The 70,540-nt window shown below is 42.4% G+C and overlaps 5 protein-coding genes across 9 annotated transcripts in view; 3 read left to right on the top strand and 2 right to left on the bottom strand.

Moving 5' to 3' along the window:
• The window catches only part of LOC311052070 (GTP-binding protein REM 2-like), a gene marked incomplete at both ends in the record, with an annotated part of 12,163 nt that extends 908 nt beyond the window's left edge, over positions 1–11,255 (top strand). The window contains 4 exons of the mRNA XM_084066873.1: positions 190–490; positions 1,237–1,310; positions 7,889–8,066; positions 10,957–11,255. Coding sequence (XP_083922999.1) covers positions 190–490; positions 1,237–1,310; positions 7,889–8,066; positions 10,957–11,255 — 852 coding nt within the window. The remainder of the gene's footprint in view (positions 1–189; positions 491–1,236; positions 1,311–7,888; positions 8,067–10,956) is intronic.
• Positions 11,256–16,053: 4,798 nt separating this feature from the next.
• On the bottom strand, positions 16,054–29,947 carry paics (phosphoribosylaminoimidazole carboxylase, phosphoribosylaminoimidazole succinocarboxamide synthetase). 2 transcript variants are annotated; one of them, XM_084067774.1, is made up of 15 exons: positions 29,477–29,947; positions 28,294–28,782; positions 28,144–28,203; positions 27,424–28,041; positions 26,727–26,801; positions 25,745–25,914; positions 23,981–24,023; positions 23,417–23,614; positions 21,708–21,886; positions 20,739–20,918; positions 19,718–19,831; positions 18,918–19,001; positions 17,994–18,174; positions 16,994–17,152; positions 16,054–16,524 (listed from the first exon to the last, which is right to left on the bottom strand). In XM_084067774.1, exons 1-15 carry the CDS (start codon positions 29,913–29,915, stop codon positions 16,358–16,360), a joined length of 3,156 nt encoding a protein of 1,051 aa, XP_083923900.1. In that variant the 5' UTR covers positions 29,916–29,947; the 3' UTR covers positions 16,054–16,357. The 2 variants fall into 2 exon arrangements, with proteins under 2 accessions (XP_083923900.1, XP_083923901.1); XM_084067775.1 differs by lacking the exons at positions 25,745–25,914; positions 26,727–26,801; positions 27,424–28,041; ... (1 more) ...; positions 28,294–28,782; positions 29,477–29,947 and adding an exon at positions 24,119–24,255.
• On the top strand, positions 24,331–42,176 carry ppat (phosphoribosyl pyrophosphate amidotransferase). The gene is made up of 11 exons (XM_084067776.1): positions 24,331–24,832; positions 31,798–31,864; positions 33,513–33,719; positions 34,607–34,719; positions 35,051–35,196; positions 35,938–36,010; positions 36,812–36,963; positions 37,306–37,433; positions 39,412–39,633; positions 40,004–40,124; positions 40,618–42,176. The coding sequence occupies exons 1-11, from the start codon at positions 24,705–24,707 to the stop codon at positions 40,791–40,793; spliced, it is 1,533 nt and encodes a 510-aa protein (XP_083923902.1). The 5' UTR covers positions 24,331–24,704; the 3' UTR covers positions 40,794–42,176.
• Positions 42,177–42,985: 809 nt separating this feature from the next.
• On the bottom strand, positions 42,986–48,761 carry LOC311052553 (uncharacterized protein). Of its 2 annotated transcripts, none has more exons than XM_084067554.1 (7): positions 48,584–48,761; positions 47,582–47,642; positions 47,290–47,345; positions 46,618–46,651; positions 46,503–46,525; positions 46,152–46,227; positions 42,986–45,700 (listed from the first exon to the last, which is right to left on the bottom strand). In XM_084067554.1, the coding sequence occupies exons 1-7, from the start codon at positions 48,665–48,667 to the stop codon at positions 44,025–44,027; spliced, it is 2,010 nt and encodes a 669-aa protein (XP_083923680.1). In that variant the 5' UTR covers positions 48,668–48,761; the 3' UTR covers positions 42,986–44,024. The 2 variants fall into 2 exon arrangements, with proteins under 2 accessions (XP_083923680.1, XP_083923681.1); XM_084067555.1 differs by having other exon boundaries at positions 46,152–46,224.
• A 645-nt stretch (positions 48,762–49,406) lies between these two features.
• On the top strand, positions 49,407–64,429 carry aasdh (aminoadipate-semialdehyde dehydrogenase). Of its 3 annotated transcripts, none has more exons than XM_084067958.1 (15): positions 49,407–50,242; positions 50,438–50,558; positions 50,707–50,984; positions 52,107–52,338; positions 52,949–53,187; positions 55,193–55,299; positions 56,189–56,361; positions 56,555–56,885; positions 57,235–57,353; positions 58,042–58,588; positions 59,445–59,717; positions 60,661–60,824; positions 61,704–61,829; positions 63,233–63,367; positions 64,021–64,429. In XM_084067958.1, exons 1-15 carry the CDS (start codon positions 50,007–50,009, stop codon positions 64,417–64,419), a joined length of 3,480 nt encoding a protein of 1,159 aa, XP_083924084.1. In that variant the 5' UTR covers positions 49,407–50,006; the 3' UTR covers positions 64,420–64,429. The 3 variants fall into 3 exon arrangements, with proteins under 3 accessions (XP_083924084.1, XP_083924085.1, XP_083924083.1); XM_084067959.1 differs by having other exon boundaries at positions 50,698–50,984; positions 52,146–52,338; XM_084067957.1 differs by having other exon boundaries at positions 50,698–50,984.
• Positions 64,430–70,540: the final 6,111 nt, after the last annotated feature.

Raw genomic sequence — 70,540 nt, 5'->3', positions numbered from 1 at the left:
TTGTAGCATTGTTGTTGACACCATACTGTTTATATATGGTTGTATGGTTGCACATAGCATATTTGTTATATATATATATATATATATATATATATATATATATATATATATATATATATATATATATATATATATATATATATATATATATATTCCCTCTTCTCCTCTCCTACTGTATCTCCCCTGCAGTGTGACAGTATGACACTGTCCAGCGCCCCAGCTGTCCGCAGGGGAAGCACCCCTCTGCCCATAAAGCACCAGCTGAGGCGGGAAGAAGCGGTCCATGATGATTGTGATTGGACGTTAGGTGTGCCTGGACCCTCTGCTCCCCCAGTCAGCTTCAGCCCCATGTTGGATGACACCTCGGTCGAGGGCAGGCCTGACGGGCCTTTACGGATTGCCCTGCTAGGGCAAAACGGGGTGGGGAAGACATCCCTGGCTATCGCCTTAGCTGGGGACATGGACAGGACGGCTTCTGTTGATTCTGAAGGTACAGAGCTGTCTGCATACCTGCGTACGTTTGTGTGCGTGCCCCGTACATGTTTGTGTAAATAGCAAGAAGCTATACATTGATATAGGATGCGCAATAATACTTGTGTCATTTGTGTGTGTAAGAAGCTTACAATATAGCTTATAAAAAGCTATTTTGGTTCTCAAACTGGTATCTGGGGATCCCAGAGGGTCCTTGAAGGGGTTCCAGGAGGTCCCCACTCCCCAGCAAAATGTGTTAATATAGCATCACTATCAGTTTAACCACTTTAACCCTATTTTATACTTAATGGCTATTGAAAAATATTCAAAAATACAAACTCACAACAATGCAGCACAACAGCTTGTAGATCTGCTATTTTCAAAACATCTTGGAAAAAATGTAAAATAAATATTATATTTTTGAGATATTTTAACAACACACTGTATGGGGGACCCTGCGGCACAGAATCTTTTTCAGATGTGGCTTAGCAGCCAAATGCATAGCGGGTCCTTGACATGAAAATATTTGAGAACCACTGATGTGGGGTGAGTAATAGTATACTGGTGTCTTTACTGTCTTGTTATACAAGCAGTGAAAATGTCCCCATGGCACTGCTGCTGCTTGCTGATGTCATTGCGCTGCCTGCCTGTAAAAATCTCTGTAGTGCACATGGCAGCAGGCGAATGAATCCCAACTGTCCTCTCCCCCCCGTCTCGCAGCCCTCTGAGACATAACTGCTGCTTTTCCCTTGTCCCTGTCCCCAGGAGAGGGCTTTGTGAGCACAGTCACCGTGGACGAGGAGGACAGCACCATCATTATCTATGACAACTGGAGACAGGTGAGCCTTAAACAACGCCTCAGAGACCAATACCCTCCCTGCTCTTCTTACTGGGCCACTGACACTCCCCTGCCTCCCTTCAGGGTGCTCTATCTCTCCATCCCGATCCCATACGTCGTCGGTTGCTTAGCGATCGAGCCTCTGTTGTCGTTTACATGGCGTTGCTGTCGGGCAGAAACCTTGTATGCGTCCATATTTCAACTTTTTACGTTTTCTTGTAAATTAATGCTACTTGGTCATACTACCAGTGTCACACAAACGTAGCAAAAATAGCCGATCTACAAGCTCACAGTGTCACGATGCAATGCGTTTTGAGCTTGCAGATTTGCTATTTGCAAGTGAAAGTGGTTAAGTGTGTCTGTGGGTATTATAAATATATTGAACCAATGAAAAGCATTAACAAGAGCTTGTGACAAAATAATAACTACATTGGAACCAGTGGAACACAGGTTCATTGTGACAGCAAACCATAGGGAATATATACCGCGAGCGTTTGTTTTCTCCTGCCTTCAGTCGTGATGTTTTTGGGGGCTATTATCCCTGTGTCCACACAGACGAGCTGCCTAGGGGAACCATGCACAGCTGTGTTTCTGCCTGACTGGCTGTTCAGAGCCCCTGTTTTTATGAACCACAAGTGATCGCTACGGGATAAAGGTAACAGGGAAAATGGTTCAACATAGTTAAAAAGGTCAGGGAATGAGATGAAGGGATTCGATAAATTGTGATTCTAAATTACCTCCCCTGTCCCCTCCTTATTCTGTTCATCCCCCATTTCTGCTAGATTTGACTATACCTGCCTTAAAAAGCTTTTATCATACTTGCCATTCTTACCTGTATTTTATTTTTGTATCTAGATTTTTAATACATTATATTCAGTGTTATAATTATTACTTGTATTATTATTATTATTATTATTATTATTATTATTATTACACTTATCTTGTTGTTATATTGAATTGCTGTTGTTAGCACAGTCTTTGATTCGCTGCTTGAACCTGTATGAGTGAGTGACAAATAAACCCATCTTGATTCTTGGGGGAAGGGACCAAAGCAATACAAAGTCAAGAGGAGTAAACACAAAGTACATCAGAAAGAGATCAAACATCGGAGAAGTAGGAAAAAACATGGCCCAAAAAGATAATAATAATAATTACAGCAACTACCCCACCAAATGAATACAACAACATGGCACATTCATTCATACAACACATTCCCCATAATAAGCTCAGGGGCTCCGGTGTCCCAGTTTTGGCTCAGGCACTGGCCCAAACACAAGGTCCACTGGGGTCCATAGCTCCCTCCAGAATATTAGAGCCACTGGAGTGCAATGTGTAAACTCCTTTGGTTTCTTATGACAAAAATACCTGGGGCAAGTGAAGGTTCCAGGGTCTCTTTCATAGCGGTAAGAGAAGATGGCAAGCTGGTCAGCCAACATGCATTTAAAACTCTCCACGAGCCCACTCCCAACTCCCAGCTGCCTACAGACCTTCTTGAATATCTGGGCCTCGGGCCTTGTACCCCTGGCCACATGAAGCTCCTCAGGTGCACAGAACCTACAGAACACCTTGGCGGGTTCTTTTTTTCTGCCACGGTAGCAGCACTCTGGTTCCTAACCGCATATGCCTAAGGCCACTTGGTGAAATAGTCCATCGCAACTATGACATCTTGGTTTCCATGGTTGGTAACAGTAAAGGGGTCCAGCAAACATTCCAGGGGGGCCCCTTCTGGTACTGTTGCAAGTTTGCAACAGGGCATGTGAGCTCCAGGTGGGGCCTTTCTGAACATTACAACGCACAGGTCCATCGGATCTTTGGCAGTTTGGACAATAGACGGGTTTCCGAGCGACGTCATCACAGAGCAGAATGCGCAATCTGCGCATGCCTGGGGGTGGAAGGCGCGTTCGAAAATACAGCCCTGAGCGGCAGTGAGCGCACTGGCCAATACAAACTAATAGGCGAGTGTGCTCCGGTGCGTAATTTCCAAACGCACCCATAGGCTTCCCCCCGCAGCTGCGCGGTCATATTCCTCTCAATGTTTACTAACAGGAAACCTGTCTATAGAACAGTCAGATCCGAGTTTTGGAGTGTGAAGGCTGTGTAGCTGAATGGGTTCAGAAACTGTGTCACTCACAACCGTGTAGTCTTCTGTCTCCCTGTTGCGTTGTCTTGTTGTGTTCCTTGTTTCTTAATTATACTTAGTGTTTTACTTTAAACACTAAGTATTTAAAGTGCACTGTGCACATGGGGTGATCACTGCCTCCCTCCTGTGAATCGTTTTATTTTTATTTTTGTTTAATTTCTTTTTATTTTGTTCCCTTTGAAAGAAGGGAACATACTTTCAAATGTTCCCTTCATTTGAAAGTAATGTATCTTCCTTGTTCCATAGTTTTAGGAAGAATTTTGTTTTACACTTGTGTACCTTTTTTGTAGTGATGCCCTAGTGTTTCCTGTTATGTCTCACCTCCCTGTGATTAGTAGTTATCTCCGCCTGTGTCCTGTTAGTGACTTAGCCAATCAATGTGTTGATTGTCAGTTGTGTTCACCTGTGTATGAATAGCCCTGTGTGTATATAGACCCTCAGTTCCATAGAATGACATCCTGCTAGTTCTGAGATGTTGTTACAGTGTTCTGTTGACTCGTCCTAGGGTATTCCTCTAGTACATATTCACTGCGTGACTTCCTGTTGTTCCTAGTTCGTCATTAAATTCTTGTGCAGTTGACCTGCTCTGCCTGGGTCTCTCTGCTTCGGGTCCACCATCTCCTGCCTCGCACCGTGACACTGTGAAAATGCATGCTGTGCCCTTCCACAGTATTATTGCCCTGGAGAACTGCTATCATAGGTGCGTGCTGCCCTGCTTCGTTCCCCTAGGCACTAACAACCCAGTCACTGTACAGTAGCTGAGTGGTTCTGAACCTGTGGGTCGGGACCCCCAGGACGGTCCCCATGTGATTCTGGGGGGTCCCCAGATGACAGAGTAAAGTGACAATTTAGGGACTTTAAGACCCTTTCAATACCTCAAAAAGAAACTATCTGTACTTTAAAAACTGGTCAAACATTGGCCAAATTGTCAAATTATAGAAGAAAGACTCAGGCAAAACGTTTTGAAAATGGCTTGCATTGTAAGCTTGTAGATCGGCTATTTTCAAACTAAATGTAATGCCTTAACTCCTACAGTTCCAAGTGCTTGTCAGGGTTGGGGGGTCCCCCAGTTCAAATATGATGATTTTAGGGGGTTCATGGCCTGAAAAGGTTGAGAACCACTGCAGTAGTTGTATTCTGAGTGGTTGAGGGAGCGGCTATAATATGCGACCACTCTCTCTGTTCTCTGGGGGATGAGCCAGTGCACCAACGTGGCACAGAAATGCCGCCTTTCATCACAGGAGGATGCACTTTCCTGGGTGGAGTTGGAGGCTTAATTACTCTAAAACCCTAGCATGCGCTTCGCTGAGTAATGTGATGTCATGACATATTTATTGACCGTTACATGTAAACAAGATTTTATTTTATTTTAATACATTTGATTATAATGTGATTAAGACAACGGATTCATAAGTAAGCTATTTCCTTGTCTGTACAAAAATAGGTGCCTCTCTTATAGCCTACTTGTAATTCATGTAAATGAATTGAATGAAAACTGTAGGATTCATAGGAGCCAGAGGCTTTTGACACTAGTGGACCTCAATTTTGTTTAAAATGAATGTCAACTGGGGTTTTAGCGTGAGATAAACTCATCATATACACATGAATATGTGTAATTTCCTCCCTGCTGTTGGTTTTGTGTGCATGTAAATCTTTCTGCAAATGTGTCCACCAGGAGGTGCTGTGGCTTAACTATCCAACTATGGTTGTCCTGTTTACCTGTGTCCAGTTTTTCCAGTAAACTAGTAGTGATTGTCAAACCTTTTCAAATCAAGGACCCCAAATTAATATGTATTTAGCAGTGAACCCCCATCTGTAAATATGTTGTGCCGGAGACCCTGATACACAATTTGTGTATAAAAAATATCTAATATTTCGAAAACATCGACGATTTTCGTGTTTCAAGATTTTTTGAAAATAGACGAGGTGTGTGTGTATATAGGGTTAAAGTGGTTAAACTGATTTTGATGCTATATTAAGACATTTTCTTGGGACCTCCTGGAACCCCCTCGAGGACCCCTGGGGGTTGCCGGACCTCACTTTGAGAACCACCGCAGTAGATTATCCACAGCATTTCCTCCTGTTTGACTTCCTTTGGCTCTGTATAGCTTCAGCAAATACCTAGTGTGATTGATAAACACTGTCAGGAGAGTTTACTTGGAATCAATACGGTTAAGATGTGCATCTATACAGGGAGAGAGAGAGTGAGCAAGCATGACATGCAGGCACTTCAGAAACACACTTATTATTTTACAGTCCCACTCATTTGTCAAAAGAATGTCATGATTGATAAGATGACGGACATCCTTCCATTCGTAATGCTCCTGCGGTGGGTTTAGTTTGGATGAACTTGCGCATTATGATTCCTGTCAAATTAAAAGCCTGCAGTGTTTCATACACAGCCCATCCCTCATAGGCTTTGGCTTCTTATGAATAAAAAACACTTGTCCTTACTTGCTCAATAAAGAAGAAACTTAATTATAAAGACCCTCTTCAGGCATCTGAAGGTTTCTTATTTATTGAGCAAGTGAAGAGACAGTGTACAGGTGTTTATTCATTTTCGATTTCTTGTTTCTTGAACGTCTTAACCGTGTATCGAGTGTGTCTGTACATGCTGTTCGGTGAAGATGACTTTGACTCTCTTGATGTGTCACCAGGCAGTAATGGAAATGAATGCTACTGTAGGTGGGGCTTTGTAGTAATGTGTCACTAAGCCACAGGGAATCAACAGTCTAGCTATTACGCCAGACTGGTCTGCCACTTTTAATCAGCAGGCCCACCCGGACCATGACAAAGTGAATATGACCTGAAATTGAATTTGACTTTCTCTGTCTATGCCAGCGATTCCCAATCTGTGGGCAGTGAAGATAGTGCAAGGGCCCCCCAAATAATTGGCAAAACACTAACATTTTATGATAATGTAACATTAATATAAAAAAATAAGTAAAAAAGTCATGGTATTTTTTCAGTGAAACATTGAATAATTGGTTTTCTTTTATACCGATAAATAGGAATTTACTTACATACTACATTCCATTGATCCAAGCCAGAACACAATTGATTGATTGACCATACAGTAAAGATGCTCTGTAAATCAACCCATCTGTCTGACCACTTAGCACGACGGTCGAAAGGCTTTTTGGCTGCCATGTTAAGTGGTCAGATGGGTGGGCTGCGAACGCTTTAAAGATTTTCAAGTGGGTCCTGATCCAGAAAAGGTTAGGGGGGGGGGCACTAACCTTTTTTTTCTGCACTCCGAGGAGCTCACTTTTCTAGTTCACTGTGGTTCTTTGCAGCACTGTAGTTTGCTTCTGTGAGCCACACAAGCCATTCACACCTACAATAAATGGTACATTGCTAAGTGCCTCAGGCGGTGTGGTCATGTGTACCCTGGAAAATCGACCTTGACCTACAGCAACATCAAGACCAGAATGTCCTGGCAAAGGCAAATAGAATACTGTTAAAGGACACATTGGTTGAGCTTTCATTCTCTTCCCACTTCGATCACAAGTGCGTTTAGTTTACTGTAGAACTATCTCTGAAAGCGTAAAAATGTACATGTAATGATACTTATTTTGATACTTTCTGTGTTAAATGAAAACTCAGGGTTTGCTGTGTATGAATAGAACAGAGGTTTAGTGACTGTTCAGTGGTGGACAGGAGCGAAGTACATTTGCTTGAGTACTGTACTTTATCTATTACATTTCAAATACAAATATTCTAGTATACTCTTGACTTTGTAACTACACTAAGAACTACATTTCTTAGAAGGGAAAACGTACATTACAAATTAACTACTTAAAGGAGGAGTTCACCCAAAAAATGACTTATTTTCTATCAATTGCACACCCTATGAAGCCTTGAATCCATGGATTCTTTTTTGTTTTTGTCGCATTCTTAAGCTAATAATTTGATTCCCGTCTCCTACCGGCTAATGTATCCGGTAGGAGACACAAAGTCCATTATTTGTGTCTCCTACCGGAAATACACACGGTCATCGAATTATTGTCTTAGGTATGCCACAAAAACAAAAATAAATCCATGAAATCGAGGCTTCATGGGGTGTGTAATTGATAGAAAATAAGTCATTTTTTGGGTGAACTCCTCCTTTAAGCCCTATTTCAACTGTAGTGAAAATGGCAGATCTACAAGCTCATGATGCGACGCGTTACATATATATTTTATTGTTTTTGAACATTTCTGGAAAATCTTTGATTTTAACACTGCAATGATACTTGATACTTTCCAATTTGTGCTTTTGAATACTTAAATATTTGTAAATTTGACAGAGCAACCTTCCCTTGTAGTTGAGTAATATTTGACCGGGAGCCGTCTATACTTTGACTGAAGTGCTGGTGTTGAGTACTTTGTCCATCACTGACTGTGTTGTTGGTGTGTGTGTGTGTGTATATGTGTGTGTGTGTGTGTGTGTGTCCCAGGACCTGTCGGCTCTGCAGTGTGAGGTGTGTGTCTTGGTGTTTTCGGTCACAGACAGGCGCAGTTTCCACCGCACTGCTCAGCTCCGCCTTCTGCTGAGGGAGACTCAGCCGCACACTCCAATCATCCTCGTGGGTAACAAGAGTGACCTGGTGCGCACACGTGAGGTCTCCTCTCAAGGTAACCACACGGCCGACCCCTCCATCACACACCTCAGACATAAGGTCGTGTTGTGTGGCCTTTACTCTCGTTGTAGAGTACTTAGATTCTTTACTTAAAACCCATGAGACCTGAGACCTGAGGCTGATTCTACAAATGCCTTCTAACTCAGTAGTTCTCACACTTTCAAGATTTTTCAAAAGTGTTCAAAAATAGCAGATGTACAAGCTCGCTGTGAGCTAGTATATCTGCTGGTTTTAATGGGTTAAGGAAAAGTAGCAATACTAGCCTGACACTCAGGCTGAATTTTCATTTCGTTTCACTCGAGGCAAACGATTCAGGGGGTGGAGCCAGGCTATAGCAATACCACAATGTAGAAATACTCTGTTACAAATGAAACTCCTACGTAACCCCAGATTTTTTTTTGACAGATTACTGTAAATCCGGTACATTGAATCCGTTGCTTTGAAACACCATCTGGCTGCGATGATCTGTGTAATTTAATGAAGGTTGGACATTATTGCATCACTTTATGATTAAAATCAGGCTCTTTCTCATCACACAGCAGACACTGAGGTTGACGGCAGGCATAATCTGTAGGCAAATGTATTGGTAATAATGGCAGTTATCTGTATTCTTTATCTGTTATCGGCCCAGAAATGTCATATTATGCCAGTCCCAGTTGCCTGTCTTTCCTTATACAAAACTTATATTGTCACGCCTTCTTTCTAACACACTTCTTGCCCTCTCTCCTACCATTGTTCCGTTTTCTCTCTGTCATGGTACAGTGAGTGTTGACACTTTGTGCAGGAGGCCTGGCTGTAGGGTGACATGTGGAATTATGTAAATAGAACAGTGCTACACCACAGTGTAGGAGGAGGAGGAGGAGTGCAGCTACTATTATAGCAATGTGTGGAGTCACATTCACTACACAGTCAAATTTAAGCTGTTAATTTAACCCAAACGGTTTCATTTGTACACTCTTCGGAGTTAAATTAACACCTTAGATTTTACTGTGTATGAGATTAGCATCCATATTAATCCATTATTTCTCAGTGCACACACAGCATCTCTGATCTATTCAACATCTATCCATTCAGCTGGTTATATAGGGTAAACACCCACACAGAAAGGCTCCTCATATACTGCACAATTCTGAGCGACAATTCACAACTCACGTTGAACTAAATTACACGTTTTCAAGGTCACGCACAAACCCCCAAAATTACTTTCATTAGGCCATGGATCCCCAACTCAAACCATTCTGTCCTGGTGGGCACCCATGCTGTATATAAAATATGTTTATGATTGATGTGTCATTTAAATTTAAATATCATAATGGTATTTGAGATATCATAAAATAGGTAGTGGTGTGTGTGTGTGTGTGTGTGTGTGTGTGTGTGTGTGTGTGTGTGTGTATAAAATAAAAAGGAATACGCTAACCATATAATCTAAGCCTAACTAAAAGCTTTTGAAAAGAGAGAAAAGTAGCACATGCATTCCAGTGTAAAATGTGTCCATTTGGGTGCAATCTGGGAACCCATTTGGTAAAAAAGAAAAGAAAAACCCTTCTTATTTTCGCAGGATCTGTTTTGAGAGATTCATTTGGGTTTGATGCTCTCAGGAGGAAACTTGTCATCCCATCACTCCTGCAACAACCTTCACCCCTTCACTGGCCCCTAGAAAACATTTTATTAGCATTCTCTGTCCCTTACTTATCTCCCCCAGTTTGGACGTGTTCAGAATCCCTGCACAAAATTCTGTCTTTGTGATCCAGCGATGAGCGTAGCACTTTGGGGCATAGTTCTGTGCTTGCGGCCATGAATGATGCAGCATTCTACTAGTGTACTGAGCGACATAGCGCTGTAGCAACAACACATCCCTTTAATTAGGTAATTTAACCTCTCATTAACAAACAAGGTTCCAATTACAGCTAATTAGAAAGAAAATAGCCTGTTAGTGTATTGTTTTTTTCGGGCCCTGCTGTTTAATTCCCCTAGAGATCAGTTTAGATTTGTCTCTCGTGGTGCCAGTAGCGGGCCACACAGCCCGGAGCCGTCCTGTAATGACGCATGAACTGTGAAGAGACAGTGTGCTTGTAATGTAACCGCGTTGGTCCCAGAGGTCAGACTGAGGCGAGCGTCACTTGCTGCCTGCATCCCAGCAAACATGTGAGACAGTGAGCCACTAAAAGCGATTCATCATCTTGGCGATACAGATCGCTCCGACACCTCCATCCATCCATATAAACGCCCCCGCAAGTTGTTGTTAACCACATGAACCCTAGCATCCCTATTCAAGGGCAATCATAGACAGCCAAAATAGATCTACAAGCGCACAACGTGACACGTTGTATAATATCTGCAATTTTTTGGCAAAGACATTTGGTGTAGACTAGAGGGAAAAAAGGAGTAGACCAAATATAGAGCCGCAGGTGACCCCGGTCAATTAAGGAGCACTTCACCCATTTTTAAACTACAGTATCTTCATATAATATAGAGCATATTTGCTCTCTGTGTCTCAGAAGAGGGCTGTGGACAGTTAAGAAACATGCCTACCAGTGACATCATCGGTAGGCAGGTTAGGTAAATTCAAACAAGATTCCAAACTGTTATTTATTTATTTATGCAAGAACAATGGCTTCTATTTCAGCATGCTAACTTTCCAGGAAGAGAAAGGCTGTCGTTTCTATTAGCTCCCCATCAAAGATGTCATTGGTAGGCAGGTTTCTGAACTGCCCACAGCCAGAGTGAGTAGACAGAAATGGTGCCATCTTGTAATGTGCCACCTTGTAATAGTGAGGACCAATTACATGAAGATAAGATTGAAAAGTTTGCTCCTTTTTTAAGTATAGGGTTTAAGTCGTCCTGCTTCACCCTGTCCTTCCCTAACCCCTCCCCCCACCCTGCAGAAGCCACGTCCAGCGCAGCGCTGTTCGCCTGCCTTTACCTGGAGATCTCCGCCTCTCTGGACCACCGCACCCCGGAGCTGCTGGAGTGTGCTGTGAGGCTGGGCAGGGGCGAGGCCCCATGGCCCCCCGGGGCCAACGCGGAGGACATGGCCGGTGGCGGGGGCCAGCGAGAGAGCATCACCTCTCGCGCCAAGCGTTTCCTGTCCAGCCTGGTGCCGCGCTACCCCCGTGAGAGAGACGCGGGGGGCAGGTTTTTCAGGCAGAAGTCCCGCTCCTGTCACGACCTGGGGGCTCTGTGACCTGTGGCGGATACCATGCACGGCAATCTGTGCGGACAGATCGTCGAATCCGAGAGGCCCCCGAGGGGGGTGGTGTGTGAGGGAGAGACGAGGAGCGATAGAGTGCTGGTTCTTGATGTGGGGTCCGGGGACCGCCAGGGGTCCAAATGGACCCTTGCGTGTCTGTAACTCTGAGAGCGTACAAATGGAACGAAATGGACCCATGAAGGTCCATTATTGACTCCCCGGTGGTCCCCGGGCCCGATGTTGAGAAACACAGCGATAGTGCAATATCTTGATTAGGAGACGGAGATGTGGGCACATTATGGAGATGAGGGGGCGAGATGTAAATGTGGCCCAGTGCGTCGAGAGATGACTATCGTGAGTGATGATTATGACTCATCGTCGCTGTCGGGTGGAAACCTTGTCCAAAATCGTGTTCAAGAAATGGAAAAATAAGAATCTGCGTTCCAATGTAGTTAATATTTAGTCACAAGCTCTTGTTAATACTTTTCATTGATACTTATAAAACACACACACTTAACCATGGTGATTTATTTTATTTGTTTTAAGTTGCAAAAATAGCAGATCTACAAGCTTTACAATGCAAATATGGAGATGCAAGATTTCTGCCCGACAGCAACGTCATGCACGTTGCAGAGGAAGGGGGGGTGTAGTGATGATATTTATCATGGGTTGATACAGATAAATGTGCTAGATCAGTGGTTCTCAAACATATTCAAATCAAGGACCCCCAAATTGATATGTATTTGGCGGCGGTCCCCCATCTGAAAATATTTTATGCCAGGAACCCCCATAAGAGATTTGTGTTTATGTTATAAAAATAAATCACAAATCTTACAAAATATCTACAAGGTTGCAACGTGACGTGGTGCAACCTTCTGCTATTTTTTTTACCAACAGGGTTAAATTGTTTGAACTGATTTCAAAGCTATATTAACACATGTTGCTTGGGACCCCGTGGAACTCCCTCAAGGACCCCTGGGGGTCCCCGAACCCCACATTGAGAACCGCTGTGCTAGAGAACCAAGGCTCTAGAGAACGTTCCTACAGGCGCTGTTTTAGATTTAGAACACTTGTAAATATACACTGTTGTAGTAGTGACGCACAAATGACACCTCCGCCATTTTGAGAGCAAAAATTAAAGAAAACACTTGGAGATGTCTAGTCATGTTTTGTGTCTCACCTCGCTCACCACTTTCACCCTGGTGACATCAGAGGCAAGTTCAGTTTGTAGATCGGCCATTTCCATTGTTCATCGTACAACAAATTATATAGGGCATAAGGTAGAATAAGTGATATTGTTTGGTTAAAGAAAACTTTTTTTTTTTTGTTCAAAGGTTAAAGCTCTAAATTATGATCATTTCGATATACATGTACTGTAGTGTTTGTTCAGTATCAGGGGTCTCCCTGTCTCTCCAGCTCATTTTGTATGCTCATTTCGTTGTCATCACCCATTTATTTTGTTTAATCTGTATCCTGAGTTCTCTATCTTGAATGGATAGAATTGGTATCCCGACCTGAAAATACATTTTCTGTTTAATAAAGAGCTGGAGAGACATGGAGATTCCTTTTAGTAGACACACACATTGATTACTATCAGAATATAGAGCTATTAACACTTATTTTAACCAAAGAAAATCACTTACCCTAACTTTAAGTGGGTTAACCACGTGACGCACATCTACAAGCTCACAACACGATCACAACGCAAACTGGTAGATGGGCTTTTTTCGACAGAGATTTGGTGTAGAGGGAAAATAGGAGGGGACCAAGTACAGACTCCAGGGGGACTTTGGTTAACTAAGAATATAGGGCTTAAGTGGTTAATTGAGTTTTCATAATGATTTCTTAGTTTGAGGATCTGATTTTGCTTGGAATTGTGTTAACCTCTCAGATCGACCAGTCCCTCAGAGGGTTGCTGGTTCCATCCTATGTCCACTGAGTTCTGGGTTGGCAGAACTCAGGGTTAGTACCACATCCTGAGCAGGACTCAAAGTAGGTTCCTGAGAACCTTATCTAAAAGAGAGCTGTAACGTAATGGAAACAAAACCAGAACCCCTGAAATAAATGCATTACATGGTTTGGCTTAGTTTTTGTTGTAGTCGAGGAGAGCCGATAGCGCAGTGGTTCTCAACCTTTTTCAAGTAAAAAAAAACAAATTGATGTGTATTTGGCTGCGGACCGCCCATCTGAAAAGGTTTTGTGCCAAGGACCCCCTGAAGAGTTTTTTTTTAAATTAGTCAACATTTCTCAAACATTAAAAAAAATAGCAGATGTACAAGCTTGTAGAGCTTTGAGAACCACTGTGATAGAGAACATGAGCAAACATAGAAAGGGGACAACGTGCCAATTATTGTATGTAGAGTGAGTGATTGTTGCCAGGTTACAGTCGTCTAGGAGACCGTATAGATCACTGACATGCGTTCAGTGATGGAAAGTAACTAAGTACATTTACTCAAGTACTGTACTTAAGTACGATTTTGAGGTACTTTGACTTTACTTGAGTATTTGCACTCATTCACTTACACAATTCAGATCTCAGAGGAAAATAATTTACTTTTTACTCCACTACATTTATCTAACAGCTTTAGTTTGTAGTTACGTTGCAGATTTAGATAATTACAAAACATACATTAACCAATTAAAGACCATTTTATACTTCGGATATTTGAAAATATACAAGCTCAATCGTGTTGATCTGCTATTGAAAAGGTTTGAATGTTTTTGAAAATAATTAGTAGCCTACTTTTACTTTGGGTTCTGGAAGTATATTTTAACTACTTTTGTGCTTTAGCTGAAGTAAAATTTTGAAAACGTATTTAGTGCTACTGCTAGTTTTACTCGAGTGAAAAATGAGTACTTCTTTCACCACTGCATACATTGTGTCCAGTTATGTGACTATGTCTCACATTTTCATTTTCATTTGGTTCCATAGATTCTGTGATAGCCCACAAGGGCATGGTCAATTATGAAACACATTATTTCAATTCACAATGTGGAGGATTTTCTAAGGCTTAGGCTTACACAGCTGCACACTCCACTCATCTTTGTAAATGGCCTCTCCGTTCGGCCCACCCACTCCCTCCCACACACACGGTGGAAACACAGTTCATACTATAGTTATCTATTGCTGTCACTTCATATCAAAGCATACAAAGGGATCCCAAGCACAAAAAACACATGAAAATTAAAATGGTGTCATCATGAGATGCTAGCATCTGTGACTCATTCATTCCCTTGGCTGCCAAATACTTATGTGGGCTGCTTTCAGTTTTGAACTCACAAAAACTGTGAGTCAGGCTCTCTCTAGTGGATGGATAAAGAATGGGTTCATGGTTTCATTGCCATGCAGTGCACTTCGCAATGTTTTGAAAAGTGCAGTTAATCAGGTTTTCCAGTCTCTTGGATGAGTCAACACCCTCCCATGGTTCCTTTACAGGCTCTTAAAGGACGACTTCACCCTCATAATATGGTACTATTTTTGTCAACCCCTTCTGTGTCTCAGAGGAGGGCTGTGGACAGTTCAGAAACCCGCCTACCAATGACATCAACGATTGGGAATCCAAGCTAATAGAACTGCAGGCGTTCTATTGCTGGAAAGTATGCTATGATGGAAGCCATTGTTCTCGCGTTAAATACAATTATAATTTTGTTTGAAAAAAATAACCTGCCTAGTGCCTAATGGTGTGAGGTGGTAGGCGGGTTTCTGAACCGTCCACAGCCCTCAGATTGATTAGAACAAAAAAGTACCATATCATGAGCATTAGTGAGAACCAATTATATGAAGATAGGTTGAAAATGGGTGAAGTTGTCCTTTAAGGTACGAAACCTCATGTGGCCAGCAGAGGGCAGTGAACTACATAACTTAAATACCAGAGTGCATTTCTGACTGGATGGCTGAGGACTTCTCTAGAATCTCAAAGATGGCCAGTGATAAAAAACAGTTAATAAGGTTTTCTAGCCTCTTGGAGTAAAAACCCTGGGAGTTGTGGAACAGAGCCAAAACACTTGTATCAGAAAAATTAGAATGAATCACTATCATTAGGAATTTATGATTTGTATGTAAAGGTAATCTGGGATTGGACATTGTGCCAAACAGTTTAGGTGGTTAGTTCTGACACAGCAAATTCACTAAGAAAATAAATCATGACATTGATATCATATAGACTTAAACTACAACTTTACCAATGGACGTGACATAGGTCTATAGTATGAAACAGGACACCAGTATGTATTATGACATCAAACCAATATACTGTCAAATCAGTGCTTCATAAGTCCATTGATCGTCTCCTCAAGGGCTATAATTACAGCAACAACAGTCCATTCCATATAGCTACTCTTGGTCTATCTATAAATGCGTGGAATCTGTGTTTACGACAAGGTGCGAGTTTGACCGTGTTCAAAGTAATGTCTTTTAAATGTATTTGCCAGTGAATCACCGTTTACTTATTTATATCCATAATACATTTTTTCCCTTAACCCATTTAGACCTGAGGCCGATTCTATAAACACCTTCTAAATCCTGACTTAAGTTGTGTTAAACTAATCCTGAACTTATCCACACGTTGCACACAAACAGATTAAATAGTTAGTGTATTGATTTTAAAGCATTGTATCGTATCGCTGTAAATGAACGAATATCATCCATGTATCATATTGTCAACCATGTATCGTGATGCGGATCATATCGCTGTTAAAATGTATGATTACACCCCTAATAACTAGATGAATTGAATTCTCAAGATACCCCTTTTTAAGTCCCACATATTACCACATTAAAGAACTACACAAGTTCAATAAACTTTCTCTTTAATGGAATGATTTTTAGAAGCATGTTGGACTTTTGATCCACAAGTTAGTGAGCTATTCATGGTACACAAAAAGACGAGGCAGACAGAAACGGGAACACGCCTAAAGGGCTCATTAAGCTTTGTTTTATGCTTAGTTGTGCGTTGGTGTCGCGCACTGAAAATAGCCAAGTTAAACGCTCGAAAATATTAAATGGATTGGATATTTTTGGTGCATGACACCGGCACACAAATAAGCGTAAATCAGGCTTTAGTTGTAAACATTCAGGACTAAAACGGGAGTGTGGTTCAGAGGCTGCAAGCTTGCAGCTTCTTGTCGGCTATCTTGAGAGAGACCCAGGTGTTGAGCATAGAGGCCCTCAGCTTGCACCACACCAGGTGGTCGCTGAGCCCGAAGATCTGGGCCGCAAACTGGGCAGCAGCGTCGGGGGAGAGGACGGTTGAGCAGCCAAGACCTTCACGGGAGAAATTGGGGATTACAATTTATTCTTAGCCAGGTTCAATTATAACAAACCGTATTATGCATGGCCAAAACCGTTACTTTTCAGGAAATGGAAGAAAAGGAACCTGTGTTCCAATGGATCCAATTAAGTCATTTAGGCACAAGCTTTGGTTAATACTTTACATTTGAATATTTATAAAAAACGGACTTGACACTTTCACTTTAAAAATTGTTTAAAAAATAGCAGTGATACAAGTTCACAACACGTCACGATCCGACGCTTTGTGGGCTTGTAGATTGACTATCATCTCTAGTTTTGCATGACACACTTTTGTACGATTGGATTAATTTACACGCACAGAAAAAGTAAAAAAGATAAGAAATGAAACATGGAGATAGAAGGTTTCTGCCCAACAGCAACGATATGCTTGTGAAAATGACAAACGTGCCAAGCGTTCTGTACACAAGTACAGTGTGCTTACCGCTTGGCATGCGGAGAGATGACCAGACGTCTTGTGCCCCCCAGTCTGGAGTGAGCGGTGGGCAGTTGATGACAGGATACGCCGTGTTCCCCGACATCACAGGACCGAGCCCGTTGCTCCTGCCCGCCACAGCCACAAACACGGTTGGGACGCCATCGCCTGAAAGACAGTGTGGAGGTGAATATACCAGTGGTTCTCAACCTTTTCCTGGATCAGGGCCCACATGAAGACCTCGGGAGGCGTTCGCTGCCCACCCATCTGACCACTTAACACGGCAGCCTTTTCGGCTGCTGCACGGGGACACGGGTCCCTTTAACAATGTGACATCTTATTTACCTGTTGAGGTCAGGGGTTGAGTACTGGCTTATTGACAATGGTGTTAGTTGATAACCTGACAGATGCAAAATGTAGAAATCAATCAACAAAAGAGCTAGCCTCTTATTGAAAAGACAAAGAAGCCAGCACTCAATGTCCTTTCACAATTTAATTTTCGCAATTTTCCTCACCGGGATCAACAACAATCAGCATTCATCAGCGTACGCTTGTGAAAGGACATTTTTGAACACTGGCTGTGCACTTAAAGCCTCTTTGTGTTGTAGGGCTGCAAACTGTCGGCTATTTTCTCAGCAATTATTCTATTGATTCAGTTTTTGATTATCAAGGAGCACGTTTTTTCTTTTTAAAATATATTTTTTCTTCATAATGTATGGAAAGCAGTGCTTGTCAAGCCACTCTGCACATAGTGGTCTGGTCTATTTCACCACCCTCCTTTTGCTGTGTGGTGTGGTTTAAACCAGAGTCTAATGGTTGTAGAAACTGGCTCTGAACACACCAGCAATCATAGTGTTTAATGCATTTTAAAAACATGGACTCATTAGAAAATTCTAGGCGAATATTAATATACATATTAATCCCTGGGGAAATGACCAATTCATTTTTCATAATCAATTTAATCGATTAGTTGTGAGTTAGTGTTGCACCCGACTGTGTGATTGCTCACCCTCGTACTGAGCCTTGATGCGGAGCGTCTCATCTGGCCCTTTGTGAGCAGAGGTCACTCTCATGATGCAGGGGATTCCGTATGAGGTGCAGGCCTTCTTGATCTTCTCACAGTGGGCCATGTCTGAGGTGGAACCCATCAGAACCACCACCCGCCCACTGGCCTGGGGCTCCAGCAGCAGCTGAGGACACCAGCACCAAAACAGTCCTCATTACAACCACTAACTTTTAGTGTTTTTGTTTGTTCTTTTGTTTGTTTTTCCTTCATAATGTATGGAAAGCAGTGCTTGTCCAGCCACTCTGCATAGTGGTCTGGTCTATTTCACCACACTCCTGTTGCTGTGTGGTGTGGTTTAAACCAGAGTCTAATGGTTGTAGAAACTAGCTCTGAACACACCAGCAATCATAGTGTTTAACGCAATTGAAAAACATGGACTTATTTGAAAAGTCTAGGTGTACATTAGTCCCTGGAGAAAAGATCAATGAATGAAATTCAAAAAGTCCGGTCCATGACTTAAAATTTCAAAGACTAATTAAACAAATGAACGTTGCCATCGACAGGAAAATGTTTATATATGGCCAGCAAAAGCTGTGAAGAGACAACGACATGTATTGACACTGGTATGGTCCTTAAGCACCATCAACCTGGCGTCCCCATTTTGGCCATGTCATTATAGGGAAAAACAGGTCAATAAGGTTGACTGTGGGTTACTGCGGACACTTGGGATATGTGTCATGTCTGAAATAGCACTAAAATCTGGCCAAGTAAATGTTCCACTATGTCATTACGACATGTTGATTCTGGGCAAACACTGGGGCCTGTTCTGACAAGAAAACAAAGCTGATAATTTCATGTCTGAGGTTAAAGGAAAAACTGCTCAGCAATATTAGAGAGAGGGGGTTTAGCCGGGTTCAGTCATTGTACCTTGACCCTTTCAGAGACCCACTCAAAGTTCCTCTTCACCATCTGCATTGCCTCGGGTGTCACTTCTTTAAGGTCCCTGTACACCTGAGGAAGCAGAGAATTCATTCATCTGACAGTCTCCCGGAGAAGCAGCTCAAACAATGACAATACATTTCGTTGCTGAAGGGCAGAAACATTGCATCTCCATATTTCAACTTTTGTCATTAAGAACCACTACCACTTACTTTGTATGTTGAATGTCACGCAAAAGTAGGCTAACTAAAATAACCAGATCTACAAGCTTGTAGAGCAGCTATTTTTGCATTTTTTTTTGCTATAAGTGGTTAATTTTGTTAAAAGTGTTTTTTTAAATAAATATTGAACCAATGAAAAGTAATAACAAGAGCTTGTGACAACAATATATTTTTTCTTCATAATGTATGGAAAGCAGTGCTTGTCCAGCCACTCTGCATAGTGGTCTGGTCTATTTCACCACCCTCCTGTTGCTGTGTGGTGTGGTTTAAACCAGAGTCTAATGGTTGTAGAAACTGGCTCTGAACACACCAGCAATTGTAGTGTTTAAGGCATTAAAACTGGGAAAGAATCTGTGTAATTTTTTTTAATATATATATATATATATATATATATATATATATATATATATATATATATATATATATATATATATATATATATATACACATTTTTTTTTTATCAGGTGTTTCAGAAACCTCTCAGGATCTTTTGGACATACAAGGTTTTCACCTGACAGCGACCATTTGCTAACTTGAGAAGAAGCGAGGACACTCATAATTCCTCACCTGCTTATCTTTCTGCTGGCTTCGGTCTCCCGCTGGCCACAACCTCCATGAATCATTGTCGATCACATCAGCCAGGACAATCTCCTTAGTGGTCACATTCACTCCAAACTCAATCTGTGACAAAAAGCAGCACATCAGTCTTTAGCAGTGGTGGAAAAAATACTATTTTTTTTTTCTTAAGTAAAAGTATCAATACTGCAATGTAGAAATACTCTGTTAGAAGTAAACGTCCAAAATTTACTTTAATAAAAGTACAAAAGTATTGGTATCAAAATGTATCGCATCGCAACGTATTGTGAGCTTGTAGATCAGCCATTTTCAAATGGCCGAAATTTATATAGGGCTTAAGTGGGTAATGTATGTTTTGTAATAATAAATCTTTAAAGTAACTAGTAGTAACTAAAGTTCTCAAATAAATGTAGGGAGTAAAAGTAAAAAGTACTGAAAATTGGAAATACTCCAGTAAAGTAAAAAATCACACCCTGTGTGAAGGTAGCGGCACCTTGATACATTTTGTCATCGATATGTGTTTATAATGTGTTTATAGCCATGTGTCACGTGAAGCTTGACCAATCACTTTGTTGACGGGTCTGACCAATCAGAACGTTGACGGGTCTGACCAATCAGAACGTTGACGGGTCTGACCAATCAGAACGTTGACGGTGAACACGGACAAAGTCAGGTATAGAGCAGGATCCGCTCTATACCTAAAGGTTGACGGGTCTGACCAATCAGAACGTTGACGGGTCTGACCAATCAGAACGTTGACGGTGAACACGGACAAAGTCAGGTATAGAGCAGGATCCGCTCTATACCTAAAGGTATAGAGCGGCTAGCGCCGCTAAAAATACCTCAAAATTGTACTGTAGTACAGTACTTAAGTAAATGTACTTAGTTACTTAACACCACTGGTCTTTAGTTTGGCATTTAGTTTCACACCAGCTCGTCGTGAAGAAGCTAACAGAATCTTTAGGCACCATGAACGCACATAGCCAGCAGAGGGCAGTGAATAACCACATACCTTCATATCAACCAGAGTGCAGTTCTGGGTGGCCCAGGCCTTCTCTAGAATCTCAAAGATGGCCACGGTGCTGCGATTCATTATGTCCACCTCACACTGGCCAATGGTGAGCCCGGCCAGGCAGAACTTTGTCTCCAGCAGCTGCTCCTCTGACCATTGTGGATCGTTGTTGGCATCATCCTACAGCAACACATTACATGGGGAAAGAAGTTTGGGGTTGAGTTCACAGGGACAGTTACTTTGAAGTCAAGTTGCTAAGTTGTAGTGTCAATCAACAGACAAAAGTTAACATTTAGAAAATAACTGGGTCACTAGTCACGATTTTACAGTGTATCAAACTGGAGGTCCTAGAAATCAAATTAAAAAGTCGAGTCACTGAATTAAACTATACTGTAACACCAATCTACAATGTAAAATGCTCAGTGCTCATTTAACTCGTGTATAGATATTATGGAACAAAATGGACCCGTAAGGTCTATAACTCTCAGAGTTACTTTTGTTTGTTTTTCCTTTTTCATAATGTATGGACAGCAGTGCTTGTCCAGCCACTCTGACTGCATATAGTGGTCTGGTCTATTTCACCATCCTGTTGCTGTGGTTTAAACCAGAGTCTAATGGTTGTAAAAACTGGCTCTGAACACACCAGCAATCATAGTGTTTAATGTATTTTGAAAACATGGACTTATTTGAAAGGTCTAGGCGAATATTAGCCCCTGGAAAAAAGATCAATGTATGAATGAAATTCAAAACGTCCAGTCCATGACTTGGACTGGATGAAAATTCCAAAGACTTATTTAACAAATTAACATTGCCATTAACAGGTAATGTTAATGGCAATGCAACTCGCAAGAGTTACAGACCCGTAAGGGTCCATTTGCCCGCTGGTGGTCCCCGGACCCCCAACGTTGAGAACCAGTGGGCCACAGTGACTTGTATCAACCCAGAGGGAATAATGCACAACTTGCACACCTTGAAGAACATCTCCATCTTGAGAGGAGAGAAGCGGTAGCCCTCTTTCACTCCTGGGTTCCTCTTGAGGAAGGATCCGGTGGCGACTCTGCGACACACCCATTCAATGGGAATCATCTCACAGCGTGCCGCGATGAACGCTGTGTCTGAGTGCTGCTTCACAAAGGCAGTCTTAATGCCTGGGGAACATTACAAAGTAAAAATGAAGAAACATTTAACTGTAATTATTAAACATATTTTTTTTATTTTACACACAATTGCACTCAAGGACCACAATGCTGGGAGGCACTCTGGTGAACTCTGTGGAGTCCTTTAAGTTCCTGGGCATTACCATCTCCCAGGACCTGAAGTGGGAACTGAACATCATGACCCTCCTGAAAAAGGCACAGCAGAGACTGTTCTTCCTGCGGCAACTGAGGAAGTACAGACTGTCAAGGGCTATGATGACCCGTTTTTACTCGGCCATCATTGAGTCCATCCTCACCCACTCCATCATCACCTGGTTCCCCGCTGCAGCTGCAAAAGATCTCGTCAAGCTGCAGCGGGTGATTCGGTCCGCAGAGAGGGTGATCGGCCGTCCCCTGCCCTCCCTCAAGTCCCTGCACGACTCCAGGGCACTGAGGAGGGCAAGAAAGATCATGGCTGACCCCTCCCACCCTGGCCACGGCCTCCTCACCCTGCTCCCCTCTGGAAGAAGGATGCGGTTGCTGAAGGCCACCACAGCACGCCACAGACTCAGCTTCTTCCCCTCAGCTGCCAGGCTGCTCAATGAGTCTGGCTTCCCTCCTCCCCCGCCCCCAAGGGCCACTGAAACCTGACATTGGCAATGACATTGCACTACTGAACACTATGGCACTTTATATTATCTATTTCTTGCACAATGTTGTTGGTGTTGTTGGTATTTATGTTATATATGTGAAAAAAGATTGAAACACAATCATGCATTGTCAAAGCAAATTCCTATGTGTATTACACAATGGCAAATAAAGGAATCTGAATCTGAATCTGAATGGAAATACACTCTTCTTGGTCTTCATTATGTTTTACAAATTATGTACATGTATTTTTGTGAATAAAGACTAAGAGACACAATATTGTTTACTTAAAAGTAGCAACACCCCCCCCCCCCCAGGTTAAGGTCTTTTGATGCCACAAGTTTTCACACACACACACACACACACACACACACACACACACACACACACACACACACACACACGACTCCACCATAACTCAGGTTAAGGTATTTTGATGCCACAAGTTTACTTTACAAATTAGTCTTTTACAGCCGGACAGGACAATACATTTAAACTCATTTTGCAGTCATAATATGCTGTGACTCATGTCCCATGACCGATTCAAGAGCAAATTGGAGTCTCAAGTCTTTAATCAAACACTAACATTTCAATTACTGACATTTACTCTCAGTAATGTGCTATGAAAGCCGTGCCAGCTCTCAGATGAAGTGTGAGTGTTGTACTGGTCACGTTCTGGGTAATGATGTGCAGCCAGGTCTCAAGTCACAAGAAAGCAATAATTGCTACAGTCCAGGGACACATGAGCCACACACTCATGAAGGACACATGGGTTACACTTAGGCTTAGCCAATTAACTTTGAGATACTCTTTTTTTTTATTAAGTGCAAGGCCACACAGATAACGTGAATAGTTATGAATTAATTCCAGTCCAGGCATCCCTCTCAGTCTCACCTGACTCCTGCAGCAACTGGAAAATGCAGCTGGTGGTTTTGTTGGCGATGGCGGCCTTGCCTTCCATCTGGTCCTTCCTCACGGCATTGCCGGCGGTGATCTGGTCCTTGGACTGGACCAGAACCGAGCCGGGCTGGTCCACGAGTTCGAAGATCTCTTTCGTCTTCCCCTCGTTCAGTTTCTCGCCAATTCTCAGTTCTAAAGAAAAAACACAGGCCATACATCCCCCATTGCACCATTAAATGACTGGTTGTCAACTTGGATCAGATCATATGCTGTGATTTATAGCCTACAGTGGTTAAGCATTGTGTCGCGTCCCAAAAATAGCAGATCTACAAGTTCATAATACCTCGCATCGCAAACGCCTTGTGAACTTGTAGATCTTCTATTTTCATACGCCTCGATTTATAGCCTACATTGGTTAAGCATTGTGTGTGTCGCGTCCCGAAAATAGCGAATCTACAAGCTATTCGAATGTAGCCTACTTTCGGACAGAAACTTGTAGGAGAAAACACCCACGCTTGAATGGATGGATGCTAGAGAGCAAGTGAACTTGTAGCCTACCTTGTGTCGAGGCCATTGTTGTAGTTTTGGAAAACCTGTATTGCTGGAAGAAAACAACACAAACAAATCTTAAAAGATCTAATTCCAACACGTAACAAAAAACACAGAACTTGCAGACAAAAAGTTAAGTTTCCTCACGAGGGGGAATGTGGAAAGAAAGCAGAGAGTTGCTGTTGCTGCACGCTAGGAGAACATGAAAGTGGAGTAGTAGTGTGGGATGTGGGTCGCAGCCAATCAGAGCCCGGCGTCGACAAGCCCCACCAATCACAGCCCGCCGTCGACCCGCACCCCACCAATCACGGCGTCGCACTGCTCGACACGTGGGGTGAAAACTTTCTCATCACTTCCAAATGTGGCCGAACTGCGCTGGCAACTTTGTTTCTGTATATCACCCGGGCGATTGTTTGTGTCGCCGCTACGAGCTTTAAATCTCAAGCTGTTTAATCGATACATCGTATCGGGAGGAAGACAAGACGATGCACGGCAGGTCGAATCGCGTTATAAGACGATAAGTCAAGTATTTGATTCGGGGGAGAGAAAAAAAAGATGTATCTGTGGTCCTGTATCCGTGCGTGAGAGCGTAGTGTGTAAAGTAACGTGTGGTGTCTATTATTTAGCACGTGGTCCGCTCGCAGTGCTCTAACTATCTGTCACGGTAGCAGCACGAGACGAGACAACCAGGACCAGGACCAGGGCCGGGAGCAGCCAGGAGGACAAGCCGAGGATGGAGTTCGAGGAGTCGGGCATCTTTGAGGAGTGCGGCGTGTTCGGATGCGTAGCCACTGGAGAGTGGCCCACGCAACTGGAAGTGGCCCAGATCCTCACGTTGGGACTGGTGGCCTTACAACACAGGTATGTATGTCAATGGGTGATGGTGAGTGTTGTTAGAAAAAGATGGTATCAAAGTAGGGTCCGGGGACCCTCCACGGGTCGGGACCTTGAGAGGGTTCCAGGGGGGTCCCCAGGTCCAGGAGGAATAGTTTAGGCACAATATTGTTTTGGTTATTTTCGAAAAATGTTGACAAATGTTGACAAACCTCTATTATGGAAGTTATGGGGGTCCCTAGCTGGCACAAAATCTTCAAGTGCGGGACTGCAGTGAAATAGGCTATATTTGGGTGCTTGAACCACTGATTAAAAGGACAAGTTTGAATTAAGACAAACAACGCGCATTGTGAAGGTGAATTTCATTTTGCATCATTAAGGCTGATGAGTGAAATTGAGTCGTGAAAACAACACAACCACTGCATGTTCCAACTTTTACCCAGCTTTCTTAATTCATATTCAATTCATATTCAACAGAGAAACTGTGTATGCTACTTGTGTTGCATGGCGTGGGAAACATGATGATCCACATGGTGTAACTAATGAACAGTGATGTGATGTGTCATGACTCATGTTGTGTTGTCATGTGATGTCATTATAAGTTGCTGTTATTCAGTAGTTTCTCAAACTTTTTCGTGCCAAGGACCCACAAATTAATATATTTGGCCACCGACCCCCATCTGAAAATATTTTGTGCCAGAGACCCCCAGAAGAGAAGTAATAAGAGAAAAAAATAATTCAAAATCTTCCAAACATTTCTTTTAAAAAATAACAGATGTACAAGCTTGCACACCGAGCTTGTACATCTGCTATTTTTACTGGGGACCCCCAGGAACTCTCCCCCAAGGACCCCTGGGGGTCTCCGGACCCCACTTTGAATCAACAGTGATTTGTTGTTGTCATGTGATGTCATTATCAGTTGCAGTCATGTTACCTTACCTGTCTCTCTGCTAGATGATTATGTCTCTCTGCCTGATGATTAGGCGCTGCCATTGAACAAACTGAATTAATCTCTATTATAGGGATGTGATCCTCCTGCTCCTGTTTACACACAGACTCGGCATCGACAGGCCCATTATCCATTCTTTTTACTTTTTTGTTTGTGCCATCTGAAAATAAAGAAGCAAGATATTAAATGTTCTGCTTATTTTTGCCATAGTAATAAACGTGCAACATAAGTACATGCAATTATCAGACCACCTTTGAAAGAGTTAAATGTGCATCCTGGCCCCTTACATGAAGGATAGGCATTTGGGCATTGTTTTGTTTACAGATTATGTTTTGGTCTGTCATGTCAAGGAGTAGTTCACCCCAAAAAAATGTGTTACACACCCCATGAAGCCTTGAATTCATGGAGATTTTTTAGTTTTTGTCACGGTCCTAAACCAATAGTTTGATGACCAGGTCATTGGTCAGCAGAAAATAAGTCATGTTTTTGGGTGAACTGCTCCTATTAACAGCAGATATTCAAGGGCTAATTCATAAAACAATCATAACTTGCAGTATATTCATAAAATACCTCATATATGAAGATATTACATGCACAATACCTGGATTTCTGTGATTTATTTTCTTTCCAAGGCAGAAAATGCCATTTTCCTTACATTTAAGCAGTGCATATAAAGAGCCAACGTAATTCTGTAAGAATGGCCATCATGAGTGAAGCTCTGAGTACATGGTCTGTAATTTCATTGTCATTTGGCCTCTGATAAAGAACTACACAATTAATGTATTCCCCCCTTTGTCAGCACTTGGCAGTTAAGTGTAACCCTCCCCTTTTACCATCATTTGATTAGGAGGCTTCATGTCAGGCAGGTCACATGACATGACTCACATATTATAAAGCCTCGGGGTGATTGTGACCCTATAACTGTTTTCTCATGACATCTTTTAAACACGAAGAGCCCAGGTCAATACATACCTTGGTTCATAGCTTTCCGCTTCAGACCTCTGACTGTTGGCATGATGGCATCTCCTGACATAGTTTCAGTTTGCCCTGCAAAGTACAACATACAACTAATTTAGGGGCTTTGGGCTAATATTTTTCATTTTGAAGTTGCATAATGAGGAGGAATGTAGACTAGTAAGGATCCTCAGGGTTTTTTAGAGTGTTAGTGGTTGACTATTCATGAACCCTAGAGATGAATAGTGGAGCTGTGTCAAGAATTCTTCCGATATTGTAAAGTCTTGAGCAGGCCATTTAAAAATGTTCTATTGACGGGTTCAACAAAAAAATATATACTGGGGAAGCTAACAACATAACCCTGAATAATGTATAACCTCATGTGAAAATGTAAGTGTAAAATGTTTCACACTCCTCACGCTGAAGCTACAAAATATTGTGCACGTGTCTTATGATTTTTGCCTTGATATGATATACTCAACTGATACTGCAAGGCTGAACAAAACTAATTGTTGTGCCAAATATACCCTGCACGGCACCTCTGCTCTGGTTAGTTAGAATGATTTCTACTTATTTTTCATTAGGCAGTCTCATGCAAAATTTGTATAATATAGTTAAATTGGCTATCTCAGCACTGCCAGACTGATGTTCAAAATAGATGGCTATCTTAAGTACTTTCATATTGGATAGGGATGAATTAGAACATTGGGCTCACTCAAAATGAATCCTTGTAGTTGTTGATCCAAGCCTCCCTTGCCTGTGTTCAGCCTTGACTCTGCATTGTGTAGTGAAAGCTCTAGGCTTTTAGTACATGTGCTGAACTCAGGATTCGCAGTTCTTCCTTCAGTAACTTCAACCACTGAAGTTGCTGTATCCACATGGGCCATGTTGACCTCTGTAAGGCTGCTCTCCTCACAGCTGGCCAACATGCTGAACCCGGAAGACTCCGTGTGTTGTTCTACAAATCCTGCGCGGGGTGGTGATATGTTATCTGCGTGATTCATAATGGCGTCCACCTCGTCGTAGAACCTCATGAGGCGTCGTGGATCGGTGCTGTGCGTGCTGTCCGCCTTGCCCCTCTGGAGGGAGCGGTACAGGTACTTGAGGTTTTTGTATTTGGTGTGGCACTGTTTCCAGTCGCGCTCGACGCCCTGCTGCATCAACCTATTGGAGATCTGGACGAAGATGTCCCTCTTCCTGGTCGAGCTCTCCAGCTGTCTGCACACGGACTCCTCGGACCAAACCTGGATCAGCGCTCGCACCTCCTGGTCGCTCCAGTTGCGGCCTGTGTCCGACACCGTGACCACGTGAAACTGGCCAGAGGCGGACGGATCTGTGGATGAGGGATAGGCATCCAGAGCAGCAGAGTGCAACATCTGAGAGAACACATCGATTGTTGCAGATATTTGTCAACAGATAAGTTGATTCAGCTTACCTGCTCCGTTCCACCTGCCCTCTGTCTCAACATCAATGTCGTACTCGTCACTGTTGTCGTCTAAAATGAGAATGTGTAAAGTCAGAGCTTGAAGGCGGACATTGTCTTACAATCGTCCGTGTACTTGCACCTTTCAGACTGATTACTCACCATCATCAATTTCGATCACCAGTTCATTCTCAGGCCCCCTCGTATCTGTGGTGGGCTCTGCCGGCAACCTCCACCTGCCTGCTGTTGTTTCTCCGTCATGCGGGTCTTCTTGAGCGACGTTCTCCAGCTCTTTGTCTAGCAGGATGGCCTCCACCTCATCAAAGAACTTCATGTACTTCCCCGGGCCTCCGGCTCCGCCGCCTCCGGCCGCCTGAGCACTCTTGGCCGTCTTGTACTCGTACTTGAGGTTTTTGTATTTGGTCCGGCATTGTTTCCAGTTGCGCACCACTCCGAAGCCTCGCTGCATCTGGCGGGCCATCTCCTGGAAGACAGACTTGTTGCGCAGTGTGCCCCTCAGGCGCTGCCGAATCCGCCGGTCGGCCCAGACACACAGCAGCGCCCGGACCTCCTCGTCGGTCCAGTGCCGGCCTCCCTCTCTGGCCACGTACTGCGAGTAAGTGAGACCTCCGTGGCCGTGAGCTTTGATCCCTGTACAAAGAAATGTTTTCTGTGAGATAAACTGTGTACATAATTTTGTAGCAAATGTTTTATCTTAATTTTTGCACTATTTATTTGCGAAAAACCATTAACTTAAAGCAGCAATACTTTTTTTTTTATCAATAAAATGTAAATGTGTCCAATCTGTGTGATATTGTATGTTAATACAATATAACTTATACAATTGGGGTGGTTGTATTTCGTCTCCCTGCTCTTCTATTGAGATCCTGTGTCTAGGTGAGACATGACCTTTGACACGATCCTGTTTCAGCACTCGCGAAGGAGACCCGGGTTCAAATCCGGGGTAGAAGAGGAAAGTTACGTAGTGCAGATTTAATCCAAAGTTTCTGTTTTTAAGTATATTGCAAAATCTAACCTGGACTGTAACCTTTATGGGTCCATATTTACACTCCACGTTTAAATGAACACCCAAGATTGTACAGTGTAAAATCCATAAGATCCATTAGAATCAGGTCAGCTGACATGAGCTTTGCTCCATTGTAATCATTAACCACTTAAATCCTATATAGTATACTTGTAGTCCGGGATCCCCTAGGCCTCTATACCTGATCCTCTAGTATTTTCCCTCTACACCAAATCTCTTGTGAGCTTGTTAGATCTGCTGTTTGTTTGCGCCAAATGTTGGCCCCAGAAAAGGAATGCCAGTGTTTGTGTCGACAGTTACCTTCCTGCATCGTAACAGCGCCCCCTGAGGCCACTATTCCTTCCTCCTCTTCCTCCCAGCTCTCTCTTGACCCCCCGGCAGCAGAGGTCAGCGGGGGATGGCTGCCGTAGTGTTGTTGTTGCTGTGAAGTGGCTGCTGAATGTGCTGATGGCTCTGCAGTCTTCCTGCTCTGCTGCAGCAGCCCCATGCGCCTGCACTGGGCCTGACACTCCCTCCAGCTGCGCGCCACACTGAGCCTCCTCAGGCGCTCTGACATCAACTCAAACGTGGCTCTGCTGCCGCTCTCCCCCGCGTGCTGCGGAGCTCCCAGCTCCTCGCACACCGAGAGCAGGGCAAGAGCCTCCGTCTCCCCCCACTGCCTCTCGGCCGCCGACCCGCCGTTCACTTCCATCACCTCCTCGAGACCTCCTCCTCTTTGTGTCTCCACTCGCCTCTCCATGTTTTGAGCTGACCTGGAAACGCTTTCCCCCTCTCCCCCCATCCCCCCGCCCTCTCTACCCTCTCTGCTGCACGGTTCCCTAGGCAACCAGGCGGTTAAGCCTGTAAGGAACGCCCTGTGTGGAACGGAGCGGCCTCACTACTGGCTTAAGCTGTGTGGTGTGGGGGGGCGGGACCCACTGTAATCTGAGAAGCATAGCTTCAGCGAATAGGCTGCCTGGAGCTGCAGCGAGACGGCTCTCTATATAAGGCACACTGCAGCTCACATATGCAAACATCCGCAAAGCTCTGTGTCGTTACTGGGATACCACACTCATCAAACTAGTTTGGTGAACCACAAGCGTTTGGCATGAAGCAGGAAGGAGCTTGTTCAGACGGGTGGAATCGCTTGTGTGCCTCCTTGACTCTTCACACGCCTGTTAAGGCTCACAGTTGCTTTGAAAAGTTTGTCAGCTTAAAGGAGGCAGATTAAATGGGGATGAAACCCTAGGCTGATTTAGTAGTTTGTTTTCCAGTTCAGGTTGTAAAACGACAGCAGGTTAAAAAGCATAAGAATGACTTATAGTACACCCTGATGTAAGCCACACAGTTGCAGCTAATTAAATTAATAAAAGGTGTGTTAGATTTAGGTGTGTCAATGCCGTCTATGCCTGTCACATATACTTCGGCTGATTTCCAATGTGCCCCCTAAAGCCTTAACCCATTTAGACCTCAGGCCGATTCTATAAATGTTTTCTAAACAGTTTACTGAAAAACATGTTGCTATATCAGTGGTGCTCAAACAAAAGGACCCCCAAAATTATATGTATTTGGCTGCAGTCGTCCATCCAAAAATATGTTGTTCCACTGACCCCCAGAAGAAAAGATTTAAGTTTAAAATGTTTGCTTAAAAAAATTATGTATATTCAAAGATTTGCTATTTCTTTTTTTTTTTAAGTAGCTGATCTACAAGCTCCTATGAGCTTGTATATCTGCTTTTTTGAATAGCCAACCAATTGGATAGGAAAAATAGAGATATATAGTGTGTGTATATATGTGTGTGTGTGTGTGTGTGTGTGTAGCCATATATATATATATATATATATATATATATATATATATATATATATATATATATTAAAACATGACCGGTTTTAGGGTTAAACCCTGAACCCTCACAGACTTAATTGACATCGCAAGTTCTCCAGGTATAAAAGGGATGGGACAGCACTTTGAAGATGAGTTCTTCAGTCATGACACTTTCCATAACTTACATTCTTACAGAGTGTTTACAGTCAGTGCTTTAAAGGATGTGAGTTGTTGTTGTTATATTCTTTAAATGTGTGTGTAGATTATTTGTTTAATATTTCCATATTCTTTATATATTTACTTTACTAATTTCTTATCTCTTGTGCCTAATTGTTTACTAAATATATATCCTCCATTCTGTGAGACTGGACAGAAAGCACTGCTGTTTGTTGATATGACATATTTGCATACTTAATGATTGACGTTTTGAGGATACCCTGCTATCCCCTTATTTAATGCTATAACTCTATGAATTTGGCAAAGTCTGCATCAATGCAGACTTACTGAAAGGATGTATAAAGGGCTCTGCAAGAGTTCTCATGCACTTGACGATTTGATAGTGGGACAGCCCTTTAGCTCTCATGGACTTTACGTGAACACGTGTTTAAGTCAGTGAGTCTGTAAGGGGGACATTGAAAATGGGCCTTGGTCGCACGATAGCCGACCTACAAGCTCAAAGCGAACACGTTGCGTTGCTGAGTTTCATGCTGTTTAAATGGCTGAAATGTAAAGCCTGGCTGGCATATTATACAACCATAATGATGTATCGTAATGATAATATGATTTGTATGTGAATTATGTTTGTGCCTCCATAGGGGCCAGGAAAGTGCCGGAATTGTCACATGTAATGGAGCCAGTCCACCAACATACACAGCCCTTAAGGTAAAATGAATTCTTCTTTGCAGTTTGTGGGCATGCCATCGCATTCAGATATGTCTGTGTGTGTAGTCGCTGGCCCTCATTTATCAATGGAGCGTAAAAAACGGCGTATTTTTTGCCATGAATTCGCCCGTAGGGCAACGTCAAAGTCACATTTATGAAGCGATCCTATTCGGAGCTTTGATAAATCTGACGGCTGAAACCGAGCGCCATTTAGATAACACACCCTTGAATATTCTCAAAACGCCCCGATTTTACGACATGAAGAACCAGAATACGACCAAACAACGCATGAAGTTTCCCCCCGCTTGCCTCGCTCCCTTTCATGTCCGCGTCTGACGTACACACACACACACACACGCATGCACACGCACCTACTTGCAATGCAAGCCCAAGACAAGTGTAGCATTGGCACTCAGGAAACTGCAATCTTTCATGTATTCCGTGATGGTACAATCTTTGTCAAATAGCCTACATGAGGGTTAAATGTCCGATCTCTCGCGGTGGCCCAAATGAATCCACAGCATGAAGAATAACCTGCGCTGGTCAAAGGTTTGGAGTGTCAGGTTTATATTTATATCCTCAACCCAGCCCAGGTTGTATAACTCCATAGGACACGCTACTGTAAGTTTCGAGACCTTGCTGTCCATAAAAAGATTACAGCGGCGCGGCCGTGTCAGTCCCAGTCTGGACTCCTCGTATATTTCGAAAATAGCAGATCTACAAGCTCACAACGCGTTGCGACGCGACCCGTTGTGAGCTTGTAGGTCTGCTATTTTCAAATAGCCAATGCAGACAGATCTGCCAGCTTAACCTAATGACTGTTAAAGCATTTTGTTTAAAATAGTTTAAAAAATGTTATATTTTCACAGGGATTATTTATTAGTGAGTTAGATTATACATTTAGGAGTGGATATATGTTCAGATGCCTGTCAGACGGTCAGACAATGCTGCTCGGCAGGTCTACAATGGAACAAACGGGTGCAGCCAAAGCCAACAACTGCTCCCGAGCAGACGTGAGATCTGTGCGGGCCGTACACTGAACTGAAAGTCAGGATATATTGATAAATGCAGAAAGTTGCGGTGATCTCGCTGTACGCCCATTATTTGGTCTGCACCGCGTTGATAAATGAGGGCCATTGTGTTTACAGAGGAAACACACAACATATAAATGCATGGACCAACATTTGGGGTAAAAAGGAAAAAAAAAAAAGATTAGCACAGCTACAGTCACAATGGAGTGGAGACGGTGACCTTATCGACCATCGCCTCATGTGAATCACAATTGCACATTCCAGATTGAATTTTAGCCTGGTTAGAAGCTTTGGACATATTATACTGAGTTCCCATGAAACTTTGAATTCATGAGCTGAAGATTTAGTATAGCTCTAGGCCTATTTTATACTTAATACGTTTGTACGATGATGTTCCAAAAATAGCTAAATTAGCCCATTTACAAGCTCACAACACATTGTGAGCCTGTATATCTGCTTTTTATTTGTGAAAAGTAAAAAAAAAAATCTGTGGAAGTCTTTGCCTATAATGGCGTGCCCCAAAATAGGGACTCCAGGTTGAAAGTGCTCAAGCTTCAAATGTATTTATGCGTTGCATGTCCAACTCCTCTAAATGCGCCTCCTTTTCATTCCTGTAGGGCATGGGGCTGGTGAGCACCGCTTTCCCACCAGAAGCCTTGTTGAAACTTCGCCATGGTAACCTGGGAATAGGCCACAACCGCTACTCCACCACGGGCAACTCGGAGCTGCAGAACTGCCAACCCTTTGTGGTGGACACTCTGCACGGCAAGATTGCGGTAGCGCACAATGGAGAGCTGGTCAATGCTTCTGCACTGCGCAAAAAGGTTGGCATTGTCTGGAGCGCACAGCCTGATGCACGGCGCTGCCATTAGCCTGCATTCATCACATTCTTTGCACATTGTAGACCTAGCTTACCACTTGGTGGAACATCGTAAAAACTGAAACAGCCCATTTTAGCAGGTGCTTAGACATGTGCATTTATGACAAAGCAGCCTGCAATGCTGACACATCTCTGTGAATGGTCCAGTCATGGAGTGATGCTTATGAATTACTATAAAATCAGCAGTGGTGGGAAGTAACTAAGTACATTTAGTCACAAGCACACCACTTAAGTACAATTCTTTAATCTTACTTGAGTATTACTTAATACTTAACTCTGCTGTATCTCAGAGGCAATATTGTACTTTTTACTCCACTACAATTATGCTACAACTTAAGTTAATGGTTATTTTAGTTTGCAGATTTAGATAATCAATATAAAACATTAGGGGATAAATGATTGTGTATTGTTACAGGCGAAGATACCCAGCCACACATAGTAATTCAAATCAGCCCACCTTTCCCATCTGCAACATTAAAGTGATGAACACATCAATGCATTACTAATTGCAATCCAGTAATATGACCGCACAATCGGCCATTCTACATAATGAGAACGTTTACATTTGGCACTGTAAGTGTATTTATATGCCAATATTTTTGTACTTTTACTACTTTTACCAATAAGTAAAAATCTCTACATTGTGGTTTTGCTACTTGCTTGCTAAGTAAAAAATCATCCACCACTGATAATCAATATCCAGTTACTCTGTGTGTGTGTGTGTGTGTGTGTGTGTGTGTGTGTGTGTGTGTGTGTGTGTGTGTGTGTGTGTGTGTGTGTGTGTGTGTGTGTGTGTGTGTGTGTGTGTGTGTGTGTGTGTGTGTGGTGCAGGTGATGCGTCATGGTGTAGGCCTGTCCACTAGCTCAGACAGTGAACTCATCACTCAGTTGCTGGCGTTGACTCCACCTATGGAGGAGCTGGATGCACCTGACTGGGTCGCCAGGTAGGTGTCCTCTCATTGGTGAAAAGTGTTCATACATTTTCAAACACTTAAAAAAAATAGCAGGAATCACTGATCTACAAACCTTCCACTATTTCATCAAACATTTTGAAAGTATAAAGTTATTCATAATGATAATAATATAGCGCCTTTCAAGAGAAAGATTGGCTTTGACTGACATATTAGATATGTCTGTCATTTTTTCTTTTGCCCTTTGCCCTATCGCCAGGTAGGTGTTTGTCACAGCGAGCCACCTTGCAGGGGAACCTTCCTGAACATCCAGTCGATTTAGCCTACTGCCTACTTCCAATTCTTGTTTCTTCTTATAATGCAGAATTAAGAATCTGATGATGGAGACTCCTACGTCTTACTCTCTGCTGGTGATGCACAAAGACGTCATCTACGCTGTCCGTGATCCATATGGAAACAGACCGCTCTGTCTCGGACGACTCGTCCCCGTCTCTAAACTTCACACGTCAGGTACTAAGGCTCTGTGTATTTGAGTGACAGTGGCTCAGAATGTAGAGCGGCCGCTTTGAAATCAGAAGGTTCCCAGGTTCAATTCCCTGCATTAGTGTCTTAAGTGTCCTTGAGCAAGACACTGAGCCTTTTTTCACCGCTGTGGATGGTGCTGTGAATCGTCAGTCAATCATACGGTTTTGTTTCACCAATTCCACTCACCTTCTCTTCTCCGCACAAATCCTGTTTGTAATGTGGTGGAACTCATTCTTGCCATCAGCCAGTTCCCTGTTCTTCTGAACCCAAGCTTTCATATTTGCTTTCATGTTTTTCTTGCTTGTCGCACCCACACACAAGTGCATTGAGCAACACTTCAATTACGACTGTGTAGCTGACCACACTTCGTCGCTTTGTAGCTCTTGTCACTGCTAGTGTGAATGCAGCATGAAGCGAATAGCACGGCATGTGTAAACACCTGTGACCTGCCTGTAACGTGCTGTGACTTTTTGAGAACTCAAGGGGAACATTGTGTAGTTGTACATGCTATTACAAGCCACCAACTTTAAACTACTTGTCAAGGTCCCTTACAGTGCATATCACACTTCATTCAGCAGAGGCCTCACTTATCTATTGTAAGGGTATCACAAGACTGGGGCCCCAGCGCGTTGACATCCCCGCTGTAAACAGGGCTGTTTCATCAGGGGCCACTGGGTCAGTGGTGCAGGCAGGTGAATCATTAATTGACCCCTCTGACCCTTTCAGGTGCAGGCGAGGGAGACACAGAGGGCTGGGTGGTGTCATCAGAGTCCTGCAGCTTCCAGTCCATTGGAGCCAAGTGAGTTCCACCATCACTCATGCACACAGTTCAGTGGTCTCACACAATGACAAAGACAATAACAATACCGTCTTAACACGGTCGAGATGATAACACAAACATGTCCCTTAACTAAATGAACCCTATCGTCCCTCTGGGCACTTATAGTTGGCAATCATTTGTCAAAGTAGCCAATCTTCAAGCTCATAACGCGTCACATCACAACGTGTTGTGTGCTTGTAGATTGGCTGTTTTCGGTGAAGCGATTTGTTTTAGAGGGGGTAAGGCTGTGCAGGTTTAATTTTTTCTTACTTTTCTCCAGTCTTTCTTTTGCAGTCTTACAAAAGTCACTCCATATACGATTGATGGTTCTAATATATAATGGTTAGGATGGTTAAATGCAGAGGACAAATGTCCTGTATGTGGAACTGTACAGTGACAAAATACCCAAATAATTAGGTCTAAATGAATAATTATCATTAAGACTAATGCAAAAGAAGAGTATGATTTTATTCATAAAAACCTGTATTTTCTTTAAAGTTTGTCAATCACCTATATGAGCTTGTCCTCACCATGTTAACCACTTAAACCCTATATACCTCATTGACTGGGGTCCCCCAGGGCTTTGTCCCCTCCTTTTTCCCATTACATGGGAAATGATTATACACTGACTAAAGCCTGACTTTATAGTCAGGCTTTATAAGTCGAAAACACGACCCATTTTTTGCTTGAAAATCTGTTATTTTTGGCCATCACATTTGAAGTGTATATTAGGCACATGTAGTCTGGTGGTTTTTTACCTTTTTTGTTTTCGGTCGTCAGGTATTACAGAGAAATCCTGCCTGGAGAGATTGCCCAGATCTCCAAACATGGAGTCAAAACACTGACCGTTGTCCCTCGTCCCGAGGGAGACCTCCCTGCTTTCTGCATTTTTGAATATGTTTACTTTGCCAGACCAGACTCCATTTTTGAAGGTAGGAATATTGTACAAATATTATAAAATACTTATTTTATAGAAATAATTGTCCAAAATAGGGAAAATAGCTGATCGCCTAATTTTTGACAATCTGTGAAACATTTAAAATAAAATGTATATTGTCACAATGCAATATTATCTTCACAATATCGATTTTGAGGTACTTATATCGTGACATATAGTCATTTTGTCCATATTCTGTATAATATCGCCCTGGACTTAATGTCACAGCTTTGTAATAGTATCAGGAAAATGACACCTTTCATGAGCAGTGAAAGCATTGGTAGCAGGTTCCCCCCGTGTGCATAGTTTGAAGTTTGTTGACTCCATTGTGTTGCAGGACAGATGGTTTATACTGTCCGCCAGCGCTGCGGTCGGCAGTTGGCCATCGAAGCGCCGACAGAGGCAGATGTGGTCGGCACCGTGCCAGAGTCTGCCACCCCGGCAGCACTGGGATACGCTCAGCAGGTCTGTGTGGAAGCCGCTGCCATTGTTCTCTGCAAATGCCACTAAATGCTCCCAACAAAGACACAAAATTGACAGTTATTTCCTGCCGCCCCCTGGACTAGATTTGTTTTCCCACACCACACAAACATTGATTCGCCACCGACGGGTGGAAACCTTGTATGTCCAAAACCACTTTCGCTTTAAAGAATTGTCAAAAATGGCGGATCACAACGCATTGCAAGCTTGTAGATCAGCTATTTTTGCTATTCTGTGTAACACGAAGTAGGGCATTAATTTACGAAAAAATAAGTTGGAGATACAAGGTTTCTGCCCGACAGCGACGATATGATGTTGCAGAGAGCAACACACACACATCACACTGTGAAGTGTAATGGCTGATTTGTACTTGGTTGCGCGCTGCTATTTGATAAGGGTGTTCAACTAAGAATAAATCACCCTTAAATGGGGTGTATTTGTTGAAAGAAAAAGGTTTTAGTTAAAAAGTTAAAGCTCTCGATTGTATTCTGATTTCTATAGTGTTTGTTTGTTCAGTAACAGGGGTCTTCCCATCTCTTTAGTAAACCGAAAATACATTTTGAGTTTGGGATACCAATTGTATTTTATCAGGAGAGAGAACACCTCAAAGATAATTTATCAGCTTCAATTTTATTGTTCAGTTCCAGATTTGTCTGCTCATGTTTTTTCATCACTTCCCATTTCAATTGTTTATCCTGTATCATAGTTGTATGAGTTCTCTTTTCTTATTCGCTAAAGTTAGTAACCCGACCTGAAAATGTATTTTCTGTTTATATAGCGCTGTTGCTGAACAAACACACTATAGCAATCACTATATATATAGGTCACTAATGGAATGATGGAGCTATTTAGCACTTATTTGAAGAAAAAAAAAGCTATCACGTACACCCCCTTTTAATGAGTTTACATGTACAGTCCTGGAAGTCTGTGGAGCAGAGTATCTGTGGATTGGCAAAAAAAGCCCACGTGGGCCTGACGGTGAGTCCCTGGTTCGATTCCCGGCCGGCCGGCCGGCCCATTTGCTGCATGTCATTCCACTCTGTCCACTATGTTTCCTGTCTCTCTCAACAGTCTATCAAATAAAGGCTTACAAATTACAGGTATGCTTAGGTCACATAGCCCATAGTAGTCTTCCTAGATGTGAAAAGTGTGTAATGAATGGTGAGGCCAATTTGGCACAATTGACAAAACAAAACACAACTGAGAACTGACCAATACCTGTTTTTGTGGTTTATAGAGCCCCCTGCTGCAAGTACAAGGGTATTGAACTAGCCTGATTATCAGACCGAAGCTGCGTGGAGCTTCAGTCTGACATTGGCTGCAGTGTCCGCGATTCCGCGAGGGAGGGGATTCGAATTTCCCTAAACCAATCACAAGAGATTCACGATTCCGCCTACATCTGACGTCATCGTACAGCTTGTTTTAGCAGATATTCACTGATTGGCTTGTCGTTAGACCACTCCCACCTCCGACTCTGATTTGTCAGGTATCTCTTCGATCGCGAAAAGCCATAGGCTGACATTATAATGCCAGACCAAGAGGAGCTCACTCATAGAGTGGGCGGGGTCTATGGGCTGGAACCAGGCTAGTATTGAACATAACGCAGCATTGATTCATCGGGGTCACAATTTCAATAACTTAACCCATTAAAACCTGAGGCCGATTCTACAAATGCCTTCTCAATCAGTAGTTCTCACACTTTCAAGATCTTTCAAAAATGTTTGAAAATAGCAGATATACAAGCTTGCAGCCGCTTGCAAGCTTGTATATCTGCTATTTTTGAATAGCCAACGCTAAAATCTAAAATGACCCAGATGCTTTCCCGGTTTTAATGGGGTTTAAGCCAGTATCTGCAAAATAAATTGTTGTACGTTTAAGTGTAAGAATGGCTGTGTTCCACCTCATATCTCTGGCAAGGATTTTATTTATTTTGTATCTGTTTTCTTCTCTCCTATATCTGCAGTCGGGGCTGCCATACATTGAAGTTCTATGTAAGAATCGCTACGTTGGGAGAACATTTATTCAGCCAAACACCCGTCTGAGGCAGCTGGGTGTGGCCAAGAAGTTTGGAGCATTAACAGACAACTTTGCTGGGAAACGGGTGGTTCTAATTGATGACTCGATTGTCAGGGGAAACACTATTGCGCCCATAATAAAATTGCTAAAGGAAGCAGGGGCAAAAGAGGTGAGTTTTCAAGAGTGCAACCTGCAGTAAACCAATAGTACTAAATAAGTATTATATTGTCACTGTCGGGCAGAAACCTTGTATCTGATACTTGTTTCCACTATTGTTGAAAAACTTAAGCCTATAATAACATGCCTAAAATGGGAACACCAGGTTTAAAGTGGTCAAGTCTGTCTGTGGGTTTTATAAATATTTAACCAATGAAAAGTATTAACACAAGCTTATGACTAAAACACTACAATGGATGTATTGGTATGCAGGTTATTTTCTATTTACTGAAAAGTAACCGTTTTGGACATACAAGGTTTTCACCGGACAGCGGCGATATTATCTAAATATTCACAGACTCACTTGGTATGTTGTTTCTCAGGTCCATATCAGAGTTGCCTCTCCACCCATCAGGTACCCGTGCTACATGGGTATTAACATTCCAACCAAGGAAGAGCTCATCGCCAACAGGCCTGAGTTCAAGGACATTGCTGGATACATTGGTGAGTGCTTTGTTACTGGCACCATTTAATCTCTGTCTCTCTCAGCTCTAAAATAAACTGAAAGTACATTTTCAGGTCAGAATACCAATTTCATCCAATCAGGATAGAGAACTCATACGGGATACATGATAAACAAGTGAAATTGGAAATGATGACACAAAGAAATGAGCAAACAGAATTGGAACTGGAACGCTATAACATTTTAGCTGATAAATGGATTCTCTCTCTTGATTGAATGAAATTGGCAACCCACCTTCAAATTTATTTTTTGTTTAGTAATGACCTGGAGAGACGGCGAGACTCCTGTTATTGAACAAACACTCTATAGCACACTTAATATATAGCTTTTGTTTTCACAAAAAAAAAAACGTTTTACCATAAAGTATCACTTGCGATACCTATTATTGTTTTTCCTTGGAGATGTGCTGCTTTGTGGACATTTGAAATCAAAACACACAACAGACTTTGTCTTGTCCAACACCGCTTTATGCAGGTGCCGACAGCGTTCAGTATCTGACGGTGGAGGGCTTGTTGGCAGCAGTCCAGGGGGGAATCGCCTCCATGCAGGAGAAGGACGAGATGATCAACACCAGTAACAAACCTCGCCGGAGAGTTGGCCACTGCACCGCCTGTCTGACAGGGAAATACCCCGTGGAGCTGGAGTGGTGACCGCCTGCCTGGCGCACAACACATGTGTAACGGGAAGAGCACAGTTGAGCTGCAGGAGCAGAAACAGCTCTGTGATTTACTGCAAGGCAGTGCTCATGCTGTCCTGACCCACACAGAACATCTTACTCTAGGGCAGTGTTTCTCACCCCCCCCCCCCCACATTGATATGAATTAGGCCAGTTAGTACTCTTAACTTTTTTAATTTCAAGGACTCTCATAACTCTTGAGTTACAGACCGGTGACGGTCTATTTGGAACCCTCTCAAGGAACCCTGAAGGTCCCTGGACCCCATTTGAGAACCTCTGCATTAGGCCACGGAGCCCATGTTGAGTTCTTTTTAATCTTTGGGAGCCCTGTGTTAATTTAACTCTGACACTGCACACTGAGTTACAAACCCATATGGGTCCATTTGGTTCCTAATTATCGATCCTTTAGCTGGGGGACCCCCTGGACCCCACTTTGAGAACCACTGCTCTAGAGTATACTTGACTAACGCCTGGACTGTCAATGACAATTACTCCAAAAATACATGTAAAGCAGCAGTTTATGCTTTGTTTCAAACAGGGTGATATTGCAGGTTATACTACTAGATAGACAATAGAGTACCGAAGTCCTGACATCACTCCCACTACCCCTGGGTTAGGAGTTATTTGGGGAATCTTAGATTGCGTCATATAAGAACTGTTCCAAAAAGAAACAAATAAGCCCAGCGATTCTGTCAGGTATGCGACACTGTGTCGTTTATGATATTCAGTTACATTTGATAGCGTCTGTTTGGAGATATATATTTTTTTCTTACTCTTTGGATAAATTAGTACTTTTTCACCCCCAGTTGATGCTTCATATCATGAGTAAAACGCCCGGCTGATTTGTTTATTTTTGGAACACAGTTCTTATATGACGCGATCTAAGATTCCCTTATTTCCAAGGTAAAAATATCTCTGACCCAGGGGGATAGTGATCTCTAGTGGCCGTGATGTCAGACTTCAGTGCTCTTATTATATTGTGGAGGTCCTTTCATGGCCCCATGTAAACCAAATGTTTCCAAACCACTCGTTAAAATCATGCGTCTGATTTTGCACCTTATGTGTGTTGTTCCAAGACTTAACCTCCCACATATTTTGATACAAGATGCTGTATAAGTGAAAAACAAAACGCACAACTCTTTCGACCAAAATTGAGCTTAGAACTCTTTGCTGTTACTTATAAAGCCTGGTTTACTTGAGGTACAGTGTTCTTTGTTGCATGACAGAAGTCTTTTCCCCTAACCACACTAACCAATGTACACAGAGAGACGGTTGCTGTGTTGTATGTCTGAAAGGGGTTGACTGAAACCTTGAATGGTTTTCTCAAAGCTGCAATAAAACATTCCATAAATAAAAATGTCATCTTGATGGCTTGAATTTCTTAAATGGGACGAAGTCTGACATCAAACCCTGGGATCAAGTAATCCCATAAACAAGAACTTTGTTCCAAAAAAAGGTTTGATATTAGTTTTGTGATTTGTAGGTGGCCTTGTATTTCAACCTCTTTGGATAACTTATACTTTTCTGGCATCAGTTTGCTTGGTAACCATATGGCCAACTATTTTTGAAGCAGCTCTGATATTAAGTAATTAGGTAGATCTCGGACTTCATGTGGCCCGGTCATCTATGACAAGTCATATGACAATATGTATGACTCAGAATTAGGGCAAGGTTGCCCGATTCAAGCCCCATGATTTGCATTATAAAAATATATATAAAACGTGTGAAAGATTTAGTGGAAGTACTTCTTTATCCCATTGTCAGTATGCACAAGAAATGTGGTGCTGATGGGTCCAGCGATTTGCAAGATTAGCTCTGGCTGTGCACCTGCAGAGCCCTGCCATAAAAGAAAAGGAGGGATTTTTTTTTTTTTTGTCATCAGGACTTTGGTATTCTTCATTTACAAAATGCTGCTGCAAGAAGGCAGCCATAACCACATGAGCCCTAGCATTTCTATTCTAGGCATGTCTAGCAGAATAAAATAGCAGATCTACAAGCTCACATGTTAAGGGGACCAAGTATAGACTCCTGAGGGACCCCAATCAAGAAAGTATATAGAATACTTAAACTGGTTAATGCTTATCAGAAGTCTTTTGAAAGCCTGGAATTAAACACAGGCAACATACATATAGCTGATAAAGCTTTATTGTTTAACAAAATATGGGCAACATAGCCGTTCACACCTTAATTATTTAAAGGTTGTGTAAGTTATATTTTTTTCTGCTGAGATTGTTAAAAAGCTCTCTTTTTTTTTTTTAATAATATTCTGATTGTAATCATTGCTATATAGTGACAGGGGTCTCCCCATCTTTCCAGCTCTTTAGTAAACAAAAAGTAAGTTTACAGGTCGGGACTCGGGATACCAATTTTATCCAATCAGGAGAGAGAAGTCATACAGGATACACAAGTGAAATTAGAAGTAATGGTGAAGAAGAAAAACTAAAGAAAAGGAACTGGAACACTATAAAATTTAAACTGATAAATGACATTTGTGTGATTCTCTCTCCTGATTGAATGAAATTGGTATCCCAACCTGAAAATGTATTTTCTCTTTATTAAAGAGCTGGAAAGCCGTTACTGAACAAAAACACTATTGTTTTAATGAATAACTTTGTTTCACATATATTACTTACACCACCTTTAATTAGTTAAAAAATATTTTGAGATTATAGTATAACAATGAGAAACAAGAAGTAATTGGTTATCTTTTTTTCGTCAAGAGTTACATTAATGATACAGTAGTCTAATTCTAATGAGGTTAAACAAAGAGAAAGGAAAACACTTTTCAATGGCAATCTGAGATTAGAAGGAGATTAACACAGGAATAGAATTTCTTGGAGCCATTTTGCCTCATCAAACAAAGAGAAAGGAAAACACTTTTCAATGGCAATCTGAGATTAGAAGGAAATTAACACAGGAATAGAATTTCTTGGAGCCATTTTGCCTCATCAAACAAGAACCTGTAATTAGGCGACACAATGTTTTGTATTGGTAAATTGCTCTGGATGAAAGCGATTGCTAAATACGCAATTGTTAACATTAACCAGGAAGAGCAATCTGCATACAAACAAACCTTGTCCAACATCATTCTTCTTCCTCCAACAAAAAAAACATCAGAAAACAGTTCTAGAGCTAAATCGTCAAGCTCTACATGCTATGTTTGTATCAATCTTTTTCTGGAGGACGATGTACCCAGCCTGAAGGATTATGTTGAAGCAGACCAACATCCAGTCATCAATCTCTCCAGGGGACCGGGGCTCTGAGCCATGGTAGCCTGGCTGTGGTTATACGTGTGGTAATCACTAGATGCCTCTGGTCCAGTTGAGTAAAGCCGCCTGCTGCTTGAGGATTTTAGATTTTCTCTCAGGTGTCGGAGAGAACCGGGGGAGTTCACGTCGCATCGGCCTCTGGAGCGTTTGTTCGAACGGGGGCTTTCAGAGTCCAGTTCCCTGTGGCGCTTCCTGAGAAGGGATCGGTGAGGGGACAAGGCAAGAGCTGCCATAGCTCTGTTGGCCTCCATGTGCCTTGCGCACATGCTGCAAGGAGGAGCAGCAAAGCGAACCGGTTTTACCTGGCAGACTAATCTGTGGTAGACTCTCTGAAACTCCATGTCAATCTTCTTGGGCGAGTATGGGATGCTGCTGGTTGACTGACGTGAGTAGATCTTTGATTGTGAGGGACTGTCACTGAAGCGGTGAGGAGATTCAGACCTAGATCTGGTAAACACTGGGTGTCTGCAATGGCTTTGTGCAGTGTCTGACTTGTGGATTCTGTAGGGTGACTGGCATGAGTTGACCTTTGATTGTGAAGGACTGTAGTAGTGATGCTTCATGATCGACTTCTGTGGGGAGGAGAGTGGAGATGCAGACCTAGACCTGGATTCCCCTAGGTGTTTGGAATACTTCTGTGGGGAAGAGAGTGGAGATGCAGACCTAGATTCCCCTAGGTGTTTGGAATACTTCTGTGGGGAAGAGAGTGGAGATGCAGACCTGGATTCCCCCAGGTGTCTTCCTGTTGTGTCTGACTTGGGGCTTTGGGAGAGGGCATGGGACATTCCACTTTGCCTTTCCAAATTCCTCAGCCAAGTTTTGAAAGGACTCTGTCGGACTGGGGAGGAGCAAACAGCAGAGCTATCTGTGACTGTGAGTGATTGGACATCAGTATTGGACGTCAGCAGAGGACGGAGGCCTTCTCGCCCTGACCTTGGGGACTGGTTCCTGAATCTATCAATCGTGAGATGGCCAGACCTGATCGGACTAATGGCCAGGCCAGTAGGCTGATCCCTCTGATGTTGGCTCTCCGTTGGTTCAGGATGTTGTTGCCTCTGTAATATCTTAGTGACAAAAGAAGGTTTCATAAGAACGGCAGGCCTGTACTTATCCGACTCCACAGGGTTTGCCTTTTTTGTACAACACCCAATTTCTGTTTGTTGATCCTGATGGTTGTTAATGTCGTGCAAATAAGATTGGTTGACCGTTTCAGTTTTTTTCCCTGGTGTTAAGTTCATGAGGAATGAGCGGTTAGGGGATCTCTTACGAACAACTTTTCCTTTGTTCTTCTTTGGGTTCCTGAGGTCACATGCTCTCACTGAGACATCGAGGGTGTGGTTGAGGTGGCTTCTATTAGGCGGAAATCTCTGTCTCCGATACTTCCTCAGCACAGAGTCAGCTGTCTCAAAGATCCTCTGACTATGCCAGGCCTTGGACACTTGATCGATCATCCTGGGATAAAGTTCCACTAAAGAGGTGCCGTGACTACTCAGGGTATTCTCAAGTTCCTCATCCTGGTCCTCAGGCTGGCTTTCCTGAGTCTCATCCAGGCATCCCTGAGTCTCATCCAAGAAGCTCTGACTCAGCTGGGTATTGTTAATTCCAGATACACCTGTGAGAAACACAAAGAACAAAATAAGTAATGACATACAGTACAGTAATACCTTTAATACAGGTAGGCCTGTCACAATCATTACTTAATGGCAATTATTTGAGATAATGGCAATTATTTGAGATAATCACAATTATTTTTGTTTCCATGTTTGACATTTTTATTTTCAAACTGCATTTAAAAAAAATAGTGGAAATGGCAATGTAATGTAATGTATTCATATGTTCCAGTGTTTGATGACAAAAACACAAAATGTAATAATCATGACAGCCCTAGTGAGACCCAAACATCAAAATAAGTAATGAAATAATACCTAACTAAACAAATAATCACTATATATTCACTCAATTGTGACATCCCTAAATGAATTGCATTAACAAAATGTATCCACAAGTGCAATGTGCCATTGAGGGGAAGCAAAACTAAACAGATAGGTTGGTAAATGTCTTACCCTCATGCTGCGCAGAAGGATTACTGCTAACATCAGTCTCATCAGCTTTACTCTCCTGCAAAGTGTTGTCCCACTGCTGAGTAAAACATTACATTTTAGAAGTGATAAAGTGTGGTAGATTCAAGAAGTTAAAGGAGGCTAAAATCCTCATCTGATGCTACCTGAGGAAGAGCGACTAGTTTGAAAAGCAATGCATGGCATTAGTAACTTCATTCCTAGCCATATTTGGTGTTCACTGCAATGTATGCACTTTGTTTAGTGCTATTGCTAGCAAATACACATCACAATTTACAGTATATCACTATACATATCTTTCTCCCTACAGTTTCTTTAGAAAATCCAGAAAGTTACCTGAGTGTCACTTGTGTCCTGTGCTGAAATGAGAAGAAACACATGTGATGGCATTAAATGACAACATAAACAGAGATGTAAACATTGGTGCAATTAGTTAAAAGTTGACATCTACCTCTTAGTGACTGTTCTCCAAAATCTACGGAGGTCTGAGGAATAAGAGACAAAGCTGAAATCAGTATAAAACATTATCACATTTTGTATGTCAGTCTTTAAGATCTGTAGCAGGTGTGTGGTGATGGCTGGTTTAATATTAGGCTGGTGACGTTTAACCACATGAACCCTAGCGTCCCTATTCAGGAGGCAAACATTTGCCGAATGTACAAACTCATAATGGGTTGCGTTAATACATTTTCTATATTGACAACATTGATGAGTCTGATTAACCACATAAGCCCTATTTCATACTTAGTCGCACAATGGTGTCATGCAAAAATAGAGGGAATGGGTGATCTACAAGCTCACCATGTCGCATCACAATGCGTTGTGGGCGTGTGGATCTATTTTCGCTATTCATTTTTGAAAATTAATCTGTATTTAATACAATTCTTTTTTTTAACAATTGATTAAATGTATTAGTTCGATTAGCTGTTGCACGACTAAAGAGCCAGGGATGCCAGCTCTAATTATAATATACATACATCTGTTAGGCAGGCAGCAGTCATGAAGATAACAAGCAAGAAGGAGGGGGTCACTCAACTCATATACACTGTCAGAACTTTATAAGTTGTTGAAAATTGGGCAGTTACATCAACCAATATGACTACCACTACTACCCAAACCTTACATTTGGTTCCAACAGTGTCATCTTCAACTGGCTCTGGTGTAGTTGGCGACAGAGCACTTCATCATCCAAAGAAAGGGCAGAACATAAAATACAAAACACAGAATAACGCCAACCACATGTTAGTAGTAGGAACAGACAGATACAAGTAAACAACCACTGAGTAATGTACATGTTGGGACAAATCAATCCCAACCTACATAACGACTACACAACCCATGCAGGGTTTATGCACATTAAATCATATGATGTGGTAGGAGAAGGAACGGGGTTATTGGAAAGACTTTTAAGTCACCTTTAAAGGGCATCTTGTTCACGTCCACCTCCGTCACATCGTCATAACTCAGTCCTGTATACTGTGAAAAGTCAAATGGACAAGTTTGCAATGTGACTAAAGTTCCATGAATACTGATCAAAATCAAATGCAAAGTTCTCAATGTGACTAAAGTTGCATGAATACATTCTTCCATACATACATTTCACCATTAATTGATAAAACTGCATATTTTGTACCATTGTTTATCGCTTGTCTATAGCCTTAGATCAAGACTATCGTAGATGTATTTTATCGATTTTGACATTTGCATATGATATAGATACGAAAGTAAAAGTCAGACTTGATAAAATACATCTATGATAGTCTTGATCCAAGGCTAGCTTGTCTAGTATATTTACATGGACATTATTGGGTGATTATCCATTTCTCTTTTTTTTTTAATGTACTGATTGAATAATTTATTAGAAGTTTGCAGAAAAAAAGCACATTAAAGTGCAGTTCAATACAAGGTCAGTAAATAGGAATTAAAAAACCCAAGAAAGCCATTGGCTTGTTTCCTGTACTGCTGGACTTTTAAACTGTGTATGCAATATCTAATCAATCAGTGGTGTAAAGTAACTAATTACATTTACTCCAGTACTGTACTTACGTACACTTTTGAGTATTTTTGACTTTACTGGAGTATTTAAAATGTTCTACACTTTTACTTCAATACACCTCAGAGGCAAATATTGTACTTTTACTCTACTATAATAATTTGAAAACTTTAGTTCCTAGTTATTTTGTAGATTTAACCACTTCAGTCCTGTCCTATACATTTCGGACATTTGAAAATAGCCGATCTACAAGCTCACAATGCGTCGCCATGCAACGCATTGTGAGCTTGTAGATCCAACCATGAGTTATAATAAATACTGTAAAAGTCTACATGACATGTTATAACTGATGTCCGTTAGCAATACACATACAACACAACAGAGCTAACGTTAGCACTTAGATCACTCACTCATACATGCATACCTTCTTCGTGATTCTATCCAGGTCACGCTTGTAGTTTAACATATTTAACTCCATGCCCGCTACTAGTTTCAAGTTGTCGCCCATGCTTAAAATATGACGGGTTAATATTGTATTATTAATAACAATGTCTATGAACTATGGTTACTAATTTTAAACCGACGACACTCTGGCGCCCAGGAGCTGCAGAACGCGTTGCCAGGTTGTGAGAGAGAAACAAGTAACCAGGTCTATGGAAACAATCCCAAAATAAGCGAGCCCTTGAAAATAGACAATGAATCTACAAGCTCACAAACGCGTCGCGATGTGACGCGTTGTGAGCTTGTAGATCTAATATTTTCCCCAAAATCTTGGAAGATTTTTTTCAAAATGTGCAATATTTTTGAAACATTTTAACAACACAAATCTTGTGGGTCCCTCAGTCCTGGCATACAAATGTTTTCAGATGGGGGTCCGCAGACTTGAAAATATTTGAGAACCACTGGTTTAAACAATATTAGGAAGCAAGCCCAAATAATCAACTACACTTTAGAAACAAGCCCAAAAAATGCAACCACCAACAACTTTACAGAAAAACAAGCCCAAAGTCGCTTATAATAAGCGGACATGGCAACAACCACTGCTGATTTGAAAAAGTGGAGCCTCTGAAAATAGAGCAACGTGATTGGACCAGGAGGAGGGTGACGTAACACCTGTACGTCATCTTCCTGCGACAAATGAACTGGCAGTGCTGTGCTGTGATTGGCCGAGACTCGCCAAAGCTACCAAGAGGAATCCGTGCCCTGATTGGTTGAGTGCCAGTGTACGCGCTCTGAAAATAAGCGGATCCACGAGCTTGTACATTTCATTTCAGACCTTATTTTACACTCTGTTTCAGACACGAGAGAAACGTAGGACACCCACACAGACTTCCGTTGTAAAATAAATAATTTATGGCCAAAACAGTTCACAGTTGATTTGGAATTAGTTTTGGACGATGCGAGATAACAACAAGAGCAGAAGAATGCGGAAGTAAGTAACGCTCAGCGTCAGACGAAAACAACCAGAGTGGCACATCTCGTCTTCAATACTGATCTCTGATCTCTACACGCTTATTGTTTACCATTTCAGCAGCAAGTCGCCTCACTTCTTCCAACATCTCTGACTGAGAGGGATGTGAAGAACCTGCAGGATGTTGTGTAGTATGTGTAGTATCGATGTCACTACAAATAGACATGGATACTGTTTAAATCACTGGCCTGAATAGTATAATTTTTACACTGCATGGCACCACCAGAAGATGCATGTGAAGAACCTGCAGGACCATGTAGTCTATCAATGTCACTACATTTACATGGATACTGTTTAAATCACTTGTCTGACTAGTTCTGTACCCAAACATGCATCTTCAAAACCTTGTTACACTGCATGGTAGCACCACCAGGAGATGGATGTAAAGAGCCTACAGGATCTGGTGGTCAGAGCTGTCACACTGCATGGTGACACCAGAGCAGCTGTGACATTTGACAGTGGCTCTGGAAGCTCGGTGTCTCTGTCTTACAGAGAGGTCGTAGAGCTTGGGAATGCATTGTCACATGTTCTGCGGCAACACTGTGCTGGAAATGGAGGAGTGGTTGGACTATACTGTCATACCGATTTATATCTGCCAGTCTGGATTCTGGGGTGAGTTTACATGTATATGTGAACATAAGCTGGGTAGAACAAACAAATATGTGTCCAGAAATGTGTTGACTATTACGTCTTACATTTCAAGCCGTGTTTTTCCATTGTTTGTTTTATGTAGCCTCAGGGCAATGAGATGAAAGTTAATCTTAAAGAACATACAAGTGGATCATTTAACATTATTTTCTTTGACAGAATCCTCCAGCTGCCTGCTGCTTACGTACCATTTGATCCAGATGGCCCAGGACTTCTGTCAGCCCGCGTTATGACCCAGTGTGGATTACAGTATTGTGCTCTGCAAAGTGATCTGTTGGAGGTTGTCTACTTTATTTAACTTGACGATAAATAAAAGAGAGGATTTTATATATTTTTTTTATGGAACACTTCACAAAGATGTCTAAACATAAGTCCCTAGTTAACCCATGCATTTTTTTGTTTCTACTTTCCTCACCAAGCGATTCCAGACAGTTTTCTCCGAACTAATGGTGATGGAGGTTTGTGTGAAGTTGTCCAGCTACAACCTGACCCTCGTACGTGTGCAGCTGCTGGCAGCTTCCGTTGCGGACCACAAAGGAACAGAGCAGACTAAAGCCCAAGACGGGCATCATGCTGACGTTGTTTTGGCCAAGGACACTGAACAAGAGGACTTGGCGTACGTGCTCCACACCTCTGGAACAACAGGGCTTCCAAAGACTGTGAGGGTGCCACACAAGTGTATAGTACCCAACATACTACATCTCAGGTTTGTTCCAAAACACAGTAAGGCCTGTCACGGTTATTGCACAGTGGTGGAAGAAGTACTGACATTTTTTACTTTAGTAAAAGTGTCAATACCACAATGTAGAAATACTCTGTTACAAGTAAAAGTCTGGTATTAAAAATGTACTTGAGTAAAAGCACAAAGGTATTGGCATCAAAATATACTTAAAGTACCAAAAGTAGAAGTACTTGTTATGCAGAATGTCCCATTTCAAGTTTTCAAAATGTATAAACATCTTTTGAAAATAGCAGATTAACAAGCTCACAACGGGTCGCATCCTGACTCGTTGTGAGCTTGTAGATAGGCTATTTTCAAATAATGTACAGTATGTTTAGCAATAACATTTTGAATCTTAAAAGTAACTAGTAACTCAAGTTTTAAAATAGTGGGGTAAAAGTACAATATTTTCCTCTGAGATGTAGTGGAGTAGAAGTAAAAGTATTGAAAATTGGAAATACTAAAAATACCTAAAAATTGAACTTAAGTACAGTACTTGAGTAAATGTTACTTTACACCTCTGTATTACATAACCCATCACCTGATCGCAATTATTTGAACTAATGGTAATTATTTATAGATAATTGTTAGAATCGTTTTCCGTTCATCTGTATAAAAACAGCTGGATGAAATGTCCACGTCACTGTCCTCTTTTGACCACTTTCAACCTGGTGTTCATATTATGGTTTTTAGATCGGCTATTTCTTTTAATGTTCAAAAATAGCGGAAATGGCAGAGCCATTCACAGTATGTTGCAGTGCGACACGTTGTGAACTTGTAGTTGTAGATGGACTATTTTAGAAAATTGCTGAAACTATGAACTAATTAAGTCATGGCCTGTTTCGGCCATAGTAGACTAGTTATTTTGATTATTGGTACCAGTCTCTGTCAGTCGTTTCTTAGTATATTTCAGTATTTGTCATATCTGCCTTCTGCAATTTCTTCTTACAAAGCCTAAAAATAATTGTAATTGTTTCATTGACAGGCTACTGTGTGTTCCAATACGTCCCCCCCCCCCCCCCCCCCATTACGTGTACATGGACAACTAAAATGTCATGATGGTGAAAAAAGCCCTAACAACACACGGCTCCACATCTGTACTTTAAGGTGTAAAGGCATTCTTGAAGATCCCTTCTCTTTGTCCAGAGCCTTGTTCCAGATGAGTGCAGAGGATGTGGTTTTCTTGGCCTCCCCGCTGACCTTTGACCCCTCTGTGGTGGAGATGTTTCTGGCTCTGTCATCGGGGGCGTGTCTCCTCATCGTCCCCACTGTCATCAGGAAAATGCCCCAGAGACTGGCTCAAATACTGTTCAACAATCACAGGCCAACTGTCCTACAGGTAGGTACAGTACACAGTGCAATCCATGAAAGTTATAGCTTGTTAAAAAAAAAACGTTGTTAAAAAGATATCGCTCTATATTCTGATAGTAATCATTGCTATAGAGTGTTTGTTCAGTAACAGGGGTCTCCCTGTCTCTCCAGCTCATTAGGGAAAAAAAGAAAACACATGTTTAGGACAGGCCTGGAGGATACCGATTTCATCCAATCAGGAGAGAGAACTCCACAAAGACCATTTATCAGCTTCGCTTTTTTAGTGTTCCAGTACATTTTCTTTTCCCATCACTTACAATTTCAATTGGGATTCTATGCTAGTCTAGTGACAGCGTGCACAAGAAATTAGCTGGTTCTCACTATTTGTGAGATTAGCTCCTGACAGACAGACAGACACAGAGAGAGACAGTCACAGATCCTTTTAGCGGCTATCTCTTTCAGAGCCAACGGCGTCAAAATTCACTTACACCACCTTTAACTCCATTCACAGAGTTACAAATGGATAAATTAACACTGAGGATGATTTCACGCTGTATCCACAGGATGGGTGTAATTGATCAGTTGTATTATTCTACCCAGGACCTGCCCACACATCATTCTTCCTGTTCTCCAAACAGGTGACTCCTACTCTGCTGGGCCGGTTCGGCCGGCGCGCTCTGCGGGAGCGGGTGTTGTGCGCTGGCTCCTCTGTGCGCGTGTTGGCGCTGGGCGGCGAGGCCTGCCCCTCTCCGGCCCTGCTCAGGAGCTGGAGGCAGGAGGGCAACCAAACCTGCATTTACAACATCTACGGCATCACCGAGGTCTCCTGTTGGGCCTGCTGCTACCGAGTCCCAGAGAGTCTGCTGTCCAACAGCCAGTGAGTGTGCTCTCTACTAGGTTTGTTATGGTTAAAGATAAAACTAAAGACTGAGAAGAAATGTATTTTGTTAACTGTAAAAAAGAAAACTAAATTAATACACACTAAAATTAACAATGCAAAACAAACTAAAACTAAACCAAACTAGCATGTAAAATAGCTTTCATTTTAGTTTTTCCATCATCATTATGTGATGTCATGTATTCTTTCATCCTACCCTCTTCAGCTTCTATAAATCAAGGCTTTCCTCATAATACCTTAAAGACTAAAACTAAATAAAAACTAAACTATAACTAGTCAATTCCTAAAACTAAAACTACTTATGCACTCGTAAAACTAATTAAAACTAAACTTTACTTTATAATTTTTATCCCGCGATTTTTGTAACCCATTTTTTTCACCCGGTGCCAATTTCCTAAGTGATCCTGGGCGCTACACCAGCCCTACACCAGCGCTATACCAGTCCCCCACAGCCTAGGGAGGCCAGGGCCGAGCTCATGCTTCCTTCAACGCATGAGAGCCAACTGACCTTCTTGTCACCTGACAGGGGGGAGTTTCCCCGGTAGGACGTAGCGCATGGAATAAAGCAAACATTTTTGACAAAAATCTATGCTTCAGGGGATTCTACCAATGTCTTCTAAATCCTCCTTTTTTTTTTTTTTTTTTACTTATGTTGCTATAATATCAGTGGTTCTCAAACCTTTTTCATGTCATGGACCACCTTAAATGACCCCCCCCCCCCCATCTCAGAATATGTTGTTAAGCGAGTTAAAAATGTAGACATACATATTCAAAGATTTGCACACAATTTCAAGATTTGTTGAAATTGAAAAATAGCAGATCTACAAGCTCATAGCGCGGCACTCGGTGCCGCGCTATGAGCTTGTAGATCTGCTATTTTTTTAACAGACAAAAGAAATCTTAATATGACACAGATGCGTTCCCGGATTGAACGGGTTAGAAAGCAGTACAATAAGAATACAACAACGCCTGGAACTGAGTACCGTGTTGCAAAGCAGCAGACAGTGCCTGGCAGGTGGCTGCTAATGACTTATTGAGGCGTAAGCTAGCAGAGAGCTCCATGCTGAATGGCTGTGGGGCTGGTTATTTATCAGGCTGTGTGTGTGTAGGAGTGCTGCATGGGCTCCAAAAAACACATTCATTACAAAACATGTTTTCAGAGTCCATCTGCTCGTCAGGGAAGGTGGTGCACTCTCTGACAGGGGCTGCTGAAATGGATTTTTTTTTCATCCAGTATTTCATCCATATCAGTGAAAACCGATGATGATATTACGCTGTGTGAATGTTACTTTGGTCTCTTAGGCGCTAGGCAACGTATTGATATTTATTTGTTTTATGGTTCTCATCGTTCTAATCGAATCACAGGATCGTTGTAGTCTGTTAGTGATGCTTTTAATGTGATGCTTTTAATTCCAACCAGTTCCCTTCCCCTCCATCAGGCGCCCCGGCTGTCATGGGGGAGGCGGTATAGCATCCAGGATTACTAAATGTTTTTGTGAGGGTATTAACTACCCTAGGAGACACGGGGAGAACATGCAAACTCCACACAGAGTAGGCCTAAACTAAACTTTAATCAAACAACACACTGACAAACTAAATAAAAACTAATGAATGAATATTTAAAAACTTTTAATATGGCTCTGGTCTATACTAATGTTTCTATCTCTGTCTTTTGTTTTCTCTGTGTGTGTGTGTGTGTGTGTGTGTGTGTGTGTGTGTGTGTGTGTGTGTGTGTGTGTGTGTGTGTGTGTGTGTGTGTGTGTGTGTGTGTGTGTGTGTGTGTGTGTGTGTGTGTGCGCGTGCGCGCGTGCAAAATTATGTTGATCTCATGTTGAACAGTGACATAGACTTCTTGTATACGGCATATTTACCTTACATTACACTTTGCTAGGAAAAAAAAGAAAGAAATTCTGCCATCACAGGATTGTGTCTTTATGGAAGGCCTGACTTCTAGATGTCAACAACTCATGTTTACATCTTCCAGAGCAGAGTGGTCCGTGCCATTAGGAACCCCTCTGATGGGCACCAGTGTGGAAGTAAGAGATGACCGTGGCTGCATTGTCACCGAGGGAGAAGGACAGGTGCTCATAGGTGGGAAAGATGTCATGTAGTCACACAGTAGGGCTAGGCATTAGGCAATATATCCATATTATATCGTTGCTGTCTCCATATTCTAACTTTTTGTGTTTTTTTTTTCGTAAACTAACGCCCTACTTGATCACTACAGCGTCACACAAAAGCATCAAAAGTAGCAGATCCACAAGCTCTAAACGCAGCGCTATTTGAGCTTGTAGATCTGCTACTTTTGCTACTTTTGAATTTGAATCCTGAAAAGTAGTTTTGGACATAATGAGGTTTTCACCCGACAGAGACGATATCGATATCGTGACTAGATATGGTCTCGAATTTCATATTTCAATTTCGTAATATTGTGATAATGTGATATATGTGATAAAGTGTTGTCTTTTCCTGGTTTAATCATATAAAAAACACATTTATTTCATGTCAAAAATGGCGAACATATCCAATCTACAAGCTCACAACGAGTCTGTGATATACGTGAGTTTGTAGATCAGCTATTTTAGCTACTTTTGAAAAAAGAAATCTGCGATTATCATCACAATATCAACATTGAATTATTTGGTTACAATGATCTTATTTAGATTTTGTCCATATCGCCCAGCCCTACAGTACATACAGTGGATCAATGTGAACTCCATAAATCATTGGTTCTCAAACCCCAGGGGTCCTTGTGTGGGTTCCAGGGGGTCCCTAGCAAAAATAGTTAACATCGCATTTTAACCTGAGATAATAATTTATGTAAAGATAATAATCTTTACATAAATCTTGTCTTTTGGGGGCCCCTGGCACAAATCCTTTTCAGATGGGGGTCCACGACCAAATACATATACATTTGGGGGTCCTCGACTTGAAAAGGTTTGAGAACCACTTCCATAAATTGTCAATGGCCTTCATGCAGGAGGGGAGGACAGGGTGTGTCTCCTGGACAGTGAGGTGACTGCTGTCCCTGGGACAATGCGCGCCACTGGAGACTGGGTGGAGGTCAGGGACAGACACATGTACTACCTGGGACGGAGAGACAGGCTGGTCAAGCGCCACGGACAACGGGTCAACTTGGATAGCTTACAGCAAGTGAGACTATTATGTTTTTTATTACAAATTCCACATTTTCTCTTTAGTTGTTCTTACGAGGTACAGATTAGTATGATCAAGTAGGGCATTCATTTACAAAAAAACACAAAAAGTTTCAAAAGGAGATTGGAGGTTTCTGCCCGACAACAGCGATATGATCTGTGTCACTCCAACATCCTCATTATTTGTCCAGGTCTTAAGCGGTCTCCCTCAGGTGGAGATGTGCGCTGTGGGTCTACGACGCGAAGGCTCCGGGCTGGTCGCCTTTGTGGTGCCGTTGACGCCCGGGGCCCGAGGAGGGGCGGCATCCCCTCCTCCGCCGTCCGACCGCCACGGATCCCCAGCCTCCTCTGAGCACCAGGGGGACCCGCCCTCCTCCACAGATCATCACCATCAGAAGAAGACAGGCACTTCAGACAGAAGCCTGCAGAAGTTCATCCTTCAGCAGCTCTCCATGCTCCTCCCTGGTCCCAGCGTTCCAGACACACTGGTGCTTGTCCCAGCGCTGCCACTGTCTTCTCACGGTGAGCTGGGCCAAAGCTGTCTGTTATCTTCTTAGCCATTATTCTATCCATTACTTTTTTGGATAGAATGTTTTTTATCAACAAAGCAATTAACCACAAGCGTTATTTTATACTTAGATGCACAATGGTGTCGTTTTAAAAAAAGTGAAAATAGCTGATCTACAAGCTCACAAAGCGTCACATCGCGGCACGTCTTGAGCTTGTAGATCAGCTATTTCCACTAAGTTTGTACTTAAAAAAAAAAAACATTTAGCCTGTAATTGGGATTGATTATTAATCAATTATTGTATTAAATGTGTCCATTATGTCCAGTGGCCCTGTGGTTCACAGAAACATTCTTCTTCTGCAGGTAAGGTAGACATGGCTGCACTCATGAAGCTATACGAACGGCAGAGGGAACGTTTGGAGTCTGATGCTACACTTTGGGATTTGGCCAAACTAAGGCAGACACTTCAGTCCCTGTGGCAGGTACAGGACTGTTTATGATCCACATATATTAACCACTTAAACCCTATATCACACATGGGCAGCAGCATACGGCCTGAGGGCCAGACCCGGCCCGCAGACCATCTCAATCCGGCTTGCGACGTCCTCAAATTAAAACAACAAACCCCGAACAATCTAAATGATGAAAGGCAGCATTATGTTAATGTATTTTGAGTTAATTGAACTTCATTCCAATTAATGGAAATACATTTTTTATATTAATTTACCATTTGAATACATACCGGCATTCTATTGACTTCAGGTATGCACTCAAAATGGTAAATATTAAATTGTGAAATAGTCTGCTTTGATTCCATCTTTATAACGCAATAATGCAATGTGCTTCATCAGTGACCTATGAAATGAACCATATCAGATAATTGGCAAGATATAAATTAGGAGTAGGCTAATTAAGCCGATAATTGTCGGGGAGAGCCGGTCGTGTGCGTGTGTGTGTGTATATATATATTAGTATAACATAATGATAACTGATCTACAAGCACGTGTTGCAATGCATTGTGAGCTGATAGGTAGGCTATTTTTGCCAAATATTCAGCTATTTATGCCAAATGTTTGTCGTGGCCTATTATGACATGCCCAGTATAGGGACACTAAGGAATATGTGGTTAATATACTGTCTGCACTTCTACTGTGTGTTTATGTTTGGCAGGATGCTCTGGGTGTCAGTGAAGACAAACACATCGAGGAGGATCGCAACTTCCTTTTCAGCGGAGGAGACTCCCTCAAGGCGCTGCGCCTGTGCGACGACATCACGGCCGCCACAGGGGTGACCTCGGCGGGACTTTTGGAGGTCATTCTGGACGGGTCGTTTGCCGACGTTCTGCGCCACGTCGCCGGAGGAACCCTGTCGCTCCCGTACGAGAGCGGCTCCGCGTCCTCCGCGGCCGGGGCCAAGAAACGGCAGGCTGCTCCTTTCCCCGCGGCGCCGGCCAAGAGAGAGCGCATAAACGGCGGGTCAACCCACCACCCCACAGTTGCAGAGCAGATGTACGGAGCTGACGTCTGTTCTGTTAAAGTTATAAGGCGGGCAGGCGAGGTGTCTGAAATGAACGTTAGCGCTACAGGGGGCGCTGTGAGTGCTCAGTCAAATACAGTGGGACACATCAGTGGTAAAGACTCCAGTGTGAACATGGATGACGGTCATTCCCTCACAGTGGGACCCAGCCAGCAGGGCGCTAATGACACACCTCACCAAGGTTATTATAGTTTTTCTTTTTCAGTTTAGTTTTCACTCATTGTCAACCTTATCTTCAACTAGTCCTTATTAATGCTGATTATTAGATGGCACAATTTTCGTCTCTTATGTCTCTTTTGTGGGCTATGGCCAGTTCAGAAACCTGCCTACCAATGACATCATCAATGAGGATTCCAAAACTACTGCCTTTCTCTTCCTGGAAAGCATGCTGAAATAGAAGCCATTGTTCTTGTATAACAAAACAAAAAAAAACTGTTTGAAATCTTGTTTGAAATGGCCAAACGTGCCTACCGATGATGTCATTGGCAGGTTTCTGAACTGAAGGTTTTCTGAACTTTCTGAAATGTCTGAGACACAGAGTAGACAGAAATGGTGCTATCTTATGAGCATTTAGTGAGGACCAATTATGAAAATAAGTTGAAAATGGGTGAAGTGGTCCTTTAACTAAAAGTTGGGTCCTTGAGGTGGTTCTAAATGGATTCTTTCAAGTCTGTAACTCTTGACAGTATACAATTAGGGTCCATTTGGTTCCATCTGTATACTGTCAGAGTTAAAGAAGTAGTTCACCCCAAAAAATACTTGTTTTCTATCAATTACACACCCCATAAAGCCTTGAATTCATGGAGATTCATGGAGATTTTTTTGTTTTTGTCGCATTCCTAAGCCGCCTCCTACTGAGTCTCTTACCGACCGATGACCCGGTCATCAAATTCTTATCTTCATGAATTCAAGGCTTCATGGGTTGTGTAATTGATTGAAAATAAGATTTTTTTTGGGTGAACTATAGGGGGGTCCTTATAATGTAAAAGTTTGAGAACCTGTGAACTCTAACTCTAACCATGCTGCTCCCCTGACAGAGACTGGTGCTGTGGGACTGAGTGTGAGCTGGTGGTCAGACACGGGCAGGTGTGTGGACGCCTCCCCGGTCATCTTGGTTCAGGGAGCAGGAGGAGGAGAAGGAGGAGAGGCAGGTCAGAGTCCAGAGCGCGCCACAGTGTTCATCGGCTCTCACTCCCACAGGATGCAGGCTCTGGACCTGGCCACCGGGGGGCTCCTCTGGGAGCGAGTCTTGGGGGACAGAATCGAGTCCTCGGCCGCCGTGACTCGGTGTGGAAGACTGGTAGTGGTAGGTCAGTGTCGCAACATGATGAACCTGTCTGTTAAATCCACTTGTTTCCTGGGGTTGTCTATCTCAATATCACTTCTTTACTAGAGCCTGGCTGATGCCAGATTTATGGGTCCGATGCCGATCCTGATTTTGGAGAGACCTTATACCAATGTGTTGAATGATATATTGTAAAAAGAAAAAAAGAAGCTAAATCTAGTCAATTTTAAAAACCTTTTTATTTTATTTTATTAAAGTTTCTATTTGAGAACATCTCATAAGCAAACAAATACATGTTTTATAGTATATTGCTATTTTTTATTATATAAATATTTTATGGCGAAAATAGGGACACGAGGTTGAAAGTGCCTACAAATTGGTACACATACAGTAGGCTGCATAATTGCAAATACCGATGTCGTCAAAACAAACCAAATAATGGCCGATATATAAGCCAGAATGATGTATCGGTCGGGCTCTATACTTTATCATGAACTCAACTGCCACAATGAATCTTAGTTTAGTTTATTTGAAAAGTAATATCAGAAGTTATAAACCAATCAAGGATATAACACAAAAAAAAGTCCAGGACTTATTTCCATTGTGGACCTCTTATACATAACAAGTACATGTCATAACATAAGTTGGTGGTTCTCAAAGTGGGGTCCGGGGGGACCCCCAGGGGTCCTTGGGAGGGCACCAGGTGGTCCCCAGCAAACTTTGTTAATATAGCGTCACAATCATTTTAACCACTTTAACCATAATCTTTGAATATACATATATATATATATATTGTAAAGCGAACATTTTTTACTAAAATCTATGCTTCTCAAATCTCCCCCTATCTCAATTTTTTTTAGATGTTTTCAAAACATTATTGAGATGGGGGTCAAATACATTTCGGAGGTTATTGACATGGAAAAGTGAGTCGTGTATAATGTACAATGCTCTTGTCATGGTGCTCTCAGGTTCCTACGACGGCTGTGTGTACTTCCTGTGCGTGGTGTCCGGAGAGACGCGCTGGGTGTTTGAGACGGGGGACGCCGTGAAGTGTTGTCCTGCTGTGGACCCCCTCACAGACCTGGTGATGGTTGGCTCACATGATGGATACGTTTACGCCCTGAACCCACAGGTAAGGAAGGATAAGGATACTGTAGCCACAAGCAACTCTTAGATCCTATTTTTTATATCTGGAATCTAGAGTTGCAATACCAACCCTTGACAGCCCATACATCCAAACAGAAAAGTCCTGTCTGATTGTATTAAACGATGTTAAACTCACCAACATTGCAGCTGACCGGAAAGCGTGAATTATCCTCTTTCTATCTGCAAAGTTTTTGTTTCATAAAACTCCATCATAGACATGTTATGAGCTACTTTCTGTCAATAAATTCCGTGCTGGTGGTTATTTTTCTAAGTACGCTCGTTTTCAATAACGCAACGTTCTGCTGCGTCCTACATTATGTGCAATTTCGAAACGGGTGGTATGCAGGGCCGTTGAGTGATTTGCAACGAGTGCTTCCAAACTCGTCGTGCGACTTAGTATAAATTAAGCTTAAGAGGACAAAAACAACGGCAACATGAGTTGCCGGTTCCCCTTGGAAGATTCACCATTCAGAGCTGTATTTGTATTTTATGTAGGTATTGATTTATTCCGATCAGGAGTTAACCAAATCTGACGTTCTGGTCCGATGTTTTAGTCTCCTGTGAGGCTGGCCATGCTGATTTAGACATAATTTGGAATAGATATCTCCATTGTTAACACAAGAAAGGAATAAAACAAAAACATAAAAGGAAGCAAAATTAATCATCTAACAGTGTACAAATATACCCGTACCAAATGGAACATTTGGTTCCATTTGTACACTGTCCGAGTTAAATCAACACTGTGGATTTTACTGTGTGCTGTAGATTGGGGTCTAATAGTTAAATGCTATCAAATGGAGGTCCATGGCCTAATGATGTATGTCAACCCTTGGGGGCTTGAGAATGACCTATGATCTATTTGCAGGTTGCTCAGTGTGTGTGGAGGCGTCACTGTGGGGGCGGGGCTGTGTTCTCCTCTCCGTACCTCCACTCCTCCCACAGACGACTGTATGTGGCGTCACTGGGAGGACACCTCAACTGTCTCAACCCCGTGAGTCCTCATTATTCATTCACAAGGAAAACATTAAAATGTATACCCACAAACAGAAGTCCAACGTGCTTCAGCCAGTCGTGGGCAGGTAGAAGGGCTCTGTGCTCAACAGTGGGTCTAAATCAGGGGTTTTCAACCAGTGGTCCGGGGACCACCAGTGGTCCTTGAGGGGGTTCCAGGGGGTCCCCAGCCAAATTAATAGTTAGGAACCAAAGTGACCCTTATATGTCTGTAACTCTGAGAGTGTACGGGTCCATTTGGTTCCATTGTACACTCTCAGAGTTACATGAGCACTGATGATGGTGATACGGTGTAGATTGGGACCACCAAGAAATCTAAATGGTTGAGTCCCTGGCATATCTTTTCAAATGGGGGTCCCTGGGCTAATATTTGTCAATTTGGGGGTCCTTGATGCGAAAAAGGTTGAAAACCACTGGTCTAAATGAATTAAAAAGAAAATACCTGGGAACTTCAAAAGAGACTACCCAAAGCAATTTGACTCTGTTTGACGCAGTCGAAGCGGCAAACGTGCTGACCCAGTCGAGTCGAGTGCTCCAGTATTGTATTTGAGTAGACTCTTTTGAAGTGCCCAGGTAAAACAAATATATAAATATTTTTTTCAAAGAAGAAAATAAAAATATCTATATAATTTTGTTTTAAGTCAATGCTGCATTCCGTAAGAGTCATGTCGTTCGAACCCGGGTGTCCTGTACGACCAAATGTTCTAATGAGGATATATTATGCTATGAGCTTCATGCAATAGCTCTTGTCAACCAGTAGATATCCTACCCGGCCACATAGTATTAATGTCTCAGGAGAAGAGCAGGTAGTTTAATGTAAACCACCTCCAGCCACGCATATATGTTAATTGTATTAACATACTCTACCTTACATATTGGTTAAAATAACCTTGTATTCACTGAACAAAGTTATGGAATGCAGCTTACATTTTACATTATGAAACAACTTTTTACCAAACATTAGTGCCCATAGTGTGTAGGACAGTGAGGTGGTATCCTGCAGCCACCAGGAGGTGCTGTGGGACTGGAGACAGGGCTCGACTTGGCAATAACTGCTTTTTCATGAGCCATCTCTGTACTTGGAATGGGGTTCTGTGCAGTTTGTTTTTATTTTAACTTTTTTAACAATTTCAGTTTAGTTTTTATTTGTTTGCTTTAGTTTTGATACTGCGAAAGGGCGTATTTTTAGTATTTGATTAGTTTTAGCGTTAGCTTTAAAAATTGTATTGTAATATGGGGTATTTGACAGGGGTGAGTAAAAAAAATACCATTTTGAAAATGTATTCACAAAAATAATAATTGGGATTGATAAGATGTCACATCACATTAACACATTGTAATAGTGTATTTTAACCGTGGTTGTGTGTTTGTTGCTTACTGTAGGACAGTGGAGAGGTTCTGTGGACACACAGCAGTGAAAGACCCTTCTTCTCCTCTCCAAACGTGTCGTCTGGTGGGCTGGTTGTGGTGGGATCTGTGGACGGAAACATCTGCTGCTTCACTAGTACAGGCAAACCGGTGAGAAGGACCATTGACATCTATTATTATTATTATGTTGCTGTCTGGGCAGAAACCTTGCATCTCCATATATCAACTTTTTATGTTCTTTTGTAAATTAACACCCTATTTCATCATACATCAAAATGGCTAAATGGTTTCAAAATATTTAAAATAAGTATAAAATAGGGCTTTGCTTAAGTGGTTAATACAATAAAATCACTCATATTTTTTGGTTGTTGATTTCAGTCATTTGGATTATAGAAGCCAGCATGTCTTGAAAACATGTTGTGCAGCGACAATAGCCTATCTACAATCTCTCAATGTGTCTGCGACACATTGAGAGATTGTAGATAAGCTATTTTCGGTTATTTCTTTTTAAATATTAGAGCATTTGAAGTGGTCAAACTAGCAATATGTTTAGAAGTGTTTTCCATGAAACCCTAATAGTCTTGGATATTTCATAAAAGCGAAGGTTAAAGCCTTAGTCCGTGATTTCTTCACCTGGTTGGCAGTATGTAGAACAGCAGGAACAATATTATTAAAATATCATAAATACAAATATTGTGTTATTTGTTTCACACTGTTTCACAAAGCGCATAATAGGACATGGCCATACAATGTTTTTGTTCAGTCGTGACATTTTATCTTGCGTTAATCCATGTTTTCTGCAGGTTTGGCAATTTCTGACCAAAGGACCGGTCTTCTCATCGCCGTGCTTCACACCAGACCAGCGCAGGGTGCTGTGTGGATCCCACGACGGCAGTGTGTACTGTCTGGACTGCACCGACGGCTCCCTGGTCTGGAGCTTCCACACCTCGGCAAAGGTCTACTCCAGTCCCTGTGTGCTGGACGCTGTTTCTGCCTCCTGGCTGGTGGCCCTGGCCTCCACAGACGGGACCGTCTGGCTCCTGGACGCAGAGAAGGGAACGCCAATGGCCTCGCTAACTCTCCCCGGAGAGCTGTTCTCTTCCCCTGTGGCGTGGGGGCGCTCCCTTGTGGTGGGCTGTCGCAACGACAACGTGTACTGTATGAAGTTGACGGTCAACAGCGAATCGCAAAGGAACAGCTGAGAGATTGCTTTTGCCAGTGATCCTACTGCGTTATGCATTTTGTTTTTGCAGTCAGCGAGGCTCAATCTTTTTCATTTCAAGGACGCCCAGGGGCCTATTACACGAAAGGAGAATTAAATAAGCCTGGATTTAAGTCAAATCCAGGTTTGACAAAGTCTGGTCCGTGCAGCCTGGTTTATTCCGTTCCATGAACGCCAAGCCAGGCTGAAAAGGAGCGACTTTGTCGAGCTAGATCTTGTCAAGCCAGGCTGTGTCGAGCCAGGATGGTAAAGCCAGGCTTCACGTATTCCTATAAAAGACCATGAAAGTCGATAGCAGAATCCTTGAACTTGACCAATCATGGAGCCCAAAACCAGAGCGGCGTTCTTCTCTGTGGCTGAACAGCAGCACTGCAGCAGCTCATGGAACAGTGGCGTTCCCAGGAATTACATTTAGGGCAGGCGAGATTCAGGGGGGTACTCGAGGAAAAAAAGTTAACAACAACACTACACACACTGACTACAAAAACTGAAAAACGTTAATAAAAACAATATGCAAGTATAATCAATCAATCAATTCTTCAGCGGTGGTCTCTTCATGTTGTAGTTTTGTAATGAATGGCTCAAGCTGCTCTCAGAGCCCCTTTTATGCCAGGTGAGTACAGGTGATGGCCCAGACCCCCACACCTGGCACTCTTGGTACCCCATGAAGACAAATGCCTATATAGGCGAGGGTCGCTCTGCTGAATGGATACGGTGGTGATTAGCTGCCTGCCCGCGTGAATGGACGAGGAGACGGGCTAATGGTCCGACGGCCACTATTCTGTTTGGATTGTTTTTACTGCCTGTTTTTCAGTCAGTCTTTTACTTCATTTTCTAGGGGAGGCGAGATTTAGTTCCTGCTTCTATGGTGGGTACGCCACTGATAGCGTCACAATCATTTTTAACCACTTAGCTTTGGCTATTAAAAAATAGCAGATCTACAAGCTCATTGCGCGGCACCGAGTGCTGCGCTATGAGCTTGTAGATCTGCTATTTTTGAAAAATCTGGAAAATGTGTGCATATCTTTGATGTGTGCATATCATATCTTTGAGTCAAGACCCAGGCTCCCGGGGAGACATCAAATTTCTCAAGAGAAATTTGATGTCTCCCCGGGAGCCGGGGTCTTGACTCAAGACCCAAAAGAGAAATTTGATGTCTCCCCGGGAGCCGGGGTCTTGACTCAAGACCCAAAAGAGAAATTTGATGTCTCCCCGGAATCATACGAGGAAGTAAAATGTATAATAAGCAAGAAAGGAAACACGGCCGCAATAAATGGATCCAGGGAGAAAGCGTGGCAAAGTATTGCCACGCTGTCAAAAAGTATTGCCGACAAATTAAATGCACAAATCGTCCAAAAATATATACAATTTATATACAAGTGCATAAATATATAATTAAGTTAGGATTAAACATGAGGAGTGTATAGTGAATATTGGAATTATCACCTACTAATCTACAATGCGATAGCCTATTATATGCGTCATGCACCAACCTACAGAATTTCTGGATGGGGATATTGAGACTATTTTCCAATATACTAGAGGTAGAGATAGATCCAGACCCAGTGTTAGTCATCCTGGGAGTGTCAGAAGGGATGAAGAAATTACAACTATCTCAACAGCGCCTTCTCTCATACGGCCTTATCGCTGCAAAAAAAATTGATACTCTCATTTTGGAAAAAGAAAAGAGGCCCCCACAATCAAACTCTGGCTCAATGAGATGACAGAATCTTTACATTTAGAAAGAATCAGATTTATACTCAAAGACAAACTGAAAGATTTTGAAAAGATTTGGAAGCCTTTAGTCTCCTTTCTTAAAGGTTGAAAGGCTAATCCTTGGGGATGACCCGTGTCCCACGTAATTTGGGGCAGCACTTCTGGGGAGGGGGAAGTGAGGCGGGGGGGGTCCTTTTGTTTTTTGCTTAAGTTTGAGTGTATTCTTTCCATTTTACCTGTCTATTTTGTGTATATGTCTGTTTGTTTTTGGAAAAAAAGGGAAGCAATCCATGTATATGAACAGAAATGTATAATCCTATCCTGTGCGTCACAATAAAAAATATTTTGAAACATGCGCCATGCATCCAACCAATATGTCTGAGTCTGTTCTCAGGAATGTGTCAAACAAAAAAATCTCCATGAATTCAAGGCTTCATGGAGTGTGTAATTGATAGAAAATAAGTATTTTTTTGGGTGAACTATTCTTTTAAGTGTCTTGTTCAGGGACACTTTGACACATTGCTGAGGCCTGAGATCGAACCTGGGACTTCTGGCTTGCCAGGCAGGCTCTCTCATCAGCAGAAGGCAATTCTACCCTGTAACAGTAAAGGGGTTTCAGGGGAAACCAGCAAAATGAGGAATAATATAATAAAAGACTGTCTTGCTAATAATAATAATACAATGTATTTGATATTACCTTTATATTATTTAATAAAGTATGCATTTCATCCTCTATATATTGTCCAGCAACCTTTATGATAAGGCGAAAAAAGATAGTAGCCCCGTAGGAATCAGATTGCTCAGAAGCCAAGGATTCTGTACCGGGATCTGATCCCATGACCTTGTGGTCTGAAGTCAAGAGCTCTTCCAACAGAGCTAACCAAGCACACTGACCCTTGTACAGATTACAGTTAATATAGGAATACAAGACTTTATTTATATGATAGAAATGGAGCAGAGTTGTAAACACCAGCATACTGTTGCTCATTGAATCCATCACGGAAGAAAGAGCAACGTCATGTGCGTACATTTGACCACAGTGAAATTCAGTTCCACCAGACGACCAGAGGAAGGCGGTGTTGTTCAGACAACGTATTATTGAGAAAATAACATGAACTACTCCTGATTGGCCTTGTTATCTACATAGTCCAGGGCTGCCAACACTCCTGGATCCCACATGAGTCTCCTGGTTTTTGACCATGTCTCCTGACACTCTTCTGGATCGTCATTTCTTCTGGGTTTTCTACTGGATTTGGTATCAAACTGACAAACTCCCAAAATTCACCTGGGGGAGGACCCCCAGACCCCCCGGTTTGGGGGTGTGGTCAGTGCATGCCATCATACAGATATATTAACTTTTAGATCATCAAACAGCGGGCAGTGGAATTTATTGACACCACGGTGCATCACAAAGCGCTCCTAAAAGAAACCTTTCCGAGCGCACTTTATGTACACTGCAATTCTCACTGGCTACATTTAGTGCTTTGCACTCTGTAGCCAAAGCATCCCTGGATATTAGCAATACATTGCCAGCTTTGTTTTTGTGTATCAAGTGGTTCCCCCCCTTTTCTCTCTCATGTAGCCTACATTATATCTGACTGGTGCAGCGATATGCTTGTGGTTCAAGAAAGTACAAAATAAAAGTATTTGAGTCGTTGTCTTGTCATGGTTAATAACTTACCTGTCTAAGCTAAAACATAAACATGTAGGTCGCCTACATACTTTGGTAAATAAATCTGGTTATTTGAAGAGGTTATTCAACTCTCCAGCTGTCTATCTGCGGCGACCCCCAGCCCGGGGGGGGGGGGCGCTGGCTAGCTCTGGTTCAGAGCGTTAGTGAGTTCCCTCTAACGCTCTGGAAGACCCCTCGCTCTGCGCATGTACAAGGAATTCCACTGTCCTGCCAGCGTTCAACTATAGTGAAAATAAACAAAACCATTTCGCTAATCACCGAAGCAAAGGCTGTTTTTTGTTGTTGAAAGTCTATTCTCGGAATGCGCAAGCCTCTCAGCATCCCACCTACTCTGTAAAATACACTTTTTGGGCAGAAAATAAAATATGTCAGCGAGACGGACATTATTTGTATTTACTCCACAGTGCCTCTACCGATCTGGGGGATTTGAACTTACCATTAACCAAAATGTAGAGGGCACTGTGGAGTAAATACGAATAATTTCAGTTTCGCTGACATATTTTATTTTCTGCCCAAAAAGTGTATTTTACAGAGTAGGTGGGGTGCTGAGAGGCTTGCGCATTCCGAGAATAGACTTTCAACAACACAAAACAGCCTTTGCTTCGGTGAGTAGCGAAATGGTTTTGTTTATTTTCACTATAGTTGAACGCTGGCAGGACAGTGGAATTCCTTGTACATGCGCAGAGCGAGGGGTCTTCCAGAGCGTTAGAGGGAACTCACTAACGCTCTGAACCAGAGCTAGGCGCTGGCCTACCACGTATTTGCCTGGCCTTACTCGTAAAGAGATCCTGAGTCCGCCACTGTAATCGTCTATAGTGATCACATCAAAGCAGAGTAAAGAGAGAGACAGCAAATAGCTCAGCTTGTTAAGACGCTGTCTAAATGAACCAGACGATGCGAGTTCAAACCCCACTCTACTCTTTAACCTGGGGCTTTCATTTGCAGGCTGACTTCCAGAAGAACAACCATTGCTCAGTGACTCACAGCAGATGTCTCCAAGTATTATTGAAACATTCTGTTGTATGTTAGCCTTCAGTTAGTAAAGTTGAATACTTCAGCATTTAATTATTAAATGCGCCATGCATGCAATGTTGAGATTACATGGAATCCATCTATTTATATATCTGCAGTACCGTCCAGGGGGGTCCCGGGGGGGTCGCCGTTACCCGCGTCGATAAGGGGTGTGTTTTTGGGACGAGCGTTCGATAAGCAAACTCAGAATCAGGCTAACAACTAGCCATGATTAACAGGCTACACGCGATGAAGCTGCGAAATGCTATCAGTCAAAGATGGTTAGTTCAGCAAGATACGCAATCTCCGGTTTACTTCCCGTTTCTGCGCGATTCTTCCATTGGAATCAATACACTCCAACTTGCTTCCTGTCTCCTAAAAAGGCGTCCACCTACATCACATCATTTAACCATCTTTGACTGTAGCATTTACGCAGCTTCAGCGCGTGCAGCCTGTTAATCATGGCTAGTTGTTAGCCTGATTCCGAGTTTGCTTATCGAACGCTCGTCCCAAAAACACACCCCTTATCGACGCGGGTAACGGCGACCCCCAGCGTGGTCAAGAGCCCCCGGCCCCCCCCCCCCCGGGACAAAATCTCCTGTTATCGGACGGTCTGAGGTTAGCAGGTATGACATTAGCTGGTACTATTATTATTAATTATTATCATTAAATATTGATGTAACTACATAAACAGGTTGATGTAAATACATTTGATTACAAAAGGCGAAAGTCACGTGACCATCAAGCGTTTTGGTCTCATGTTGTTGCCATGACACCTGCTGGCTGAAAAAAGTCAATGCAGGGCTCAATAAACGGCACTGACAACATAAGAATTATACGGTTTGTAAACCCCTGACCTTATTGTTTGAGCAACACTGGTATGGAGAATGTAGGTGAGAATGAAATACTTAACCTTGTAGAATGTGGATGGAGAGTGAAAATATGCCTAATGGTGGCCTTAAACCTCAAATCTTACACTTTCAAATCTTTGACACAGCTCTCATGCCACAGAAGTTTGATGGATGCAAGTGAGAAGGAAATAGTTAACCTTATAGAATTTAGATGGCGAGTGGAAATGTGAAAATGTGCCTAATGGTAGCCTTGAACCCCAAATTTTATACTTTCAAATCTTTGACACAGCTCTCATGCCACAGAAGCTTGATGGATGCAAGTGAGAAGGAAATAGTTAACCTTATAGAATTTAGACGGCGAGTGGAAATGTGAAAATGTGCCTAATGGTAGCCTTGAACCCCAAATCTTATACTTTCAAAAAGGGTTCCTGAGCCGGGATTCGATCTTATGACCTTGTGGTCTGAAGTCAAGAGCTCTTCCGACTGAGCTATGGATAGAGCAGCCACATACTTAGCAGAAGTCACATTTTCAACTCCCACCCTCGCCAGGGTCAAAAACGGTCAGCGTAGAAAAGGAATTATCCATAGGCCCCCTGACCAAAAACTTTATATTTGAAATCCAAACGTTTATGTAGATGAATGAACGGGTCAAAAATGGAGAAAGTGCAAACACCAGGTTGAAGTTCATCCATGACGGTTATGACAGATCCAGACTGCACTAGCGATTTGTTTATATTCGACCGCATGGCTCATTTGCATAAGACGTTACCATATTGATTTTATCCCACTGTTGAGGGTTAGGGTTATATTTTATATATTTTGTTTAGGAC

This window comes from Gymnoscopelus microlampas, assembly GCF_963454915.1.
Source record: "Gymnoscopelus microlampas genome assembly, chromosome: 9".
Lineage (NCBI taxonomy): Eukaryota > Metazoa > Chordata > Actinopteri > Myctophiformes > Myctophidae > Gymnoscopelus > Gymnoscopelus microlampas.
Note: the sequence above shows the minus strand (reverse complement) of the source record. Positions and strands in the feature narration are given on the sequence as shown.

Excerpts from the sequence above, each read along its gene's own strand:
- ppat (XM_084067776.1), top strand. The coding sequence starts at position 24,705 with ATGGAGTTCGAGGAGTCGGGCATCTTTGAGGAGTGCGGCGTGTTCGGA. Across the intron at positions 37,434-39,411 it reads CACTGGGATACGCTCAGCAG|TCGGGGCTGCCATACATTGA; the intron begins GTCTGTGTGGAA and ends CTATATCTGCAG. Across the intron at positions 39,634-40,003 it reads AGGAAGCAGGGGCAAAAGAG|GTCCATATCAGAGTTGCCTC; the intron begins GTGAGTTTTCAA and ends GTTGTTTCTCAG.
- aasdh (XM_084067957.1), top strand. The coding sequence starts at position 50,007 with ATGGATGTAAAGAGCCTACAGGATCTGGTGGTCAGAGCTGTCACACTG. Across the intron at positions 59,718-60,660 it reads TGGAAGACTGGTAGTGGTAG|GTTCCTACGACGGCTGTGTG; the intron begins GTCAGTGTCGCA and ends TGGTGCTCTCAG. Across the intron at positions 63,368-64,020 it reads TCACTAGTACAGGCAAACCG|GTTTGGCAATTTCTGACCAA; the intron begins GTGAGAAGGACC and ends TGTTTTCTGCAG.
- paics (XM_084067774.1), bottom strand. The coding sequence starts at position 29,915 with ATGGAGAGGCGAGTGGAGACACAAAGAGGAGGAGGTCTCGAGGAGGTG. Across the intron at positions 28,783-29,476 it reads CGCTGTTACGATGCAGGAAG|GGATCAAAGCTCACGGCCAC; the intron begins GTAACTGTCGAC and ends TTCTTTGTACAG. Across the intron at positions 24,024-25,744 it reads ATCATCTAGCAGAGAGACAG|CAATACAGGTTTTCCAAAAC; the intron begins GTAAGGTAACAT and ends GTTTTCTTCCAG.
- LOC311052553 (XM_084067554.1), bottom strand. The coding sequence starts at position 48,667 with ATGGGCGACAACTTGAAACTAGTAGCGGGCATGGAGTTAAATATGTTA. Across the intron at positions 46,652-47,289 it reads TGACACTGTTGGAACCAAAT|ACCTCCGTAGATTTTGGAGA; the intron begins GTAAGGTTTGGG and ends CTTATTCCTCAG. Across the intron at positions 45,701-46,151 it reads TCCTTCTGCGCAGCATGAGG|GTGTATCTGGAATTAACAAT; the intron begins GTAAGACATTTA and ends TGTTTCTCACAG.